The sequence below is a fragment of the Schistocerca piceifrons genome, chromosome 5, assembly GCF_021461385.2.
Source record: "Schistocerca piceifrons isolate TAMUIC-IGC-003096 chromosome 5, iqSchPice1.1, whole genome shotgun sequence".
Taxonomy (NCBI): domain Eukaryota; kingdom Metazoa; phylum Arthropoda; class Insecta; order Orthoptera; family Acrididae; genus Schistocerca; species Schistocerca piceifrons.
This window is the reverse complement of record NC_060142.1, coordinates 246,028,720-246,100,808: the sequence shown is the minus strand read 5'-3', so window position 1 is coordinate 246,100,808 and position 72,089 is coordinate 246,028,720.

The window sequence follows — 72,089 nt, the reverse complement described above, 5'->3', positions numbered from 1 at the left end:
CTGTTCCTTCGGACATGCTTGTATGAAGGGATGACGACAGCGGAAATTCGTAGCGGACCGGGACCAACCCAGATTTCCGCTTCACGGTAGCGGATGCCTTAATCGTTTTAGCTATCCGTGGTCGACTCATGGTCAGACCCAGACGTTCATTGTCATCATGCTCTTATACAGCTGATGGCTGTCCATATTCGCAACTGTGAATGCATTTCATGTATTAGAGAAATACTGTCCTCAGCTTCAAGTTACATTTCCGATAGCAAACATTAGTTAAACATTGACAATTGATGCCCTTTGAGTCAGTGATTAAGAAATCTTAATTTTAGTCTACTGTATAACGTTTATAGTTTTTGTGAGGCTTTGTATGTGAAAACGGCGTTTTCTTTCACACGTTGTAGTAAACACTTAGAAAGACGAAGTTTCATCGACGCAGGTGCAACGAAAAGCATTTAAGGATTTCCGGCGCAGCCAGTCGTAAACGACACCTGAACAGCAATCTCGTCGTGTATGCATAATGTGGGAAGCCGGAGCCACCACCTGTAATCAGTTAAGAAATACACCGACACAAAAAAAGGAAAACAGTGTCAAGTGGACAATTGTCGCGCACTTTTTCCCACTGTAATGGTGCGTGTCGGGATCTTTCTCTCAGTGAGATGTTGAATATTTATGGCGCGTCGCCAGGGGGTGTTGAGCCGAGTCCTTTATGGCGGCCGTGAGTTATTACCCGTGCCGCTGCCCCTCGTTTTGTTCGTGAGCGCGTTTACATTGCAGCGATCGCCTTTATCGCTCTTAGCTTACAGCACGAGCAAGAAGGCGGTGCGCGGTGTGTGCAGGGCGCCGACACGGGAACGCATTTACATGCTGCGCACTTGCCGTTAACGATTCGGGCCTGGGGTAATACAAACATCATTACGTGGGAAATGAGGAGGGCCCGAGGCGTTGTTAAATGGCGTATACGTTGTTCTCAGAAGACAACCAGTTCACTGTGGAGACCCACACTGCGCTTTGCGGACGTTGCTACCGATAAGGGTTCAAAACGGTTCAATTGGCTCTGAGCACTATGGGAGTTAACATCTTAGGTCGTCAGTCCCCTAGAACTTAAAACTACTTAAACCTAACTAACCTAAGGACATCACACACATCCATGCCCGAGGCAGGATTCGAACCTGCGACCGTTGCAGTCCCGTGGTTCCGGACTGCAGCGCCGAGAACCGCACGGCCACCACGGCCAGCACCGATAAGGGGACCACGCCTAGACCTCATCACCGATATCCTACAAAATTTACGCTATATGCAGGAGTTGGCTAGAAATGAAACTGTCAGAAGTGGGAGCTCCAGATGACCAAGCGCCCACAAAAAAATGGCAGTTTTGTGGCGGGTCGGGCGAGGCATTAGCTCTTTACGTTAGCGTAGCTTCTAGTCAGCGGCTGGGATAACAGAAAAATTGCAGGACGGGAATCCGAGAGTCGTAAGGTCGAGTCTCTATTTCGAGTCTTTTTTTCGTTTCTTATAACCTCTAGAGACATAAAACCAAACTTTTAAAGAAAGAATTGGAAAACGGGTGATATTTCACTTTATAGCATCACTAAAAGCCATTAATTTGTAAAAGAAATTCATCTTTCCATACAGGACCTACAGGTTACGTATCACACATGATACAGCAGGTCTCTATCAAAGGAAAAATAACTATAGTCCATGTATCAAATATGTTAAATCAGGTCCCTAGGAAGTAAAAATAGTCAAATGTTTCCAGTGCTTATTTATTGCTGTTTATTGGGAATTTTAAGGGATTTTGGGTTAGGAAACATCAATTAACCGAAGTCGAAGCTTGTATATAGTATTTATTTATCCTTTCAAGGCTTTTTATGTAACTCAGAAGTACAGCGTATAAAAATGTCAAAGATACAATCATTTCAGGAACTAAATTTCGCAAAGTAGTGTTCATTACATATTCTTATATAATAATATACGTGATTACGTGTATATGAAACTGAAATTAGGATTTTTGCTTCCAAACTCTAGGCTGTTACTGTGTGGAAAGTTTTGAAACATTCCTTTTTGAAGTGAAACACAGGAAAATATCACAAGTCTGGCGTATTACGAACTTACGACTGTAGCAGCCTTGCATTCTATATCCAGATCTACATTTTTGTCTCCCAGCGTAAATATCTAGCATATGTAATGCATTCCTAGCTATTTTATATGCTGGTGGAATGGCTTGTATTGATTTACGCTTATTTGGTTCTTATCTTTCCCTTTCGTCCGAAATATTTAGGTCGATGGGCTCCAGCAGCATCTCCAGAATATCTGAATACGTGAAACTGAAGAACCACGTACACTTACGATGTTAACACTGTTAAATTCTTAAATATTCGATCTGCAGTCTACGATACTTCATTTTCTCATTTACAGCAAATATCTTTCTTTCACTTGTGCCTGTATCCCGCGGTTTCGCAGGGTCGGCGTGGTTATGATCGGATTTGGCAAGGTTAATGTTAAGGGGCGGCTAGATGCCTTTCCTGTCCCCACCCCGCACCCCCTGGGACGGAATTAGTGCACCCAATCTCTCTGCATCTAATGTAATCCACGGAAAAGTGTGACGGTGTTTAGATGTCTGCGAGTCATGTAACGGAGGCGAGACGTGGGGACCAGCCCGATAATGGGCTAATGGGATGTGGAAAACCGCCAAAAAACCACATCCAGGCTGGCTGGCACACCAGCCCTCGTCGTTTATCCACCGGGCGGTTTCGATCCGGGGCCGGCGCGCCTATCCGAGTCCAGGAAGCAGTGCATTAGCGCTCTCGACTAACCTGGAAGGTCCTACAGCAAATGAGATATACGAGACAATAGACATTCACAGATATGTAAAAATTGCAAATACTATGATTTTCTAAAGTGCTCCACATTCTTGTGACGGCGAGAAACTTGAAAAAATGACGAGCGTGAAGCGCAGACTGTATAGCACGTGAAACATACGGCTGCCACCTCAAAACATTATTTCTGATTATGAGAAGAAATATCGTCCGACTGCATCATATTTGATACATGGGGACGCTTGAGGATATATCATACAAATCAAAATAATGCTCAATATATTGTATTTATTAATGTTTTCATAAAAAGACGAAGGAAAATTGTGGACTGAGAATTCAAAGTACTGCACATAAGTGCGCGGCAAATACTAGGAATGTCGTCATTTGTTCATCAAAATCTAGAAAGGTTACAAAATTTTTTTTCAAGTGCAATGAAGCCATACATGCATAAGAAGGAATTTGTTCTGCTTATTGACGTACAGGAAGAAGAAAGAAGTCTGCAGTTATACTGCGAGGTTTTTCGAGACGAAGGAATTCCATCGTGAAGTATACAAGTGATTCTACCCAAACGCAATCCGCTAGTGAAACCCTGTGATGCCTGTTTTTATCGTCAGGCGGGGAAATTGATGAAAAGAGTTCACGCTGCTTTTATTTATCTCAAAGAGAAAGAAAAGTAAATCACATCCCCAGAAGATTTCGTCGAAGAACAGTCCATTGTACACCATGTTTTCCTCCCAATATTTGGCGAGATAAGGTATTACTCATGGATTGCCTCTAGACAGCTTTGTAATATAATTGCGTAGGCTTCCGCGGCCAGAGTCAGTCGACATAAAAGTTTTCTGGGTTTGGTACCGTGTCATAATGTAAAAACTACTGCTGCTATAGAAAAGCCAATGTTTCGGCCACGATTGCAGACCCAGAAGAAGGCCTCTGGAATCGTGGCCGAAACGTTGGTTTTTGTGTAGCAGCAGTAGTTTTTACATTATGACGCGGTACCAAACCCATAAAACTTTTATGTCGAGCTGTGTAATAGTTTAATATATTTTCTTATTCTTGCCGTAAACGATAGAAAGTACTTTATGTGTTTTGCAGTCTAAAAAATATCGCTCCATAAAATCAGAGTTTCCTCAAACGTGAAAAACTGTTCCAAGGTATAACACGGTCACATAGTCACATAGTCGATTCACATTTAAAAGGGTTGTAATCGAGAAAATCTTGTCAGTACTGTATCTAATAGTCTACGTACTACATTATTACTGTACGAAACACCTATAACAACCAGTAAGTAAAATCAGATTACCAAAAATCATTTCAAGTTAAAATATATTGAAATTGATGTTACTGGCAAATAACACAAATTTCCAATTTTAAGACAAAGCAAAGTTGTTAAGACATTAAAGAAACTCAGTTCATCTGCAAATATCACGTGTTCCATGGTGGAAGTCCGTCTGTTTCAAGGTACAAGATAATGCTCGTCTGAGAAGTATGGCTTAACTGTGCACACATAGTTTATCTAATTTTTAAAGTTTACAGAATTTTATTCGTTGTAAAACTCTGTAACTGACGTATTAACAATATCTTCCAAACAGCTTTAATATTTTATTCAAAGCTGAGACACACAGTACGCAAAACTTCATGTTATTAACAAACGCTGAACAATACTCAACCTCTTCTCCCACAATAAAGACAGTAGAAAATGCCCGGAACTGCTTATGGCCGTCTTTAGCGAGCATTTCTTCATGTGATTCTAAATTCGGTCATCAAATTAGAACACCGAACAGGAAACTTGGTAAGTTCATAGTTTTACTGTCCTCCAGATGCTACACTCCCCCTTTTCTTGCGTCGTCAGTCCTCTGACTGGTTTAACGCGGCCGGCCACGAATTACTGTCCTGTTCTAGCCTTTATTACCATCTAAGTTATACCCTTATGTATTAACAGGTGTCCTATCATACTGTCCCTTCTTCTTGTCAGTGTTTTCCAAATATTTCTTTCCTCATCTGTTCTGCGGAGAACCTCCTCATTCCTTATGTTACCAGTCCACCTAATTTTCAACGTTATTCTGCACAACCACATTTCAGATGTTTCAGTTCTCTTCTGTTCCGGTTTCCCCACTGTCCACGTCTCAGTACCATATAATGCTGCGCTTGAAACGTATATTCTCAAACATTTGTTACTCAAATTGAGACCTATGTTTGATACTTGTAGTGTTTTCTTGACCAGGAATGCCCTTTTTTCCAGTGCTTGCCTTCATATGTCCTCCTTGCTCCGTCCGTCCCAGGAAGCAGAATTCCTTAACGTCAGCTTCCTGATGTTAAGTTTCTCGCTGTTCTCATTTCTGCTATTTCTCGTTATTTTCATCTTTCTTCGATAGGATAGCAGTGTCATCAGCGAATCTTATTATCCATTGACTTTTGAGCCGACTCTTGAACCCTTCTTTTATTTCCGTCATTGCTACTTTGATGTATAGAGTGTCTTACACACTTTTTAATACGGGCACTTCGTTCTTGGTCTTGCAGTCTTATTGATCCCTCTTGGTCCCTGCACAAGGTAACAATTGTTGAACTATACGAGAAAAGAACGTAAACTAGTTACAGACTACGGCGTGCAGACACTTTATTTAATATGTAAATGTCACTACAGATATTCGGATTTAGCTTATGACATGTTCGATATGCCTTCCATCTTTGGCTACGATGTGGCGTAGACAAGTAGCGAAATTCTACATGACCCGCTGAAGTGTCGGAACATCGATTCTGTCGATGGCCTCCTGAACGGATGTTTTCAGCTCAGAAATGTTTTTGGGATTATTGCTGTACACCTTGTCTTTAATACACCCAACAAAACGGAGTCGTATGTGTTTAGATCTAGACAATATGGCGGCCAACCGACGACCATGCCATTGGCCTCTGGGTACACCAGACCAATGTGCGATGCCCAAAGGGCTCCTCCAGGACATCACTCTCCTGCTTCTATCGGCTCGAGCTCCGTTTGCATGTACCACATCTTGTCTCTGTCTCTGAATAATGGGCACGAAATCATCTCCTAAATCCTTCACGTACCTTTCGGTAGTCACTGTGGCATCAAGGAATATCGCACCCATTTTTCCGTGACTGGGCATTCCAAACCACACAGTCACCCACTGAGGATGAAGAGACTTCTCGATCGCGAAATGCGGATTCTCAGTCCCTCAAAAGCGCCAATTTTTCTTACTGACGAACTCATCCAAATGAGCATAGACTTCGTCGCTAAAGCAAACCATGCATGCGCATACTATTTCCCATCATGCCTCGTGGCCAACCGTGTAGTTTGAACGTTCTAACGCAAACTGTTCAGAAGTTATGACGATTTTATTTCATATACTTCAATAATTACACTACTGGCCATTAAAATTACCACACCAAGAAGAAATGCAGATATTAACGGGTATTCATTGGACAAATATATTATACTAGAACTGACATGTGATCACATTTCACGCAATTTGGGTGCATGGATCCTGAGAAATCATGATGCTGTAAACAGAACCTGGATTCATCCGGAAAAATGACGTTTTGCCATTCTTGCACCCAGGTTCATCGTTTAGTACACCATCGCAGGCGCTCCTGTCTGTGATGCAGCGTCAAGGGTAACCGCAGCCATGGTCTCCGAGCTGGTAGTCCATGCTGCTGCAAACGTCGTCGAACTGTTTGTGCAGATAGTTGTTGTCTTGCAAACGTCCCCATCTGTTGCCTCAGGTATCGAGACGTGGCTGCACGATCCATTACAGCCATGCGGATAAGATGCCTGTCATCTTGACTGCTAGAGATACGAGGCCGTTGGGATCCAGCACGGCGTTCCGTATTACTCTCCTGAACCTACGTATTCCATATTCTGCTAACAGTCATTGGATCTCGACCAACGGGAGCAGCAGTGTCGCGATACGATAAACCGCAATCGCGATAGGCTACAATCCAACCTTTATCAAAGTCGGAAACGCGATGGTACGCATTTCTCCTCCTTACACGAGACATCACAACAACGTTTCACCAGGCAACGCCGGTCAACTGCTGTTTGTGTATGAGAAATCGGTTGGAAACTTTCCTCATGTCAGCACGTTGTAGGTGTCGCCACAGGGCCAATCTTGTGTGAATGCTCTGAAAAGCTAATCATTTGCACATCACAGCAACTTCTTCCTGAAGGTTAAATTTCGTGTCTGTAGCACGTCATCTTCGTGGTGTAGCAATTTTAATGGATAGTAGTGTATCAACCTGTATATTCTGTACATTACCCATATTTTATTTAGTTTACCCCCCTAATTTCCTCACAATTGCTAACAGCTTGCATCATTTTACACTGCAGAACGCTTTTTTCTTGTCGACATATCCTATGAACGTGTTTTGATTTTTCTCCATTCTAGCTTTCATTATCATCCGTAACGTCAGAACTGCCTCTCTGTTGCCCTTACCTTTCCTAAAGCCAGACTGCTCGTCAAATAACGCAGCCCTTCCCCTACACAGTAGTTGACTGTCTCGCAACAACTGCGTCATCATACGAAAGTTATTTAATTGATCAAACTGCATATTTTCTCCACTAGACAACTAATTACGCTCGACGTGTCCGAAGTCTTTGACTCTAGTGGATCAACCAACGGATATAATACTGGACGGCCGATGTTAGAATTGATTATGTTTGACATGCAGGTGTTCTCTAGCTACGATTTGTCAGTGGTAATAGACAAAGAAGCAGACGACGCTGGCTGACACCTGAGATATCTTCAGTTTCAATAATTGTTTGTAGAGTAATTTGTTACGTTTGCAGCGTACAACACAGGGGGCGTTGGAAGGTGTAATTGTAATTTCATCGCGTGTTTACAGCGAGAGGGAAAAATCCACCTCGGCTTAAGGTGTACTGTTACGCCTAGGGCGGGCGAGCGCCCGGGAAACCCGACACCCAGCGGCCTGCTGTGGTCCACAGCTGGCCTTTTGAAGTGGCCGCCGGCTCACGCGCCCTTCTCTTCTTCCGTTTCCTCAACACTGTGCCACGCCCCGTACTTTTTCTCTACGAGGTACCAGAGGCGCGATACGTACATGCGTGCTTCAGGCATAATTCCTTTATCGAAGCGCTCTGGCGAAGCGCGACACCTCATCACTGCCATTTGCAGCAATGATTCTGCCGAACTTTTCGCTGGACAATGGATTTGAGACAAAATTCGAAAGGGTACTGCGGATATCAGGCACATCACTTCAGTGCAGAGTTGGAGTCAATGAAAGGCTAATACACTCCTGGAAATTGAAATAAGAACACCGTGAATTCATTGTCCCAGGAAGGGGAAACTTTATTGACACATTCCTGGGGTCAGATACATCACATGATCACACTGACAGAACCACAGGCACATAGACACAGGCAACAGAGCATGCACAATGTCGGCACTAGTACAGTGTATATCCACCTTTCGCAGCAATGCAGGCTGCTATTCTCCCATGGAGACGATCGTAGAGATGCTGGATGTAGTCCTGTGGAACGGCTTGCCATGCCATTTCCACCTGGCGCTTCAGTTGGACCAGCGTTCGTGCTGGACGTGCAGACCGCGTGAGACGACGCTTCATCCAGTCCCAAACATGCTCAATGGGGGACAGATCCGGAGATCTTGCTGGCCAGGGTAGTTGACTTACACCTTCTAGAGCACGTTGGGTGGCACGGGATACATGCGGACGTGCATTGTCCTGTTGGAACAGCAAGTTCCCTTGCCGGTCTAGGAATGGTAGAACGATGGGTTCGATGACGGTTTGGATGTACCGTGCACTATTCAGTGTCCCCTCGACGATCACCAGTGGTGTACGGCCAGTGTAGGAGATCGCTCCCCACACCATGATGCCGGGTGTTGGCCCTGTGTGCCTCGGTCGTATGCAGTCCTGATTGTGGCGCTCACCTGCACGGCGCCAAACACGCATACGACCATCATTGGCACCAAGGCAGTAGCGACTCTCATCGCTGAAGACGACACGTCTCCATTCGTCCCTCCATTCACGCCTGTCGCGACACCACTGGAGGCGGGCTGCACGATGTTGGGGCGTGAGCGGAAGACGGCCTAACGGTGTGCGGGACCGTAGCCCAGCTTCATGGAGACGGTTGCGAATGGTCCTCGCCGATACCCCAGGAGCAACAGTGTCCCTAATTTGCTGGGAAGTGGCGGTGCGGTCCCCTACGGCACTGCGTAGGATCCTACGGTCTTGGCGTGCATCCGTGCGTCGCTGCGGTCCGGTCCCAGGTCGACGGGCACGTGCACCTTCCGCCGACCACTGGCGATAACATCGATGTACTGTGGAGACCTCACGCCCCACGTGTTGAGCAATTCGGCGGTACGTCCACCCGGCCTCCCGCATGCCCACTATACGCCCTCGCTCAAAGTCCGTCAACTGCACATACGGTTCACGTCCACGCTGTCGCGGCATGCTACCAGTGTTAAAGACTGCGATGGAGCTCCGTATGCCACGGCAAACTGGCTGACACTGACGGCGGCGGTGCACAAATGCTGCGCAGCTAGCGCCATTCGACGGCCAACACCTCGGTTCCTGGTGTGTCCGCTGTGCCGTGCGTGTGATCATTGCTTGTACAGCCCTCTCGCAGTGTCCGGAGCAAGTATGGTGGGTCTGACACACCGGTGTCAATGTGTTCTTTTTTCCATTTCCAGGAGTGTACATATAACATCGGGTGGCTCCTGTGCACATCGCTGAATAGGAGGGGCAGCGGTGAAGTAGTTTCCCATGGAGTTGTGGTCTGTGTAGACGCGAATTGTGACAGTGGCAAACTGTAGCCGAAATGGTTCTGGCATGGGTGGTCAGAGGGCTATGCGACGGAAGAGTAATAACCGCCTTTCGGCTGTACCCGAGAGGCAGTCTTCTCAGGCTGATGGGACATCGGAGGACTGCCGATAATGTTTTGAATCGGCAGGCACCAGGTCGAGAAAGAAATGTAAGAATGCGTGAGAACTTGGAACGAGTGCATCAGACAGTCGCACACTTTCAGCACGCGGACTTGCACAAACATTTCAAATGTTGCGATGTGATTGGGCTACTTCTTATGGCCGGCCGCTGTGGCCGAGCGGTTCTAGACGCTTCAGTCCGGAACCGCGCTGCTGCTACGGTCGCAGGTTCGAATCCTGCCTCGGGCATGGATGTGTGTGCCGTTCTTAGGTTAGTTAGGTTTAAGTAGTTCTAAGTCTAGGGGACTGACGGTCTCAGATGTTAAGTCCCATGGTTCTTAGAGCCACTTGAACCTGCTTCCTAGATGATTAGAAATTATATCCGAATAAACTGCAGGTGGTTCAGAAGTTGAGAGTCATTGATAGACAAAACAGAGTCGACACATACACTGGCATTCATGGAATGATTAACCGAGAATCACTACTGTTTCTTTAAGAACTCTTTCATGAGTAGATACGTCAATAACGTTTAGTATTGGTCTCAGGAAAGCTCACGACGATTGCATGAAAAGCTCCAGGAGAGATCATTAGTTGTAGTATGATGTGCAGTTGACATGTGCGAGGTGCAATTTTTATTTTTCTTTCGACGTCGCACACGCAACAACTTCCTCATTACGGAACTACAGGTAAGACTGCTGCTGAACCACGTTCAGTTTCAGCTGGGTGATGCAACGGTTCAGACAGCACGCTAAAGTGCGGCTATACTCCGACAAATATAGCCGTCTAATGTCGCGGTTTGCTGATGTGATGTGGCCACCCCGTTCCCCAGATTTAACATCTCCGGATTGTTTCCTCTGAGTTAATAGGAAGGAAAATGTCGTTTTCAATCGTTTTCAGACGTTTGACGACCCTAAGATTGCCATTCACCGTGAAAAAATAAGTGCCATAACGCAGGATATACATATTAAGCCGGGCTATGTAAATCTTCCCGTGGCGCTTTCAGCGGTACAATCTAGTAAACGAACAAATTTTGGAGGAATTTATTCTCATGTTCAGAGAAAAACAGAACACCTTGCGTCGCTAGGCAATGAAAACCTCGTAACTCAAATTGGTCAAATTTTACAGGAGATACAAAAATCTAATTGTAGAAATCACATGGGGACCTGATTAGTCAAATGTAGTGGTTTCTGCTACACAATATGGATCCGGTCATTGGTACATAAGACTTTATTATGCACTTCAAATTGTCTGCCGGTTTTTGGAGTTATGAGGTTTCCACAGTTATTTTTTTGGTAGTGATGGAGATACGAGGCATGTAATGAGTGCACGGTTAAGAATTGAAATGAATCAATGTTTAATTTGTTTTAAAAAATACTTACTTAAACTTTGCATTATTAGTGTATTATGAAACATCTGTAAGGATACATTATTACGGATATAAGCCGGCCGTGGTGGCCGAGCGGTTCTAGGCGCTACAGTCTGAAGCCGCGCGACCGCTACGGCCGCAGGTTCGAATCCTACCTCGGGCATGGATGTGTTTGATGTCCTTCGGTTAGTTAGGTTTAATTAAGTCCCATAGTGTTCAGAGCCATTTGAACCATTTTTGAACAGATATAAAGTGAAATGAATCATTTCACATTGATCAAAATATTGGAATCTGGATGTTAATAGATTACAGTGTTTAAAAAACATAGAAACAATGTTGTTAGCTTTAATTAGACTTTTATTCGTGTAAACATTTGTGCAGTTTATTTACATTTATTATTGTTACTATTACTGCTTCTATCACAGTCATAGGCGGCTGTAAACAAGTTTATTTTCGGCTGCATTTTTTTAGGCACGGACATGTTCTCTCATTACAAATGTGAGGCAATGTGTCATAAAATGAATGCACATCCTTAGGAAGGACCAGCTTTAGTTGTTGCTAATGCGTAAACTTTTCTGCACTGATCTTTAGTGGTGAACTGTGGAGAGGGGGCACTGTAAATGAGCTGGGTATGTTTGACATCCTTCTTGGAAGTGGTTCCCATATATCGCTGAATTTCAATTTATATTCCATTTTTCCGGAGGGATCATACTTGAGACACCAGATATCAGTCACTTTTGGATCCCCAATTTTGGATCCTGGCCGAATAGACGAATACAACGAGAGTTTATCATAGGACGTGTGGTCCAAATAATTGACAACATAAAGTCTAGGACTTTGTGTTGCGGTAGCACAAACTTCTACATAGTCAGCAGGAGTATAAATGTGTGTGTTTCTTAACTTCCTTTGTATGGTTGAGTGCATAGAATCACACTCCATTTGGGTGTGACCTTTCCCCAGAAATTTTTGCACTATTGTAATGCCTTTCTGATTGGCGAGATGAGCCAGTGCATTACACATGACTGAGTTTAGATTCTGGTACGTGCATCCGTCGCTGTAGAAAATAGCTTCTGAATCATTTTCGACGTACGTTTCTATAAAATGCACGAGTATACTGGCAAATTCCGAAGCTGTTAGCCCACCTTCACTCTCGTGCCAAAGGTAACAATAACCATCGTTACTTTTTAAATCATAGATGGTAAAGTTGTGGAACTTCAGTTTGCTTTTATAGTACAGTGCAGATGCTTTTAGTCTGGAAGAAAGCAGAAGTGCTTGAAGGTCCATTGTAAACACTCTAGCTGGTCCTAATTTATCACTATTTTTCGCTTCCCTTGCCTCAGTTTTTCAGGCCATATGCAAAGAGTATTCATTGTCTAAGAGATTGCCTGTCTCGTGAGAACAACAAAGATCTTCTTTTAACTGGAACATAGTAGACACGACTTGTAACAAATATTTTTCTTCCACCCCAAGATATATAATGCCAGAAATGGTTAAATATTAGCTGTCTCTGCTCTTCTGCAATATCCTTGCAATTCCTGTTCCGACTTAAGGAAGAATGTTTACAAATATATCGTGGTTTCATTTGCTCATTGTTGGTCTCTTTTTTCCAAACTCATCTTTTTGCATTCCTAAATAATCCTGTCCCCTCACACGTTTTCTTTCTACAAACTTTGAAGTGATTGATTGCTTTTCTCTTACGGCGCTGCTTAGTACTTTTTACTCCCACTTCAACTTCGTCATCGTCGTCTTCTGTGCTGTTGTTACTGCTATGGTCGTTTTTGTTTTCATCTGGATCATACACATCACTACTGCCGCCGGAGATATCATCCTCGCTACTGTGTTGGAAAAGACTTTCAAACTCAGGAGTGGAATTCGCCTCTGTATTGCCTTCTTTTTCCGCATTATCTGTAGCGTCAACAATAATGTCATCAATAATATTTAAATAATTTAATCATCTCAACTTTCAAACAAGGATCTTACTTGAAGTTACAACAATATGAACTACGGTTTACCTTCATTTTGTAGGTCTACTCTTTCTTTTGGTGCAGGACAAGGAGGAACTTGACTAGAATCTTGTTACGGTGATTTTACACGATATGATCTGTTGTCGGCTTGTTTCACAAGGTGAAGAGTGCATTTTCTCTTTTTACCCATAGCTGAAAACAAAGTGGTTACTGTAGAATGTATAGGATTCTGTTAAGTTCTAAAATTAGAACCTCATATGTACTGAGTGCTGTCTGCTTTACGCGCGATGAAAAACTCCTAAGTCAACATTGTATTTAACGAGGTCATTATTAATTCTGTAATTAAAATACAATACATAAATACCTAGAAATACTAACAAGTACCTGTAGCAATAAAGCAGTGTTGGATCTGTCAGTCAAGAAGGTTACTATCACATCAAAAAAAAGTTTTAATCTCGGAGCATGTGTTCGCCCTGCACACTAACAATCGCGATTACCGGAGATGCGAGGTTTACAGCACAAACTACACGTCGCTGGAGATGTGAGTTTTTCATTATTGCCGCTAGATGGCGACACCATTCAAATAGAAGAAGAAGGGTTTCAACAGGCTATGTGGCATAATTGTCTACATTTGATAATAGAGTTACGTGGATTTCTTTGTCAGATGGAGTTACGGGGTCTTCATTGCCTAGTGACGCTTGATCGACTAAAGATAGGACGTTCATACTAACAGGTTCAAAATGTCACATGTTGTCTAGTACGCAGAGGGTCCGTCGTGGGCCCTGATAACTTGTTCCATGCGTGATCGCATCGACGCGTTTAAGGCAAGAGTGGTGTTCTGTGGTATCGCCATCCATGTCGCATTCAGCTGGTTCCAAAGTTCATCTGTGGTATTTGCATTAAGTACAGCGCTGCACCCTTCGTTTCAGCATACTGCACACATTGGCGACGTGTCTGGTACTCAGGAGGGCCAGGGCAAAAGTCTGACATCCTGTGACACCAAAAAGGCACATGTTTGTGCAGCAACATGTGTTCGTGCGTATTGTCTTGCTGAAAAATGGCGTCTGACATCCTGTGACACCAAAAAGGCACATGTTTGTGCAGCAACATGTGTTCGTGCGTATTGTCTTGCTGAAAAATGGCGTCTGGGGTGTTGTGCAGAAAGGGTATAGCTACGGGTTGCAGGACGTCATTCGCGTAGGTCACAGTGCCCTGGACACGCACCAGCTGTGATTTGTGGCTCTACGTAATAGCACGCCACATCATAAAGCGTTGAGTTGGCGCTGTATGTCTTATGCGAATGCACTCATTGTGATGCCGCTCCCCCTGTCTGCGGCGATCCAAACTGCGGCCATCATTTTCAAATAAGCAGACCTGGATTCGTCCAAAAACATTATCTGATGCATTTCCTGTTCCAAGTGACGTTGTTCCCTACATCATTGGGTCTAGCACGTTTTTGCACATTCGTAAAAAATAGGCGAAGAAGTGGACGACGCGCACATAACTAATGCAGTAATAAACGGCGATGGACTGTCAACCCTGGTCGCGGACGATGTGTAACGATATTCCAATGTTGCGCCAGAGCCGTGGGGAACGCAGATCTGTCCCACAGTGCCTATCGGATTAGGTGTCGACCTTCTCGAGGGTGGTGTGGGTGGTGCGACCTGACCCATCTCGTCGTGTTCTGCATACGCCTGCGAAACATTCTGCATGCCTGCTCATGCCACACTGATTTATTACCTTCGGTTTATAGCGACAACGAGACCCTCAGATATATTTTACCAGTAGGTGGTGTTGTGGTGCGATATCGATGTTGACCTTGAACCCACGGGCCGAGGTGGTTCAAAAGCCAATCATTTCAGCAGAATGTACTAATGTACATGTTCTGTGAATATGAACGTCGTATCTCTAGTCATTCAAGGTGTTCTGCTTTTTTCTGAACATGAGTGTAATATCTAGGCAACGGCTCAGAATGCCCAAAAAAGTGTGTCTCTATTCCGACAAACATTTATAATATTTTTATTATCGTTTGAGGTTACCTGAGAGATACTGAGAACTTCGGTCGAGTGAGACTGAGAGATAATTACGTTTAATGTTTTGAGTCATGTTGTCAATTATGGTCAGGTGGCCCATGAGATATGGCCATTCGTCGTGAAACGCGCAGAGTTTCTCGTTCGAAGAAAGAGTGAAAGGGAAGGAAGGTTAGGGTTTACCGTACCACGGAGACAATTTGGTTAAAGATGGAACTGAGTCTGGAAATGATCAAAGAAGGAAACGGGTTACCTCGTGTTCAAAGGCCTACTCGGCAATGGCTATAAATTAGGAAAATCACGGTAAGTTAAATCAGGATGGATGGGCACTGACTTGAAGTCAGCTCCTTCTGAATCTGAGAGTCCAAAACTGCTGATGATCTACTTGTAGTTTCAGCAAATAACCGTGCCCAGCTAGAAGAAAGAGCCAATGGAACACTTAGGACAATAACCCAATGGTGCACAGATAATAAATTAAAGATAGCAGGAAACAAAACAACTTATACATTGCTAAAGGGTATCCTGAGCAGGAACCCAATAGTCAAAATCGGGGACACAAACATAAAAAGACTAGCAGTCACACGCTATCTAGGAGTATACATTGATGAACGATTGAACTTTCACGAACACATGCGAATATGCACAAACAAAGCAGAAAAGATACTACACAAACTGGCTAGGCTAAATTCGGAACAATTCAGACTACCCCTGTCAGTGACACGAACATACCATTGCGCTCTCTTCGAGTCAGTACTATGCTTTGCTGCCAGTACATGGGCCCACAGGTTAAATCTCTCAACCAACAGAACCATTGTACGTCGAGGCCAAAGAAGTGTTCTACTTCGACTAACAGGGGCATTCAACACAACATCAAATGACGCACTATGTGTCGTCATGGGAATTTTCCCCATAGATATCACCATCAGGTACCGCGCAGCAATGTACTGGCTTAGGATGGGGAGAATAGACCAGGTTCGGCAGATCACTGGTGTACCGATTGAGACAACACGCCAACTCAGAGCATGGCGAGTGGATACCTGGCAGAGCGAGTGGGCCAACAGCGATAAGGGCCGCCGTGTATACAACTTCTTCCCTGACATCCGGGAAAGACCAAAACTAAAATATATTGATCCCAGCCGCGGTATGGTACATTTCATCACAGGACATGGCCCTTATCCCACGCACCTGTACCGCGTGAGTCTGCAGCAGACTAATAGATGCACATGCGGGGAAGAAGGTTCCCCTGAACATACTGTCTTCTTCTGCGGACAACGCACGAACATAAGACACACAGTACACATAAATCGCCTGAACACACAGAACGAACTACATGCCATAATACGTGACCCGAAAAGGTAGACTGAACTCAACAAACTAACGGACGAAATCTCGAAGATCCAACAAATAGAATACTTGCGCAACAGACCCTACCGAAGGCAAGTCGGTCCAAACAGACGTCACGATGCCCAGGGGGACACAGACATGATTAGCACCACGAGTGATGAAGAAGAAACAGATACAGACCAGGGCACCAACACAGATATTGAAGCATCCAGCACGGATGATCCATAGTGTCAACCAAGTCCTCTTCAAAGAACAGTCTGGAACAACCGGCAAGAGGTGCACAAGTCACACACAATCCTATAAACAGATTTCACCTTATATGTAAATAGTTAACAGAACCTCCATGTCTAATAAGAGCTTAAAGCTAGGTACCTCTTCAAGGGACCTACGCCTTCCGTTAAGAGGCAGCGCACAGTCTGTATGGAAGGATCTTAATTGTGGTCCCTCTCTTTTGAGCCCAACCCGACGGATACCTATGGTAGATCGGGGAAAACCACCGCTCAGGCTGTGTTGCTGGCGGGGCCGGAAGGTGCTAACTGCCACACCACGTATCATTGTAAGTCTCATTGGCTCAGTGTGAACTGTTTGTACAACCAACCTACACAGCCTATACCTCAACCTTCACTATACTAAGAACTTCTCATCTAAAGCTTAAAGTAGGGCACCTCTTCAAGGGACCTACGCCCCCCTGGTAAGAGGCGGCGCACGTCCTGGATGGAAGGATCTTAATTGTGGTTCCTCTCCTTTGAGCCCAACGGATACCTATGGTAGATCGGGGAAAACCACCGTTCAGGTCGTGTTGTCGGCGGAGCAGGGAGGTGCTTGCGCCTGATGTACTCTACTAGGAGCCTTGTAGGCTCAACACAAACCGTTAGCGTCATTACCTTATTACTTTTACCACGAGTACCCTTTCATTAGCAACTTTGAGCCAAGCACAAAATCAGTTCCCTCTCTATTGTACATCGTAAATAGTTTAGCAGGCTGGACATGAAGGTCTTAGTCTTAGTTTCTAGCTTTAACGTACCCTAATCTCTTCTAGTTAAGGTAGTTTTTAGGATGGTAGATGTTAAAGGCATGGTGAGCAACGGCCAGCGTCTTGAGGGTCATTCCAAGACCCGGGCCGCCGCCCACAACCAGGTGACAGGCAATATTATACCTATAACTTCACTATTCAGTTCTCTTCCTTCCTTCTTTCTAAATATTTAATTTCGTTTTGTTTATTAATATCTTACTTGATTTTGTATTAGTTATAAGTTTTTCTAATGCTGCACAAAAATAAAGATATCAAATGGATCCAAACAGAAAAAAAGTCCAAAACTGTGCCTTCTCGCTCGATCTTCCTAGGGTTACACACAGTTTAAATCAGCATTGGGATCGTCAAGTATATATAACTAAAAGTATATATTTTGTGTCTAGCATTTGACGATGCCACTATGGCTCCAGTACATTAGGACATGGTTTTATAAAACAGTTCAGATGGTTCAAATTTCTCTGAGTACTATGGGACTTAACATGTAAGGTCACTGTTCGCGACCATGTGGCAGATGTAAATGTAGTTTGTTTTCCACATACATCAACATCCATTTCATTCAGAAAACGTTCCCATCTTTGTTGATTTATCTTCCTCGAATCTCTTTTGACCATTGTTGTGTATTGCTTATACTCGATGTAACTGAATTCATGTATAGGTCTAGGTCTACAGGGTGAAAAGTATTTAAACCGACAAATTTTGAGAGGTTGTAGGGGACATCAAAACAAATATTTTTCCCTAGTGTCATTTTTTCCTATGAGGAGTATTTAAACCGGTAGAGGAAGATTTCTCTGGCGGCAAATTAATTAAACCAACAATCACTTTTCCTTTTTTTATGACCAAGAGGCAACACATTGACACAACCCAATTTCAATTACAGTAGATTTACAAAAATGCCTCCATTGACAAGTAAACAAAGGTTACACTCTCGGACCATGTTCTGTCTGACACGGGAAAAACCTCAGGAGTATCCTGAATTGTTCCTGCTGCAGCTGCTATCCGGGCAACCAGATGCTCTTCTGATGCAACAGGAGTCGCGTAAACAAGGTTGCGCATCTCTCCCCACACAAAAAGTCCAGAGGGGACATATCTGGGGATCGAGCAGGCCACGGTACAGGACCACCTCTGCCAATCCACGTTTCTGGGAACCGTCTGTCCAGGAAACGACGCACACGACGACTGAAATGTGCCGGCGCCCCGTCATGTTGGAACCACATGCGTTGTCTTGTAGGGAGCAGGACGTCTTCCAGCAATTCTGGTAATGCTCTGGCGAGAAAATCGTAATAGTGCCTGCCATTTAATGGCCTAGGTAGCATCAGATACGGCCCAATTAAACAGTCCCCAACAACACCGACCCACACATTAACGAAGAACCGCACTTGATGAGCGCTAGTAACTGTGGCATGTGAGTTATCCTCACTCTAAACATGCGAATTGTGCATGTTGAAGACTCCATCACGCCCGAACGTTGCTTCATCGGTAAACAACACAGAGGATGGAAATATAGGATGCATTTCACACTGTTCCAGGTACCACTGCGCTCTGGGTGGATAATCAACTGGTTTCAGGTTGTGAACACGCTGTAAGTGAAATGGACGTAACAGCTGCTGCAGAAGGACTGTTCTTACATTCGTCTGATTAGTCCCCGTGTTACGTGCAACTGCACGAGTGCTGATTGAAGGATCCCGCTCCACATGCTGCAAGACAGCTTCCTCAAATTCTAGCGTTCTTACCGTGCGACGGCGTCCCTGTCCAGGTAATCTGCTAAATGACCCGTTCTCACGCAGACGTTGGTGCACAGTAGCAAAGATCGTATGATGCGGGATACGACGATTAGGATATTGTTGTTGATAAACCCGCTGTGCAGCTCGTCCGTTGTGGTGCGCTACGTAGTACGCACCAACCATATCGGTGTACTCACTACATGTGTATCGCTCCATTAGTAAACAGACGCAATGCACTACTACACTGGTGGACAGTAGTTGCCTATAACTGAAGAGCGTAATACGCCCTCTAATAACTGAAGATCGTAATACTGCCTCCACCGGTTTAAATAATCCTCGTAGGAAAAAATGACAGTAAGAAAAAATATTTGTTTTGATGTTCCCTACAACTTCCCAGAGTTTGTCGGTTTAAATACTTTTCACCCTGTATCTGTGGAAAGGGAAAAGTGACGCAGTTGCCGTACAGCGCTATGCGTCGCCTCACCGGTAGGCACCGACGGCCGCTGCGAAGCGAACGCACGCCGGCCATCCGAGGGACCGGCCGCCGGCCTTAGCCGCTGCGGATAATGCCGTAATTTCACGCCGATTCGCCGCCTTGGGCAGGAACGGCGGCTGCGTCGCGTCGCGTCCCATCCACGCAGCCGCGCGTGCGGCCGGGCACAGGTAAGAGAGCCGGCCGGGGAGAGGGGGGGAAGGGTGTAGCGGAGAGGGTTGTGGAGGGGGAGCAATTAAACTAATCAGCGAATAAAAATTCCGCGCCGCCGCTCCGGGCCGGCTCCCCGTGACGCAACGGCTCGGCTCCGGCCACTCGTTAGGCGTTATGAATAACATTAATAGCAGCAGTTCGGCGGCGAAGCGATTAATTAGTCTCCCGCCACCAACTGCTGGCGTTCGACTTCGATTTCCAGCCGTACAGACCGACACCCACTATCGCGATACATAATCGATCCACTTGTTACGAAACTCGAACTTGACAGACTATGCGCACAGCGCAGTTGCCGACTGACAGCGCTGAGGATGCCGACTGCGAAAAGGGCGTGGCATGTCACATTAAGTGTGAAAGAAAGTATCGACAATTGCGAAGGGCAATTAGTAACACAATTGGTATATTCGACAATGTTGATGCCCAGGACCACAGTCCTGCGCTGACGGAAATTGCTACACGATGAACACCTTGACCGAACACCACAACCCCAATATTTCCGTACCTGTGAAAGGGTGCTGCATCAGCACCTTGTCGTGTATATTTCTCAGGAATACACTACTGGCCATTAAAATTGCTACACCAAGAAGAAATGCAGATAATAAACGGGTATTCATTGGACAAACATATTGTACTAGAACTGACAAGTGATTACATTTTCACGCAATTTGGGTGCATAGATCTTGAGAAATCAGTACCGAGAACAACCACCTCTGGCCGTAATAACGGCCTTGATACGCCTGGGCATTGAGTCAAACAGAGCTTGGATGGCGTGTACAGGTATAGCTGCCCATGCAACTTCAACACGATACCACGGATACCAGGGCAGCAGTCGAACATTTTCTGTATCCAGAAAGGCCCGTACAGGACCTGCAACATGCGGTCGTGCATTATCCTGCTGAAATGTAGGGTTTCGCTGGGATCGAATTAAGGGTAGAGCCACGGGTCGTAACACATCTGATATGTAAAGTCCACTGTTCAAACTGCCGTCAATGCGAACAAGAGGTGACCGAGACGTGTAACCAACGGCACCCCATACTATCACGCCGGGTGATACGCCAGTCATGACGTTTTGTCATTCGTGCACCCAGGTTCGTCGTTGAGTACACCATCGCAGGCGCTCCTGTCTGTGATGCAGCGTCAAGGGTAACCGCAGCCATGGTCTCCAATCTGATAGTCCATGCTGCTGCAAAGGTCGTCGAACTGTTCGTGCAGATGGTTGTTGTCTTGCAAACAACCCCATCTGTTGACTCAGGGATCGAGACGTGGCTGCACGATCCGTTACAGCCATGCGGATAAGATGTCATTGGATCTCGACCAACGCGAGCAGCAATGTTGCGATAAGATAAACCGCAATCGTGATAAGCTACAATCCGACCTTTATCAAAGTCGGAAACGTGTTGGTACGCATTTCTCCTGCTTACACGAGGCATCACAATAACGTTTCACCAGGCAACACTGGTCAACTGCTGTTTGTGTAAGAGAAATCTGTTGGAAACTTTCCTCATGTCAGCACGTTGTAGGTGTCGCCACTGGTGCCAACCTTGTGTGAATGATCTAAAAAGTTAAACATTTGCATATCACAACATCTTCTTCCTGTCGGTTAAATTTCGCGTCTGTAGCACGTCATCTTCGTGGTGTAGCAATTTTAATGGCCAGTAGTTAATCCATCAAGTTAATCTTCTACTGTTTAAAAAAAAAAGGTTCAAAATGGCTCTGAGCACTATGGGACTCAACTGCTGTGGTCATCAGTCCCCTAGAACTTAGAACTACTTAAACCTAACTAACCTAAGGACAGCACACACATCCATGCCCGAGGCAGGATTCGAACCTGCGACCGCAGCAGTCACGCGGTTCCGGACTGCGCGCCTAGAACCGCGAGACCACCGCGGCCGGCTACTGTTTTCTTAGGATAAAATGAGAACTGGGTGAAAGATTGCCTAGGGAACCATTGTAGTTTAATTTCATTTCACTGTATTTCACATTACATCAGTTTACCATATTTTGCTTCAAGAATAAGCTTTGTAATGTGTGACGAATAACAGGGTATTTGTCTGTAACTAGAGAATCATGGCAGACTTACTTCTTCTTTGTAGACGTTCTGTAACTTTCAGTTGAATCTTATTTTTCACACCACGCTTGTGACCTGAGTTGGTCGTAGGCAACTCGTTTTAAAAGCTACTGTCTGTGATCATTTTTTTCTATTTGAATGCGTGGTGTCTGTTCTTACGAAAAAACAGGCGCCACGCAAATCCGGCAGTGTGAAACATTTTATGTAAATGGAAGAGGGATCACTGCTATCAGCTACTGTGGAGCATTGGGCATAATCATAGACGATGGACGAAAACTTGTACCGAACCAGGATTGACGGCCGGGTGGCCGAGCGGTTCTAGGCGCTACAGTCTGGAACCGCGTGACCGCTACGGTTGCAGGTTCGAATCCTGCCTCGGGCAGGGATGTGTGTGATGTCCTTAGGTTAGTTAGCTTTAAGTAGTTCTAAGTTCTAGGGGACTCATGTCCTCAGAAGTTAAGTCCCGTAGTGCTCAGATCTATTTGAATCATTTGAACCAGGATTCGAACCCGGGATCTCCTGCTTGCTAGGTAGGTGCGGTAACCGATGCGCCATCCGGGTCATAGCGTTATCGCAACTGTACGGATTATCACGGTACGCATCACGGCCGAACCCCACCCACACCGAGCGCCACACACCCGCAGTCCGTGTCCATTATATCCCTGTTCGCTACTTACAAATTCCCACGAGAGGTCGAACGTATTTGTGATTGGCCTATTTAGAGCACATGTAGGAAGCTGTGGAAAGTTCCACTGAGTTTTCTATTCAAATTTTGTTCCATACGGTTCGGTGGGATGGCACATGGTTTTTTAGTTTTTCTTGGTTTCCTGGCACCCACTGGTATGCAGCTGCCGGAGCGTTCTTGATACTGGCCAAATAGCACCCCCCACTCAGTATAAAGACGCACCGGTCAACGGACTGAGGCAGCTTTCTAAAAGCTTTGAAGAACAAAAGAGATGCTGTGACCATGACGTTAGTAAGACATCGTTTGCTGAGCTCTCTACGTTGAACGTGGACAGGGTCAGTTCAGTTACTTCATAATTTGATGTAAGTGTTTATTGTGTCACGTTAATTCAAATACCAAGAGTATTAATATTCCTTCGTCACACATGTAGAGTAATATCTTTTTACAATCTGCTGCCTTTCCGTTCACAAGGCATAACTGTGTTCCCATAGATTAAATTATCATTCTAATTGCCGGTCAGATTTTTTGAAGCTGAGCAATCTTAATACCGGGGTGACGTCTAAATTTGCGATATTCATGAATTTTCTCTGTTTTCGGTGGAATCACTTTGAGGTGTCGGGTATGTCATAATGCCCCCTGCCGCAATTTTCTACCCCTCATGTGCAAGCCACCGTTTTCCCACTTCTGCTGCAAGATAGCTCGGAATGACACTGTTTGCCTGAACAGAAAATTTTGATTCAATATACCCCTGCCCTGTAGTTGAAGTCGTTACTTCCAAATTCCGTTTCCGTTTTTAATAAAATTTAATGGGCAATATTCATTAAGGAACACAACATTCCATGGCAGTGACAAACATTTTAGACAAGAAGGAGATACCTTAAATTCAGACCTAAAGTAAAAACCTGTACTACGCTTAATTAAAATTTCCCTATTATACAAACATTTTTCAGTATGTTGTGTACATAAAAAACCATTCCCTTAGATGGAGAATGGTTGCTTCATTATGGCTACTGGAAGCGTCTAACGTTACGAGAGACTTTCGAATGAAAATAAAAAAGAAAACAGAGCATGCCCTCAAGACATCCATATGCACCTTGTTATTATCACTGGCATGAGTGCCAAAGGAGCACTATCATAGCACAGAGCTTAGATAATTGTTTTCAGTTCAATGACTGCAGAACGAGGGGGACTCAAAGAAAAATGTGTAGCAAGAAGAATAGGTATGGATCCTTTCAGAAGGACTGCACCGTGAGAAGATCATAGGGTTTCCAGAATGAGCGGAGTGTGCACTGATATGAAACTTCCTGGCAGATTAAAACTGTGTGTCGGACCGAGACTCGAACTCGAGGCCTTTGCCTTTCGCGGGCAAGTGCTCTATCACATATCAGCGCACACTCCGCTGCAGAGTGAAATCCCATTCTGGAAACATCCCACAAGCTGTGGCTAAGCCATGTCTCCGCAATATCCTTTCTTCCAGGAGTGCTAGTTCTGCCAGGTTCGCAGAAGAGCTTCTGTGAAGTTTGGAAAGTAGGAGACGAGGTACTGGCAGAATTGAAGCTGTGAGGACGGGTCGTGAGTCGTGCTTGGGTTGCTCAGATGGTAGAGCTCTTGCCCGTGAAAGGCAAAGGTCCCGAGTTCGAGTCACGGTCCGGCACACGGTTTTAATCTGCCATGAAGTTTCAGATAATAGGGTTGTTGGACTGGCTCTGATGAGCAAGCGGATGACACACCGGGTAGAAGTAGTTATTGAAACTTTGATTTAGATCTCGAGATGCCATCTGTCGTTTATCATTGACACTAAAGTACAGACAATAAAAACTTTCATGCTGTAGAGCCAAAGATAACTGGGTTACTGAATGGCATTCTGTAGTCACTGATGAGTCTTCCTTCTGTATATTATAGCCAGATCGACGCCAGCGTATACGTAGACGATATGGTTAACGGTCACAGGAAGCTGCAATTCTCGACACCATACTTCCCCAACACATAAATTCATCTTGTGTTATTTGATATGACAAGAGGACTGATTCGGTAATATTGGAAGTGTGAATACTGACATGTGGCCACAGGCTTCAAACGGCTGTCATGCCCTTCATGAGCAAGATCCGAAATGGCAAAATCAAATAGGGTAACTGCTGTTTACGCCCTTTAAGAAATATACAAATCCTTAACTGGCCCCTCCGGTCCCCTCCATGATGGACCCCAAACTTTCGAGCAGTTCTCAAGAATGTGTCACACAAACGTTCTGTACATCGTCTCCTTTATAGATGCGCCACATTTTCCCAGATCCCTTCCAGTGAACCGTAGACACCTATTCGCATTATCTACAATTTGTCTCTTAGGCTGGTTCCATTTTCTTTATTTCGCAGCTTACGCCTAGATAATTAATCAACGTGACTGACTCAAGCAGCTCATCATTGCAGGAATGTTTCTCGATCCACACCATTAACTTTGAATCATCCACGTTTAAACAAGCTGCCCTTCAAGGAACCAATTAGATATTCCAACAGCCGTTCTTTTTATAAATTATATTAAGTACGCGACCAGTGTCGATTAAACGTTGGCGTCTTTTCCAGGCCCCTATGCAAAATAGTGGTATCCAATCCGCGGTGTATTAGGATAGTTACCACGTATATTCACTGTCTCTTGGATTTTCATTTACACGCTGTATGCACTCCAGCCATCTAACACCATTTGAACATTTACGTGGCGTCAGTTGGATTGCAACAAACAACCGACACGCTGACTTTTATCTTACACAACTAGATAGCAAGAGTGAAGAAAATATTTTAGAGATGAGAAATGCAAGATCTAGATTAGGCTTTATACATGACTATAATTTCATTTTATCTTCATATTAATCGACGACCAGAAGGCGACACCTTCTAACATCCTTGTCCACACTCGTTCATAATTCTTTATTTTGTGTTAAGAGGCGATCAAAAAGTTTCACTTTGAGGCCGTTGCTGCAGCGTATGTACGACGCAGTGCGACTTCGGCGGGCATCCAGTGTGTTTCCCTAAGGTCGTGCAAAAATGTAACAGGATAGGGAGAATGCTCCACTGAACAACTTGACATAGGGAAACCAGGGTCGGAGAATCCAGCTTCAGGAGATATGGAAGTAAACTTGTCTACCACTTTGTCTAGCATTGTGTTTTCCAGCTTATTTACAACTGAAATGCCTACAAGTTTACAAGTACTGTATTGTTTATTTACATGTACTTCTCTATTTCCTGCAAGGAGACAAGAGGTCTAATTACCAGGAAGTCATGATGCAGTTTTTGTTTACATTACTTGTCCATAAGGTGGCTCTGTTGTATCGTATTTACATTGTCCCATGACAGAACGTGCTATGAATCAACGACAGACCTATTCATTATTTAGTGCTATTCAGAGATGTACAGTACAATACGATTGAGCAGTACCAGTATGGTATTTCCTGGTCTCTGGATTTGAAGGGGAGGTCCAATTCCATGACATGCGAGACCACCGTGCTTATTTCCCATGGGAATATCTGAAGTCACTTGTGTATGAGACTCTATGGGATACGGAGATGGAATTAGTTGCCAGAATTGTAGTTACCTCTGATGTGATTCGAAACACACCACAGATGTACAGGGTCAGTCAATAAATATTGCCACCAAGAATAGCTCCGAAAGTATGGTAGGAGTTGAAAAGTTTGTGGGACAAGAGTTACATGGGACAACGGGGCCATAATATGACGTTGATTTTTTGATGCTAGGTGGGGTCTGTAACCTTGGCTCGGTGCACCAGATCCTTTACAAAACGCCGCAGGAAGAAGTATAGTGGTGTGAAGTCAGGGGATTGGCAGCCATTGGATTGAACCATCTCGTTCAATTCACCTATCGGAAACTTTTAGTCTGGAAAGTGACGGATGGCGTGATGTCCCATCCTGCTGGAAAATGACATCAGGTTGCAGGTGTTCCAATTGTGGCACAGTAAACCCTTGTAACATGTCCAGAAAAATAACGAACGTGGACGGGAGACTCGATGTAAAGGAAGGGATAAATGATGCAGTTGTGCATCAATTCCCGTCAAACATTGACCTAGCGATGGTCTCTTTCCATTTTAAGTATAACATGCAGATGCTGTGAACCCTATACACGAACGTTATGACGATTAGCTACATGAAACTTTGACTGAATGGAAAAACAAATCTTTTCCCAAAAGTCATTGTCTGCGTAACATATCTTCTGCAAACTGTTCTCGCTAAGGTTTGCCCGTAGGCCATAAGGCCTGAAGCAGGTGCACCTTGTAGGGATATAAGCCTAAGCTCTTATACAAAACATTCTGGACTACTGATCGCCTCATTTCTAACTCTCTGGCACCCGTATGCATCGATTTTGTCTGATTGTTTGCAAACGCCTGCCGTGCCTTGTCCACGTTGGCGTCTGAAACACAATGGTACCCCGCCACTTTTTATGGAGAACACTACCTTTTCCATAAATGACGTGTGCCGAATCGGGACAGTAGTTGTTTTCCACACCGTGTTCAAGAATTTTGTTGCAATTGGATATCAGACGTCGTCTGTATGAAACAGATCACACATTGAGATTTATCCAGGATGCCCACATTTTACTAAGTTTTCAAGCGCAATATTGCGTCACCTGGAAGGTTAAAAAAAACTATGAGTTATCTTATTACATGTTGAACGTCACATGTTAATATCTAGTAAAGATTTAAAATTATTATAGTCTTAAATTGTAAACATAGTTTTAAACATCCTGTATTGCGCTGTTTAGTTCTTTTATTTCCAGCTTTTTCATAACTGTTATACATTTTTATACAATTTCCTGTTATTTTTCTATTTCTGTTGCGAAGGGAATGAACGCTACTCTATTCGATACAAGCCGACTGAGTCGGTCTGCGAACTCTTCTTTGGCGGCCTGTATCGAAGTCAACGTTCGCAAGGAACTGACCCTACTGGATCTCGCAGAAGGTCAGCAACTAAAACTCGAATTAACGCAAATTCGAAAGTTCGCTCCCTTCAATTAAGCTATCAGCGCTTCTGATAATTGTGAGAGCACTTGACTAGAGCGGCTTGCTCTGGTCGTAAAGATAGCTGCTTCTCGTTTCAATGTAGCTGGGGAGGCGGGGGTTTTCAGGCCAGAGCTGATTTGCAACGCGAGAAAGCAGCGGGACAGATCTCGGCTGCGGATATTCTTTCACAGACTAGTGATCCTCTTTGAGACTATCGGCGTTAGTGCGAACATAACATTTTTGCAAGGGAAATGGCTTTCAGACGGTACCTACTTATCTTTATCACAAAGGAACTCTTTATAACTCTTTCCACTACCAAAGTAATACTCGAATCTTCAAGCTAGAGACCATGTGACACACGGGTTTATTTCACACAGACTGTTCTACGACAAACAAAACTAATGATCTAAACTTCTCCCCACATTAGTAAGCTTTTCACATCTACGTATGCCCCTCCTGTCTCCTGGTGTTATCTAATGATTTTCAAGTATGTAGTCTTTTGTAGTAAAAGATTAGACCGTCTTCCTCCAGATAGTCTGGCTATATGCACCACCTATTCCATTTCAGTTTTATTACCTGTGGTTTGAAATCAGCTCCAGTTTTTTTTGTTCATTTTTTTGTGTGTCTTCTCGTTATTTCAGATATGTTTCTTCCCTTTGCCCATTCCATTTGGACGATGTTAGGGTCAAGCTTCTCTGTCTCACAGGCTTTGGCCGGCACTGCCAGCGCACACTGTTGCAGTATTTTCGTTAGAAGTACGCTAGTAATTTACTTTTGAATGCTCCATTCGAATGCCTAAATAAATTCCAAGAATTATTTCTCAGTTTATATTTTTAGTGTTTTATGACTGAACAATGCAGTCACCAACGTGTTCGATAAGACCAAAGTTAAAAGCCTCCAAAAATTAAACCCAGCTTCGAATTGGATTTCACTTTGCCGGAGAATGTGTAGCAAGAGCACTGACTGAGAATGCCAACGTTCTGAGTTCCATTTTTCGGTCCGGTTCACAGCTGTAATATGCCAGCGGCGCATTTAGCCTTTAAGAAAGTAATATTCATTCCAGAAACAATCCAAAGGCTGTGACGAAACGATTTCTCCGAGATATCATTGTGTTTGCATTACGGTAATGTTCAAGTCCTGGTCGGATGTGATGTTTAAATCTGCCAGTAACTTTAATTAAAATATTATTGTTGTCGATTTCTCCTGTATGGGCTCCACATCATCAATAAATTTAAGGAATGTCCCCAACAGACTGTTAGTTTAAAGGAGTACTTTGTTAAAAATTACTAATTTAAAGCGTATGCTTGTTCTCATGTGCACAATGGATGCAAGCACGTATATCTGATTTATGCCATATAATTACAAGGATAATGTGTCAACATCCACTGAAAATGAATACACACTAGAAACCAGGCAGTAGCATTAAATAAAGTACTCGTTTAATCTAACTGCCGGGTGTAACCGATGGTCGTTCTTTATTATTAATTATTTTGCATTATATGACTCCTCTAAAAGGAGTGTGCTACCTGAAGTTATTCCGTCCTCTTCAGTACAGCATGAATGATTTTTAGGAGAAGGTTATTTATGGTTAGTAGACAGAATAAATTGGTATAACGTAGACATATTTTTAAAGCGATGTTGTGAGTAAATTTTGTCACTTTAGTGGAATACTGATGAATTGTGTTCATGCAGGACCAGTAGCTGTTGATGTTAGATCTTTCCTCTTGATTTAATAAAGAATAATGACTGGGAAGGGGGGGGGGGGAAGCATGATGTGGAGAAAATGAAGGAAGTTTTTACATCAATGCGCACTAAAAAAAGTGATAATTACCATACTACCAGCCGATTCTGGAAAATGATTTAGTGAAAATGCGTCAACGACGTAAACATATTTAAAAAAACTGATTACGAGTATTTGTTGCATCGTGGAAAAGAATACTTCGAATTATGACTACAATGTTGAATCAAAGATTATTTACAGAAACATTAGTCGGAACGAATACGTACCTAAGACGGGCATCATACAAAACATCTGTACAGTTATGATGTATACAGCGACACGTACAGAAGTCTAAGCTAGAACCACAAAATATGCGTTAGATGTATAGCTTAAGTGGCGATGGCAATACACAGTTGTGAATACGTGTATCTGTCAGGAGTAAACTAAAACGGTTGTTGTAAGAACAACTTCAATTATTTATCACAAAAACCAATGGGATATCGTAAAAAAGGTCTCTATAATTGTGGTGGGTACTTCCATACTTACTGTGAACTAATGTTTCATGAAGGAACCGAAGCTAGTAAAGTAAAATATACTGCAGCACACGGTTATGAGTATACGGATGCATCAACGAAGCGGTTATTGCAAGAAGAATTTCAACTCTTTATCTGAAAGGGAACGGTTAAACTGTTGTAAAAGTGGCTTTACAGCTGCTACGTGGACAACGACACACGTACGAAAAGGAAAAAAAACCTCAAAGGAAATTGACAACAAACAGGAGCAAGAGTGTTTGGTTTAGCAAATTCAGCAAAGATTAAAATATAATTTCTCCTGAAACCAACGAACATATGATAACTAATAGCCCCGTAAAAAAATGGGATTCCGAAACGCATACCATGAAATGGGCCACAGTAGATACAATTACGTTTAATGTTGCAAACCACTCTGGTCCCATAACTACTAAAATTGAATACACAGACGGTCCCGTCGTTGAGGCTGGGCGAGCATGCCGTGTGTTTATAAGAAGACGTAGTGAATTACGAACAATATGGGATACTCTTCTTGCCAGTAACCCTGAAATGAAGAAATAGTTTAATCCTAAATTTAAGGACAGTATGACTCTCGGAATTGTTTTTACCGCATGTTAAACACTTTGTCAGGATTTCACAAACAGCCTTTCGTGAGTGTGTGTGTGTGTGTGTGTGTGTGTGTGTGTGTGTTATGGGTGCTCAACGACGAGGTTATCAGCGCCCATACGAAAGTAATGGAAACGGATGTAGCTGAAACGGAAATAAAAGTGAGAATAAAGATAAAAAGCAATCTGAGATAAAATCGCACTCACTCTCACCCATGATCACCTGCATAGTCACACTAGCTCATATCATGGAAGACAGCGTTAAAATTGTTCAAATTTCTAAATCTGTTCAGTAAATCTAAGAAAGGTTAGTGCAAAACTGAAATAGACTCACAGGAATATGTGGCTGGCTGATCACTCACAAAAAACACGGATGAGCCAGGAAAAGCGGTAGCACATTAAAAATGAAGCCCTAAAAATTTAGTGAACTAGTGGGAAAATTCACAGAACCTTAATAGGCGTACCAAATTCGTTTTATTGTCAATTAAAATAGAGGGCAAATCTGTTGGGCTGCCGTCTTTTGCTCTGAAAATAAAACAGAGTCTAGTACAATCTGGCGCACTGTTATCTGTACACACTGGTGGGTCGCCTCACATTAGCAAGAAGCTATGCGTCAGGGGTGTGTGGCCTATGCGAAATCGAGTGAGGAGGACCTCATGCAACGCCTGCCTCATCCCGGCTGTGGGACTGGAATGTGGTAAGCCACGGCCGCGTTGTGGACATTACTAAACGTAGCTTGTTGTCTGTCACTTCCACCGACTTTTGATTCTGTAACCCCAACAGGGAGGGGATTGCATGTACGGCGTTGGTACATTCATGTATCTGAGGATCACGACATGTCTCCTGGGCTGCTACATCCGCCCTTTCGTTCCCCTTAATATCCAGATATCCTGGCACCCAGCAAAAGACAACTTCTTACCCACCGTTTGTAGGCGAAGGAAAGCGTCCTGGATCCTCGAGACTATTTTATATGCTGGGTACATGCGTTTTAGAGATTGAAGGGTACTCAGGGAGTCTGAATAGACGAAGAACTTAGATTTCGCAATGCATATCATCTGCGACATCGCCCGCGTCGAAGACAGTAGAGTCTTCATGTAGTTGGACCTCGAGCACAAGATCTGGGAAAACAACAGAGCAACGACGAAGTCCCCTACTGAATGTTGGGCTCCATAAGGTTCCCTTTTTGTGCATCGACCGTGGAATATAAAATTATAAAGAATGTAGCGACCAGGTGCTGAAACAAAATAAATAAATTATGTTTTCGCGACTGATTGCTACATTCTTTATAATTTTAAACGGTCCCCCTTGTAAGACCCATCCATAAATACAGCTACAGGGTTGTGGTGCTAAGTTAGAACGTCAAAAAGTAGTGTATTAAAACATAGGCAGGAGTGCAGCTTCCTATAGCGCACTGAAACTGATATTAACTTAGGCCTCTGCAGTGGCAGGGTAGCACGCGGCTAGAGTCCTTGATTTGGGGTTGTACTTTTCCAGATCAAATGGCTGTAGCACAGCCTTCATTCTGATCCAAAACGGCCTTGTTCCTTGTAGACAACTGGAGAAAATAAGTCTGAAAGATGGACGAGTAACTGTACGATATGCAGGTGAATTTGGAGCAGTGAGAAACTTAAATGCCTTACGCACCGTGACGAGTTGACGCCGGCTGGTGAGTGGCGGTTTCCAGCCTCAGCACTGGATGGCTAATCCCGTAAACAATTGTTCAAAAATGGTTCAAATGGCTCTGAGCACTATGGGACTTAACATCTATGGTCATCAGTCCCCTAGAACTTAGAACTACTTAAACCTAACTAACCTAAGGACATCGCGCACACCCATGCCCGAGGTAGGATTCGAACCTGCGACCGTAGGTAAACACTTGTGCCCAGCATAATACCCTCATCACCGATAGCGTCAATGGTCTTCAGATAAGAAGGCCACGCCGATCCATACGCTTTCCACCTATAGTCTAGCCGCGATCGCACAAAAATGTTACGGAACTGGAGCAGACGCTCCCTGTTTGCTCCCCACGACCTGTGGCTAAGACACAATAAGATGTTCAGTGCCTTCTAGTTCCTCGCTATCCGGTCCCTCAAGCATGATGTCCAAGATAATTTGAAGTCAAAAATGAGGCCCAGGAAACTCAACGAATTTTTAAAATGTTTGATGGTGTCCCTCACATGCAAGTCGAGTAAATTAAAAATACGACGAGGACGATTAAAATGAACACTCATACTTATCAGCTGACTACTGGAAACCTATCTCTGCAGCCTACTCCTCTAAGATTTATTTGTGCAGTATTCCCAGCATATCCCATTGTGCTGATCATTAGTTTACAAGCTAGTTTACGAGTGATTCTGTCAGACGGTATATTCTTGGACAGATGGTTGTTATGAACTGTGTAGGAGGCAGAATCAACGTGAAGCCGCTGGATAAAAATAAGCCAGTCGATTTGCATCCACAGTGCCGATTAGTTGAAAGGCCTAATATGCCAGAATGAGATTTTCACTCTGCAGCGGAGTGTGCGCTGATATGAAACTTCCTGGCAGATTAAAACTGTGTGCCCGACCGAGACTCGGTCGGGCACACAGTTTAAATCTGCCAGGAAGTTTCAGTCCTAATATGGTTTTTGCTTCCATCCTTATTACTTTTGTACCATTAACTCTTTTGATTAATTTCCCATGTTAGTTCTCGCATTTGCACACATTATTTAACTGCTACCGCGACTCTCTTTTGGTTAGCACTGACTTCTTGTTGGCAGCCTTTTATGTGATGGAAAACGTACTTATCACAACAGTAATTACACCCTACTGACGTTATTACAAGAAGATACTATATCAAATTTAACTATTATTATTGGGTTGATCTTGTACTATCATGGCAAACATGAGTACTTCTCATGATTTTATTTTTCTTATCACACTCTGTCTTGCTTGTTGTTAATATCTCTATTTCCGTAGAAAGTCATATCTTCTTGGTAGCTGCTTCTTGTACATGGAAGCGCTAAAACTCTTACACGCCGTTTCTGAAAGTTTTCCGTCATGTATGTCCCGTTCAATAATACCCATCACTTGGTTTTCAAGAAAGGAAGTCTGTTTCTGCTGTTTTGTCGAAAACCTACATTTTGCGACCGTCGCTGTCTGCAAAATATAAGCTGATTGTAGCAAAGAAGAAAAAAGCACTCAGCCACTGTTAATAGTACTATCTATCTACACAGATAGCGCCGTTATCCGTCGTTTTGAAAACGTGTTCTTCAATAGGTGGAATGTCAGTTCTGCCTACTCCATGCGGTTGTATGATCTCTCCAAAATTCTGAAATAGACGAACCTTATTTGTTCTATTACTCTTTGCAGAGACGTATTTAGAACTCTTCTTAATACTGCGGTATGCTTTCTCTCCTGAAAAGATTTGTGCATCCCAGGTTCCAACGTTATACCCTTGTGCGAAGGCCGAGTCAACGTTCTCTCATAAGTACGAGGTTGGTAACGAATGCAAATGCTGTGTAGCTTACAATAATGTTCCCTTTCATTCGATTCATTATACTGTTACACAGCCGCCCTTTTAATATACCATAAATAAATACACAATTCTACCTAGCTGTAATATTCTCATTCATTGTCACGCCAATGATCTTGAAAAGAGATGTGATGTTCGAAACATACATAATGGAGCAATATAAACAATAATACTATCGAAGTAGATTATTTACTTGGTTGGCATGATTCTTTCTTGAAACCTATTCTGATTCGGTTTTTCCAGCCCATTGTTTTTAGTTGGTCTCGAGATCTCAGCCACGAATTTAATTTTTAGGGTTGTGCTTAGCAGTGTTGCTTTTATTAACAGCAATGTATAGCAGCCAGTTTCCATTCTTTTTAATTTTTCATACAGCTTCCTCTTGTAGTTTTTAGCTTTCGTGAGGCAAAATAAATATTACTTAGCATTTATATATTTATTATTATTATTATTATTATTAACGTTATTATTACGTGAAACTCATTTCCTATGCCAAATGACTCTGTAACAAATCGTGGTTTGAAGGCACTTTCGCTTTCAGTTAAGGAAGGCAAATGAAATCAATAAAATAGTATCAACTGAGTTTTAGTACCATTACACCAAACAGCGGAAAGACAAGTGCTCGGCAACTATCTCTCAGGCAATAATTTTTCTTATTCCGAATAAATAATCTTGAAAGGATAAAGTTCACTCGCTACTAACTAAATATTCACTCTGCATGACACGGAACACTAACTACAAGCGACAAAAGACCAAACAAGACGACCTGTGTGAAGTCATACTGATAAGTTTCTCTGCTAAACAGCGTAAGTAATTCTCTAGATGTGCGAAACTGTAAAAGACACTCACTGCATAGATGTGGTAATGATAGTCGGCTAGAAAGCTGCGTTGATTTAGTGCTGTTGCTTTTTCACATTTGCACAACAACAAAGGAGGGGACATGTGTTCACAGCGATCCAAAATAATGATTGGCAGTGTCGTCGATAAACGTTACCGAAGGCTTCAGCAATGTTCTGGGAAGGGCAAAACAAATTTTGCGCCCATCAGCATTACAGAATAGCCTGTGAGAGAGTGGAAATTCCATGCCAGATTGGTGTTCTGTGTATTCAATCAGCTGGGCAGAGTTCCAAGAGCCACTGATGAATGGCGCCGGATCCTGGGTGTACTTACGTGTTCCCTCCTGGCATTACGTTCCAAGAAGCTTACATATATTCCAAGCTAAGAGGAAAAGTCAGTTGCCTGCCCACCGGGAAGGATGTCTACGCAAGGAAGTTTCTGCTTAAACTACTATGAAATGCAGTTATTTGCGCACAACGACTTTATCATGAACATTATACAATGTTCCTATTTTTCCTCGAAGTTCCCTTGTAAACAGTTTTACGGCCTTCAATGTCAGCGTGATATAGTCTTTTTCGGATAGTAATAAACTATGTAAACGTAGAGTACCTTTTGGTAATTTATCTAGGTTTTAATATCCTGCATGACTTAATACTTCTACCTATTGCGCATTACAGGACGTTTTAAAATGTCAGAGTTATAAAAGAGAGATATGCTGAAGGTTAACTAACTAAAAATAATTGCTGACATAAAACTACATTTTTAATATAACACTTTTTTATATTCAACTAAAAAGTATAAAATAATTTCTCCTAGCCCACACAAGATTCCTAGCCATATACAGATAATTCTGAAAATTTGTAATTGTAAATTTTTACCAGTATGTAAATACTTGTAGGATTTATAACGAAAAGCGTAAGGTCATGCAGTAGGTAATAATTAGGAGGCGAAGTGTTCAGAACTGTCTGTAAGGGATTAGCAATCTATAGGGGGCTAGGAGGAATTGTGTTACACGTTTTAGTGTAATATAAAAATGGATTATATTAAAAAGCTACCTTTATTTAAATAATTTCGTATCTTGTGTATTTTAGTCATATGAGCGTGAAACTTTTAATTCCATTTCAACTGTTTTGAAGAGATTACAACAAAGACAAGTGGTAAATCAGGTTTATTTCAATTCATCCTCATCTTTGTCAATGAATATGTTGCTTCCTCCCATGTATATCTTATGAAAAGACTTTGAGGCTAAAAATTAGAGTGATTAGAGCTCACACAGAGGATTATCAGCCAATTGCATCTGGGACATGAAAATGGGGAATGCCAGTGGTACACAAAGTACTATTCGCCACACAGCAGACGCGAAAGCGAGTTAATATTACACTCTGTTCCTGTTCTGATTTATGTTGAAAGTTTCAAGTCTCTAGGTCAACATGAAGTTAGATTAAAATCAATTGAAAAATTTGTATTCAACAGCCAAACAGTGAGACAAGGGAGCGAGTTAATAACAATGTAGTAATTATATATATAGATTTGGTAGAAATTACTTCAGGTGTTCCTGATTTATCCGTTTTCACTTCCACTTTCACCGGTTGGGGTGCGAGAGGATCTTATTTTAACAGTATTTTTTTTCGAGTTGCAAGTGATACATGTACCCAGTTTGATAGAAACTGCTTCAGGTACTAAAGAGGCACACATACAAATGCAATGAGTTGCCGCAGACTCTTTCCGCAGCGGTGATTTATGTATGCAGGGGCTGTGATGCAATTTTCTAGGCACGGTCATCGTGTGAAACTGCAACTGGGCAGGCGGTGTTACCTGTGTTATGCTTCTTTGCGACACTGTTTTTGTCCCCCACCACCCAGTATTGTAGTAGGTTGTTCTTACCCTAACACTACTGCACCTTCATCCTGTTCTGAGCTATGCTTGATATGTCAGGTCCCTAGCTCATCGCGAAATTAGTTTAAAATCAATTGCAAAATTTGTGCCGAACAGACAGACAAGAAAGCGACCTTACACAGATGTGTTAAAAAAGAAAAGTCATTATTTGATGAGAGGAAGAAGATTTTTCGCTTGCACAAGCTATATTCACCCAAGTGGACGAACAGTCCAGAATTAAAACTCTATAACATCGAAATAATCGTAATATTCGTTTGATGCTGTTAGAAGGCAATTATTCGACGTTATAGAAAGAGGAATAAGTACACACTTGTCTACATTACCCAGGCGCTTCTGCATATTGTGCGGTGATTATTTCTTGTTTGGTCATAATGTATTTATTTTTGCTTGTACCAAATCTGCCCATCTTACTATTCTGTATTTAAAAATTATTTTTTAAAACAAACTTTTAATACGTCATGTTAGTACGAATGTATGAGGTCTCTTACGAATATAAACTGGTTTGCTCGTGAAGAGAACCATTTTAATGGGAAAAATGCAGACTTTCATACATTTACCTACTGAAGAATCCTCATCATTCAAGACTGTAGGGCAGCAAAGACACCCAATAGCAAACATGGCGACTTCAGCGTCTGGAAAGAATTTTACTGCGTATGGAATCCGGCGCTGACAAAAGTGATTTAACTCTCATAGACAACGGTACTATTCCCCTGGCGGCCAGAATTTGTGACATGACGCTAGAGAGCGCGTCAAGGATTGCTTATTCACTAACACTACGATCTTCCCTGTACAGAGTGCCACTGGCTCGTCCTACTGGTATACAAGGTGGAGCCCGAACGACAGTGGTGTCAACTGTGAAAACAAAGGTCAGGAACGTCCTGCTCAAGCGAAATACTGTCGGAACTAAGGGAAGACAAGTAATAAAAGAAGAAAGTTGTGGGTAATAAACTGTAGCCAAACTTTGTCTTCTGCTAATATTTCGGCTATAAGCCGTTCATCCATCTTCGGAGCGAGCCCCAAGGATTTTGTCGAAACGTTCCAGAAGGTATGGATTCACTGAAAATTCAACAGGTCTCTCCAGCAATAAAAGTCTTATTACGGGAGTATTCTGAGAGCTAGCTTTCTGAACCAAAATAACAACGCAGTCTCTACATATCATCGCACTTTAACAGTACGCACTTGTTACCCTTGTACATCCCTTTTCCCAATATGATCGTCCTCATTTCCTAGCTTTCTAAGCCGATGTAGTATCCTTAAATTTCATTTTCTCAGGACTCGCTATGTAAGAGAATACGTATTTTGTAGGCCTGCGAATTCTTCTTATATCTGCCACTATCATTCTTGTTATCAATGTCACTATTATTATTGTTACTACTTCAGGTGCAGCAATACAAATAGTGCCTAATGGAAGTATTAACTTTTTTTAGTTTAAAGTCAGTATAATTTACCTGCACTGCCTCTTCAGACACTCAAATCATTTTATGGCTAGCTGTCACCCTAAATTTTTATTTCCGTAGGTAACTATGAAGTGATGGATACTGTCTATGTGAACCCTGGCGTGGTGTAAGGATCAGCAAACATCATGAAAATATTTTGATACGAATTTCACTAACTTCGATACACGATTCACGGAGTCTAACTCACTCATCATCACGGAATTTGGTAGCTGATTGGAATAGGAGTAACAAAAGACAAACGGTAAAGTAGTAGCTCTAGCAACCGTTGTAGACTTTGTTCCATGTAACGAAAAAATCAATAAATCAAGGTGTCGTCACAACAGAAATTAGGAACACTACCTGGTCAAAAGTAATCGAACACCGATCACTGGACACTCTCCGCCTTTATAACGGCTTCAACTATGGTGTGGACAACGAGGCGTCTGAAAGCCTGTGCAGGAAAGGCAGCCCATTCTTCCTCAAGAATCAAAACTGGAGGTGGTGTTGCTTGACACTCGGATCTGCGGCCATGTCTACGTTATAACTCTTGTAAAAGGTTTTCTGTTAGGCTCAGGTCAGAACTCTGCAAAGGCCAGTCCATTTCAGGAATGTCATTGTTCACAGATGCTAGTAGTGTGCAACGTCATAATGGTACAAAGAATCTCCACCTTAGATCTGTTCCTGTACTGTTACAGTGTACAATGCTGTAGAATTTGTTCATATCATTCCTCATTTAGTGTTTTCTTAAGCGAAGTTAGGGGACCCCACTCTAACCACGAAACGCACCACCTTTCAAATCAGTTCCTTTATAGTTCACTGTCGTCACTACATATGATGGAGGATGATGTTCTCCATGTCTTTTCCAAACCTAACCATTCCTTCGGATTGCCACAGGGTATAGCGTGCAGGTGTTGACAGATGTGAAAATTACCCAACTATCAGCTTAATAAGTCACTGCTGCAAAATACTAACGCGAATTCTTTACAGACGAATGGAAAAACTGGTAGAAGCCGACCTCGGGGAAGATCAGTTTGGATTCAGTAGAAATGTTGGAACACGTGAGACAATACTGACCTTACGACTTTTCTTAGAAGAAACATTAAGGAAAGGCAAACCTACGTTTCTAGCATTTGTAGACTTAGAGAATGCTTTTGACAGTGTTGACTGGAATACTCTCTTTCAAATTCTAGCGGTGGCAGGGGTAAAATACAGGGAACGAAAAGCTATTTACAATTTGTACAGAACCCAGATCGAAGTTATAAGAGTCGAGGGGCATGAAAGGGAAGCAGTGGTTGGGAAGGGAATGAGACAGGGTTGTAGCCTCTCCCCGATGTTATTCAATCTGTATATTGAGCAAGCAGTAAAGGAAACAAAAGAAAAATTCGGTGTAGGTATTAAAATCCATGGAGAAGAAATAAAAACTTTGAGGTTCGCCGATGACATTGTAATTCTGTCAGAGACAGCAAAGGACTTGGAAGAGCAGTTGAACGGAATGGACAGTGCCTTGAAAGGAGGATATAAGATGAACATCAACAAAAGCAAAACGAGGATAATGGAAAGTAGTCGAATTAAGTCGGGTGATGCTGAGGGAAATAGATTACGAAATGAGACGCTTAAAGTAGCAAAATAACTGATGATGGTCGAAGTAGAGAGGATATAAAATGTAGACTGGCAATGGCAAGGAAAGCGTTTCTGAAGAAGAGAAATTTGTTAACATGTAGTATAGATTTTAAGTGTCAGGAAGTCATTTCTGAAAGTATTTGTATGGAGTGTAGCCATGTATGTAAGTGAAACATGGACGATAAATAGTTTGAACAAGAAGAGAGTAGAAGCTTTCGAAATGTGGTGCTACAGAAGAATGCTGAAGATTAGATGGGTAGATCACATAACTAATGAGGAGGTATTGATTAGAGTTGGGGAGAAGAGGAGTTTGTGGCACTACTTGAGAAGTAGAAGGGACCAGTTGGCAGGACATGTTCTGAGGCACCAGGGGATCACAAATTTAGCATTGGAGGGCAGCGTGGAGGGTAAAAATCGTAGAGGGAGATCAAGAGATGAATACACTAAGCAGATTCAGAAGGATGTAGGTTGCAGTAACTACTGGGAGATGAAGAAGCTTGCACAGGATAGAGTAGCATGGAGAGCTGCATCAAACCAGTCTCAGGACTGAAGACCACCACACACACACACACACACACACACACACACACACACACATAGCGTGATTCAACATTCGTCTCCAGTCATCCACCGTACTGTGCTGTCGCTCTTCACACCAGCTGAAGATTTGCTTGGCACTGACTAGAGAAATGTGTAGCTTCAGACAAGCTGCTCTACTACTGTATGCCATGCCTTTTAACTTCCTATGCACAGTCATTGTGCGGTATCTACGGCGTCTTCGTCGACAGCTGCCGGGACTCTTGCTCCACTGACAGCTACGTGGGAGACGGCAAATTTAAATCTCCCCAACAACGTGACGCCGGCGAGGTCGCTCTTCCATCGCTCACTGTCTCCGATGGGTGGCGCCATGCATACACGCCTCCAGACACCGCTGAGTTCATGTGACCTCACTACCCGTGACTCTGACTGGCCGCCGCGTCTTTTAAACAGTCGCACTCGGAACTTCGCCCCAGATTCAATGTGCCTTCAGACTTGTAACAATTTTAGTACGGAAGACTACTGTGAGAAAATATGTCAACGCTACTAAGGATTACTACTTGCTAGTGATTTGTATCAGCGTTAAAGTCTATTTCTTTCTATCAAGAACGTTACTCTCCTTGTATATAACTCGACACCACAGAATAACTCTCAGCCACTCAGGTCATAAATATCTCAGTTATTAGATGCACATAATGAGAATAATGTTATTAATGTGTTCCATTTTTGGAGATATCTGTCTTGTTGGGCCACCTCAATTACTGACACATCGCATTGTGTTAGCTGGGCTGCTGGTAACATTTTGGAACTAATGAGTGACTCCTTCCGCTGATTTCAAACGATCTTTTATAACCGGCTTCCACAATGCTCGATGATCCATGTCAGTCATTACATGAGGTCTGCCTGCTCTTAGTTTAGCTCTGGTTGGTTCTTAGCTTTTCCATGTAACAGTCACATCACAAACAGTTAACTTGGGCAACTTTAGATGGGACGCAATGTCCCTGACCGATTTGTTACGTGTAGAGGCGTAAAACGTACCGTTGGCTGCCGTGGACTATCATAACTAATCACAGACTACAGTAGTTCTCCTAGTAGCCTCGGCCAGTTAAGATAGTGTCCGCCCTACCTGTGCTTTAGGTGTATTGCATACCTATAGACCGATACTTCATTTCGATCTTTCTGTTTGCGAATGCGATCAGCGTCTTACTAATTTCCCCTAGAAACCAGCAGCGGAGAAGCATCTGGAAACTGAGTCAGGATATGTAAATGATCACATAACCTACGGAACATTTTTGTTCTAAGTAGTTGTCTTCCTGCCAGTTACTTACAAATAAGTAGTTGTGATTTGTTGCTGTGGGATTCAGTCTAAAGAATGGTAGATGCAGCTCTCCATGCTACTCTATCCTGTGCTAGCCTCTTCATCTCCGAGTGACTACTGCAACCTATATCCTTCTCAATCTGCTTACTGAGTCCACTTCTTGGTCTCCCTCTACGATTTTCACTCCTCTCGCTTCCCTCCAGTACTAAATTGGTGACCTCTTGATGTCTCAGGATGTGTCCTACCGACCGATCCCTTCTTCTAGTCAGGTTGTGCCACTGATCTTCTTCTCTCCTATTCTATTCAGTACCTCCTCATTACCTACGTCATCTACCCCCCTAATCTTCAGCATTATCTTGTGGCACCACATTTCAAAAGCTTCTATTCTAGTTTGTCTATACTGATAATCGTCCATGTTTCACTTCCATACATGGCTACACTCCATACAAATACAGTACTTTCAGAAAAGACTTCCTGACAAATCTATATTCCATGTTAAGAAATTTATCTTCTTCAGAAGCGCTTTTCTTGCTTTTCCAATCTACATTGGGATGGGCTACAACCCTGTTTTACTCCCTTCTCAATCACTGCTTCCCTTTGATGCCCCTCGACTTTTGCAACTGCCATCCGGTTTCTGTACAGATTGTAAAGAAGCCTTTCACTCCCTGCATTATATCTCTGGCACCTTTAGGCTTTGAAAGTGGGAAATCCAGTCAACATTGTCAAAAACTTTCTCTAAGTCTACAATTGCTATAAACGTCGGTTTGCGTTTCCTTAACCTATCTTCTATGAGAAGTCGAAGGGACAGTATTGCCTCGCGACTTTATACATTTCTCTGGAACAAAACTGATTTTCCCCGAGGTCGGCTTCTACCAGTTTTTCCATTCTTCTGCAAAGAATTCGTTTCAGTATTTTACAACCGTGAATTATTAACCCAATAGTTCGCTAATTTTCACATCTGTCTGCATCTGCTTTCTTTGGAATTGGAATTATTGAATTCTTCTTGAAGTCTGAGGTTATTCCGCCTGTCTAATACATCTTACTCACCAGATGGAAGACTTTTGGTGTAGCTTACTCTCACACAGCTATTAGTAGTTCTAAAGGAATGTTGTCTACTCCTGGGGCCTTGTTTCGACATGGGTCTTTCAGTGCTCTGTCAAATTCTTCACGCAGTATATCTCCCATCTCTTGTTCATCGCCGGCCGGAGTGGCCGTGCGGTTTTAGGCGCTACAGTCTGGAACTGAGCGACCGTTACGGTCGCAGGTTCGAATCCTGCCTCGAGCATGGATGTGTGTGATGTCCTTAGATTAGTTAGGTCTAATTAGTTCTAAGTTCTAGGTGACAGATGACCTCAGAAGTTAAGTCGCATAGTGCTCAGAGCCATTTGAACCATATTCATCTACGTCCTCTTCCATTTCTGTAATATCGCCCTCAGGTGCATCTCCCTTGGGAAGGCCCTCTATATACACCTTCCACCTTTGAGCTTTCCCTTCTTTGCTGAGGACTGGTTTTCCATCTGAGCTCCTAATATTCATGCAGGTGGTTTTCTTTCCTCCAAAAGTCTTAATTATCCTGTAGTGCGAACATATCTTTCCCGTAATGATATATGCTTCTAAATCGTTACATAAATAGTATTTATTTACATAAAATTTATAGCAAAATTGAAATTGTCAATATTTAACTCAAGATTTTCTGGAAAATTGTCGATTTGTTATGTGAAACAGAGAGATGTTGTAGTAAAAACAGAAAAAAAACACAGCTGTATCATAGCGCTAGAGAACGAAATTTCCTCAAAAAAGATGGAATTATAAAATCACTGCAGAACAAAAGTATACCAAACATTGCTTTAATCTTTCGACGAGCTTCTATAAAATATGTTTCTGTTTTTCATAAACAGTTTTCGAATTTGTCAATAATAACAGGAAACTTTTGTCTTTGATCATGGTGAAGAACCAACAATAATTATACGGTTTTTTATGTTTGTTCATGTAAATTGAACTTGCATCAAAAGCAACTGTTTTGGTTATAAAATTGCAGAAGTTAAGCGATAAACTAATTTTTAATACCTAAAAAATGCAATTTACATTTGGTAAGGATATAGAATACGTCGGACCCGCGTGTCGCCACTATCAGTGATTGCAGACCGAGCGCTGCCACACGGCAGGTCTAGTCTAGAGACTCCCTAGCACTCGCCCCAGTTGTACAGTCGTCTTTGCTAGCAGAGACGACAGTTTAGCATAGCCTTCAGCTACGCCATTTGCCACGACCTAGCAAGGCGCCATATTCAGTTACTATGTCTTCTGAACAGATAATATTGTGAATCATGTACCGTCAAGAGCGACGTTCATCATTAATGGATTAAAGTTAAGTATCAAACTAATTACGTCCGCTTTCTGAATTCTAATTCCTTGTCATGTTCCAGACCTCACGTCAGTATAGTTCTTCCCTCCTCACGCCAGCCTGCGTGAGCTAAAACGCGTGCATTTCGGCCTCCACTCGTAACACGGTGTTTGCTCTTCTGCCAACGCAACAGAATACACAGTCGACTAACAGTGAAGGATACGAGATTCTGATTACGTGGCTGTGGCCGAGCGATTCTAGGCGCTTCAGTCTGGAACCACGCTGCTGCTACGGCCGCAGGTTCGAATCCTGCCTCGGGCATTAAGTTAGTTAGGTTTAAGTAGTTCTGAGTCTAGGGGACCGATGACCTCAGATGTTAAGTCCCATAGTACTTAGACCCATTTTCTAATTACGTGCGAAACAAAGAAACAAACAGAAAACTAAGAGAAGAAATGGTCGGCTCCCAGTTTCCATCACATATTCATTTGTGTTTGTTTCCCAACCAATGCTGGCAAGACTACCTGTAATCCTTGCATTTACTACATCATTTATGTGGTGTACAAAAACTGCTGGAGCCATAGTTTAGGTAGAGCGCTACTCTGTTCAATAAATGTCCAGTGACTAGTCAGTGAGCTCCACTGACCTACCCTTCCGGCTGTAACTGCTCCTCTACTGACAGTGCAACATACCCCGCTTCCATTACTCTCTCGGGTCCACTTCTCGTGACATCAGTGGTGAATTTTGCATTACACACTGGTATCCGGCTAAATTTGATCATATAACGTGTGATGTGTTTCTTCGACAAGTGAAGTGTGCTTTCAGAATGAGATTTTCACTCTGCACCGGAGTGCGCTGATATGAAACTTCATAGCAGATTAAAACTGTGTGTCGGACCGAGACTCAAACTCGGGACCTTTGCCTTTCGCGGGCAAGTGCTCTGCCAACCGAGCTACCCAAGTACGACTCACGCCCCGTCCTCACAGCTTTACTTCTGCCACACAGTTTTAATCTGCCAGGAAGTTTCGAAGTCTGCTTTATTTTGTTCTAAATTTACGTTCTGCGACACTGACAGTATTCTCTCGGGCTCGCAGAACGGTTTTCTGCTAATCTATTTTTCGTGTTAAACGTTTCCGTGATAAACATTTTTCACTGTTTTAAAGATGACAGCACATTAAGAGGAGACTAGAGTTTCCAGGTGAGCTGTTTCGAGAATCGCTACTACAGAAGGTGAATTTTTCATGCTGCCCTCGGACGCCGCAGTAGAGACGGCGCTATGGGTGTGACTACGTAAAGAAGTTGGGAGGTCCTCTGTGTGCAGACAGGCGCGAGGAATGGGCCGGCAGAGCGGGCCACGTCACGCCACGGCCAGTGAAACCCGAGCATTCAAGTACACGGCTACATGGCTGCCAGTCAAACACTGCGCAGTACGCTGCGAGGCGCCGGTCCGGACCGGACCTCAAACACGGCTCTCTTCGCAGTCACCAGCGTTCAGCGCGGAGCCAGCCGGCCCTCTCATTTTTCTCACCGTTTTTCTCCTCCAAAACAAGAACGTGGCGGCGCATTGCTTGATGCTTCATAGCTCCTGAGACAGGGATGTTTGCTTACAAAATTGAAACAGCTGCAGCATTTTTTTTCCTTATACTTACACGCAAGGATGCTAAATGAGATGATAGTAAAATACGTACTTTTTTGTAATGATTTGAGAACTGAAAGTTAGCAGAGGGAGGGGGAGAAGGAGAGAGAGAGAGAGAGAGAGAGAGAGAGAGAGAGAGAGAGAGAGAGAGACAGATGCGGGAAAGCAGAAAGACGCGTTACATTACACAACTTTGCGCCACGTCCGATAGTATAAATTCCTGGCATTTTAATTTTGTATTCGTTTATTTGATTTGAGTTTATGGTTACTATATCACCAACAACTTGATACAATTAAAAATGCACAGGGTTGAACAGGCATAAGTGCAGATGTTTCTGTTGGTGACTGAGGATAGTCTACTGAACAACGTTTCACCGGAATTTACCTCAGTTTCAAACTAATAATTGTAGCAATTACAGTGTACTTCCAACTACATGCGGCGAGAGCAAGCCATTAAAGCCTGCCTGGCTAGCCGCGCGGTGTAACGCGCTGCTTCCCGAGCGGGAAGGCGTGCCGGTCCCTGGCACGAATCCGCCCGGCGGATTATTGTCGAGGTCCGGTGTGCCGGCCAGCCTCTGGAATATACCTCGGCGAATGCGGTCTGGTTCCCCATTTTTCCGCCTCAGTTACACTATGTCGGCGATTGCTACACAGACAGTGTCTCCATGTATGCGTACACCATCATTAATACGCCACGCCAACATTTGGAGTGGGCTGGTTGAAATGGCTCTGAGCACTATGGGACTTATCATCTGAAGTTATCAGTCCCCTAGAACTTAGAACTACTTAAACCGAACTAACCTAAGGACATCACATACATCCATGCCCGAGGCAGGATTCGAACTTGCGACCGTAGCAGTCGCGCGGTTCCAGACTGTAGCGCCTAGAACCGCTCGGCTGCCCCGGCCGGCTACAATTTGTATAGAAACCAGATGGCACATCGCACAATAACCCTGGGTTCGGTGAGGGACGGCGGTGGGGTGTGTAGACTGCTGTGGCCTGTTGTGGGATTGCCAAACACTGAGGGGCAGCGGCGGGACGAAGCCTCTCCGTCGTTTGCAGGTCCCTGGTCGAAATACACAATACTGTAAATAAAATACAATGTCGTGTGACTAGGGTCTCCCTTCGTGTAGATCATTTGTCTGGTGCAAGTCTTTCGATTTGACGCCACTTCGGTGACTTGCGCGTCGATGGGGATGAAATGGCGATGATTAAGGCAACACAACACCCAGTCCCTGAGCGGAGAAACAGTCCGACCAAGCCGGGAATCGAACCCGGGCTGCCGCGCTGACCGACTACTTAGGTACCGAGGGCAGATGGTTAGTCTATACTGACAAGAGTAGCCTATTTAGTGATGCAGTACGACAGTGCAGAAAACATCAGATCACAAAACTTGTGACGTGTTTGTGGGAAGATTGTCTAATGCAGAGAAAAAACAACAAACACATTCTTATGTGTACATATTTAGGTACCACATACAAAAATATCTACTCTTATACCCATTACACCCTGCATATACAGGGTGGTTTTGCTAAATGGCGGCAAACAGCAGGAAATGATCCCTGAGTGGATGCGGTGTGAAGAAGGTCATATTGACATACGGCTCATATTGACATACGGCCAGAAATGCTTTACGAGGCAGGTACAGCCACATGCAGATGAAGATAAAACATCTTTGACAATACAGGTTTCAGTGATTCAAAGAATGCATGAGGACCCACCAAGTAAAAATAGTTGTCTCTGCCATTGTTTTAGCTCCACACTCAAATAAACCTTACATGATGTGTCCATGCTACAGAGTTGCTGAGAAGGAAAGTCCATAGGTATTAAGTCCAGTGATACAGATAGTAACAGTTGTAGAAAACATTACTGCCCGGTGGAGTGTGGAGGTAAGACACTAGTACAGACAAAACATTCACCCTTGCCTATTGTGTTCTCATATATGTTGTCAATCACTGAAATCTACGCTGTGAAAGACTTTTTATCTCCACCTTCAAGAGGGTTTAGCTCCCTTGGAACGCCTTTCCGGCCATACGTCCACATGATCTTTTTTGCTCCTTTCTTCTCAGAGATCAGTTCCCGTAGTTTGTCCACGTCTAACGAAATAGCCCTCCACAAAGAGAAATGACAACATGGACTCAGCATCATTTTACAATATACACATAGGCACATTACTTTTAACTAGTACTCTTGACATGATACCAAATACAGGCAAAACAGTATAGCAAGAATAACTTAGAAGAGATTGAGGAGCGTATGCCTGAAGATTAGCATTTTCACACAACCACACATAGTACATAATATGTCATTGTATCACTGTCTCGTATAAAATCAACAGTAACTGTGTGTCCTCATGACATAAAGAACAAGTGAACCTGTAGGTAGACTGTCCAACGACAGTCGCAGAAATGGTTGTCACTGATGTGGGAGGATAGTGAACCATGGTGGCTAGATATGTCACCTGGATAGTTATCAAATGGTCAAATGGCTCTGAGCACTACGGGGCTTAACATCTGAGGTCATCAGTCCCCTAGACTTAGAACTACTTAAACCTAACTAACCTAAGGACATCACACACATCCATGCCCGAGGCAGGATTCGAACCTGCGACAGTAGCAGCAGCGCGGTTCCAGACTAAAGCGCCTAGAACCGATCGGCCACAACGACGTGCTCGAACAGTTCCTTAACAGTCGCAACAACAAATTCTTCAACCAGTTAATCTTCTGTCGATTGACAAGCTCTTCCTCACTCAGCTAATATAGCACATAATACAAACCCGTTTTCAAAAAAATGAGCAATTCACTAAAGCCATTAAGGGAAACATTAAACTAGAACAATTATAGACAAGCTAGGGAACTCAAATGGCTCCCAGCTACTTTTCTTTTCTATAGCCAAGCCCTCCCACAACCGCTACTTATCCATATGTCAATTCGCCAATACACTCAAACAGGACGCCAGGGTGAACCGAGCATTATTGGAGGGCAGCTGTCGTTACACCTGCCGTGTATTCGGATGTGGCAAGTACGTTGACCCAGATTACAGGCACCTAAACAAGGTATAAAGAGACAATGCATAAGGCGCAATGCATACAAGAGCGGATCACCGGCTCCACGCAGCTGAGGCAACTGCATCAGCGAAGCAGGGTCGGCTGAATGTCCGAATAGATATAAAAAATCTTAAGAATGAGGAAAGAATGGGAAAATTACATACATTGTGTAAAAAAGCAAAACAGCTGGTTGTAAGTGGCACGAATGCATGAAAGTGGTTTCTGACACGAGGATACAACATGAATTAAAACAAGTAAAGAACGTTCTCTCTTTATGAATTCGGCAGCAGCAAAGTGTTTACTTCCGAAAGACTGATCTGCGATATTGTTCATTACATAAGAAACAACACTTGAAAATAAGGTGAAAGGCAAAGGGTAACTTGCAACTAAGACCATAGTGTAAGAACGAAGATAAATTTGACCTGAAGTACAAAATCACGGTAGTTAGCTGTTTTGCATTAGAACAACATTTCAAAGCAGTAGGTTGAAGCAACCGATGCACTTGAACAAGGTTATGTGGCTGAAGGTTAAAAGACGAGACTTCAAGACCGCTACGGTCGCAGGTTCGAATCCTGCCTCGGGCATGGATGTTTGTGATGTCCTTAGGTTAGTTAGCTTTAACTAGTTTTAAGTTCTAGGGGACTAATGACCTCAGCAGTTGAGTCCCATAGTGCTCAGAGCCATTTGAACCATTCAAAAATGGTTCAAATGGCTCTGAGCACTATGGGAGTTAACATCTTAGGTCATCAGTCCCCTAGAACTTAGAACTACTTAAACCTAACTAACCTAAGGACATCACACACATCCATGCCCGAAGCAGGATTCGAACCTGCGACCGTAGTAGTCCCGCGGTTCCGGACTGAAGCGCCTAGAACCGCACGGCCTCCACGGCCGGCAGACGAGACATCAGAATTGTACATCACTCGAAATATTTTGTTAAAGTTTATTGAACAAATTTTAGCCTTCGCCGTACAACTTCAGTCCTGAAAAAAAAGCAACAGACTACCCTCATGAAGCGACTCCGTTCCAATCTACAGCTTATCACCCAGTCTGCACGGTGTGGGGCAATGTTCACAGGTATAAACTTTTGGTCTACATGTTTTCTCAACATGTTCTTCGTTTCATACGATCATAGGTGTTCCAGAACTGTGCCTATTATGCTGCTGAACCACTGCATTGATTCATGGATTATGCAGTCACCTTCCTCTTCCCAAACCGTACGCTATTATTTTCCTAATTATTGTATTACGTGCTACTTACATACGCCATTTTACAACACCCTCCTCAGACTTTCGATGTAGAATTGCACAGGACATGTTGGTTAACAATGATATAACATATTCTACCTAAATTTAGATATATACTCTGCAAACCACCGTGAAGTGTACTGCAAAGGGCGCGCACAATTGTACCAGTTATTAGGGTTTCTTCACATTCCATTCACGTATGAAGCGCAGGAAGAAAGATTGTTTGAATTCCTCTGTGCTGGTAGTAACTAGTGCAATCTTATCCTCACGATTCCTATGTGAGCGATACTTGGGGGTTGTAATACATTAGAGTCACCATTTAAAGGCGTTTCTTAGACTTTCTCGGGATAGTTTACGTCGATCTTCAAGAGCCTTCCAGTCCAGTTCTTTCAGTGTCTCTGTGACACTCTGCTATGGACAAACAAACCTGTGACCATTCGTGCTGCCCTTCTCTGTATACGGTCAATATCCCTCCCCCCTTAGTCCTGTTTCGTACAGATCCCACACACTTTGGTGATATTCTGGCACCCGTCGCACGACCGATTTGTAAGCGATCTGATTTGAAAACCGATTGCACTTCTCCAGTACCCTACCAATAAGCCAAATTTTACCACCTGCTTTATCCACAACTGAGCCTATGTCATCATTCCACTTCATATCCCTACAGGTGTTGAACCCAGGCTTTTGAGTGAGCTAGGTGATTCCAACAGTAGCTCTCTGGCGTTATAGTTAGAGGTTACTACGATTTTTTGTTTTGTGAAGTGCACATTTTGGAACATTTAGAGCAAGTTGTCAATCTCTGCACCACGTTGAAATCTTATCAAGTTCTGACTGAATATTTATGCACCTTCTGTCAGATAGCACTTAATTATAGATAACTGCATCATCTGCAAAAATCCTGATTTTACAATTAATATTGTCGGCAAGGTCATTAATATACTAGGTCTACAACTTTGCTTCCCCCGTTTTTTCTCGAAATTCGGGGCTTTATTGTGAAAAACTTACAAAAAAATTATGATTCATAGTATTTTCCATCGCTGGCCACTACATTCTCCCATTTTCCGGATAGAATACGAATCCCATGGCGGAAGAACAGGGCCTCTTTTGTGGGGATCCATGAATCGATTCAATTTTACACTTGTTCATATGATCGGAAGTGCTGGTCAGCCAGACTGTATGCCACTGATCGAAAAAGGTGGTAATCAGAGAGAGCAACGTATGGAGAATACGGCGGGAGGGATATATTTTGACGTGTTTTGCGACAAGGGGTCGAGCACTGACCTACTGCAAAATTCCCTTTACGTGTCTATCGGTGTATTGTTGCTGTTTGTGTTTCAATGCTGTGATCGAACTCATCAATTGCTTTCGATAATGATGTCCTGTGACTGTCTTTGTTTCAGTAGCTACGAAAACCTTCTGTCTTCCACCGCCATGCCGGTCTTCTACATCAAAATCACCGTCCTTAAGGCATCGAAAGCATTCTCTGTACGTGCTTCCACTAATAGTTCCCCCACCATCGGTCTTATCCAGCATTTTAAGAGGCACAGCCACAGATTTATTCATGTTAAAACAGAAAATTAAAACTTCCCGCAAATGGCGAGAAATGAGTACGTAAGTTGACGTACTTAATCGAGAATAATCTTATGATGCAATCACAAATCGACTAATATTTTTATGGCATTATGTTTACAGATGCCTAAGCTTGTTGTATTACACCTATGACCAACCACCCGAACCCCACTTGGCCGGCCAGAGTGGCCGAGCGGTTCTAGGCGCTACAGTTTGGCACCGCGTGACCGCTATGGTCGCAGGTTCGAATCCTGCCTCGGGCATGGATGTATGTGATGTCCTTAGGTTAGTTAGGTTTAAATAGTTCTAAGTTCTAGGGGACTGATGACCTCAGAAGTTAAGTCCCATAGTGCTCAGAGCCATTTGAACCATTTTCGAACCCCACTTGCCGCTACTGCCGTCTATTGCAAAACGGCGGAAGCAAAGTTGTAGACCTAATACAATATAAACAGCAAGGGTCCCAACACACTTTCCTGGGGCACACCTGATCTTACTTCTACATCTGAAGATGACTTTCCATCCATGATAACGTGATGCGCCCTCCCGACCAAGCAGTCCTCAACCCACTCACAAATTTCACTTGATACCCGTTGTGATCGTACTTTTGACAATAACCGTAGGTGTGGTACTGAGTTAAATGTTTTTTGGAAATCAAGAAATACTGCATCTACGTGACTGCCTTGATCCAAAGCTTTCAGTCTCTCTTGTGAGAAAAGTGCGAGTTGGGGTTCACATGATCGATCTTTTCGTAATCCAAGCTGGTTGCATTAAGGAGGTCATTCTGTTCAAGATACCTCATTATGTCTGCGCTCAGGAAATGTTCTAGGATTCTACAACAAATCGATGTCAAAGATACCAGGCGGTAGTTTTGGGGATCACTTCTACTAGCCTTTTGTAGACCGGTGTAACCTGTGCTATTTCCAAGAACTGTCAGAGAGACCAACGATAGATTGTAGTCAGAAGAGTTGCTAAGTCAGCCCCAAATTCGGTATAGAATCTGACAGAGATCCCATTAGGCCCTGGAACTTTCTTCAGTTTTAACGATTTTAGATGTTTCTCAACACCACTGACACCTTTTACCTCATTCATCTGTTCAGTGGTACGAGGATTAAATTGGGGCACCTGGTAGAGAGCACAGGTACTCAGTCCTAAGCCGACCGCTGTGGCCGAGCGGTTCTAGGTGCTTCAGTCCGGAACCGTGCTGATGCTACGGTAGCAGGTTTGAATCCTACCTCAGGCATGGAGATGTGTGATGTCCTTAGGTTTAAGTAGTTCTAAGTCTAGGGGACTGATGACCTCAGATGTTAAGTCCCATAGTGCTTAGAGCCATTTGAACTATTTTTTGAACTCAGTCCTAATCGAGGGTATTTGCAAGGGAATTTTCAGTTCAGGTGAACAACCTAAGAACGAAAGGAAGCATCCCGCAGATATTGATCAAAACAAGGGGGTAACAACTATTTATAATTTAATTCTCAGAAACAAACAAAAGCGCAGCGAATGTGAACGGGACTTCAATGCTTTTTATTACAATTATAAACGTTTCACAGAGCGTCTGTAGTCTCTCCACTATCTTTGGCATTTATACTATCGAATCAACGGAACAAATTTATCTGCGCACTTATTTTCCACAGAGTAAAAAATTCTTGAAGACGTCATGCTGAATAGTTTTTTCTCCATACCTTTCTGAATCTAGTCCGTTCGCAATATTTCATCTATATTTCTTCACATAATTTATGATTTTCCTATAGCCGGCATCAGTTGTTCCACTTCAGACATAGCTCTCCTTAGAACCTTTGATGACAATGACTTCACTTCACTCTTCAAGAAACTGTTCCGAACTACCAGATGTATCAAAGCAGAAGCTTTCGAATGATCGCTGTTGTCCTCTACCGAGCTTCAATACCGTACCGGGAATACTGTTGATGCCAACGACATTCTCCTCTTTATTTATGGCAGCAGTAATTTCGACACTCTAAGATGAATTGATTCGGGAATCAGACTAAAAATTATTGTGTTTATTTTCTGCATTAAAAAGACTGAAAATCTGTAAGAATTGTTACCCCGTTCTGTTAAGCATTTCAGCGTACAGTGTGACGAATAGCCCGTTTTTTGTTCCTGTTCAGTGACCTGGAGTTGACTGGCACTCATTACTACTCCTGATTAATCGGTTAACTGGCTTACGTTATTAACGTCTTTCGTGTCGAAAATCGCAAATTTATTGATGTGGCTGAGCTGTTGCCGTAAGCCGGCCAGTGTGGCCGAGCGGTTCTAGGCGCTACAGTCTGGAACCACGCGACCGCTACGGTCGCAGGTTCGAATCCTGCCTCGGGCATGGATGTATGTGATGTCCTTAGGTTAGTTAGGTTTAAGTAGTTCTAAGTTCTAGGGGACTGATGACCTCAGACGTTAAGTCCCATAGTGCTCAGAGCCATTTGAACCATTTTTTTGTTGCCGTAAGAAGTACTGTGTACACAGAATACCGATAATAGGACTTTACAAGTGGACTCGTAATAACTGCAGAAACATTCAGTTAATATCCGAAGTTATCTGAAGTAACGGGTTTTCGAGAACACTTCATCCCATTTCGCTGAAGGCCGTGCCCACGATTGCTTTATTCTTGAGGCGCTATGCTTGGCGAAAGTTTGCGCCCGTTGCAGCAAAACGGTTACAACGCTGCCAGCTGATAAAACGGCCCTTAATAAATAACTGTAAATAATTACGCGGCTACGATAAGGCGCGTCGCCCTCTGCTTTCACGGCCCACTGACAACTTTATGGCCACAGTCGGCTGATAATTCTCAGCATAAATTAGCCACTCTGTCGCCGTTCTCGACCACAAAGTAAACATCTAGTGACCATATGGAGAGTGCGGACGCGATATTAGCATACAAGTTATGTACCCAGAATTTTCATAGAATTCTTACATATTCCAGATATGACGTAAATACTACTTTTGTGATGCATTTTCCTTTCCTAATGCAATGTTTGCTTATCTCCTTCTGAAGATGTTTCATTGCGGTCAACATTATTTTGAAGACACATCTCTGTCGTGATAACTTTATTGGAGGAATTTCAGTTCAGTGTTCTCTTTTAAATAGTTGGACTCCAAAAACGTATATTTCTTAAAGCAAAAACGGCAATTATGGACTTTTTTATTTGTCTGCAGGATACAAGTGTAACATGCTAAACAGATGAAACGAGAAACTTAAAATTCAGATTGTAGATATAATATCGAGAGATCACTGTACGAGAAACACATAATATTTCGAAACGGTGGCTAAGCATGATACCTCTTGATATCATAATGTCACTATTAGTAGACAGAACTAACGTTTCGGGATTAGCCGAGCGGTCTACGGCGCTGCAGTCATGGACTGTGTGGCTGGTCTTGGCGGAGGTTCGAGTCCTCCCTCGGGCATGAGTGTGTGTGTTTGTCCTTAGGATAATTTAGGTTAAGTAGTGTGTAAGCTTAGGGACCGATGACCTTAGCAGTTAAGTCCCATAAGATTTCACACACACTTTTTTGAGAACTAACGTTTTAGGTCGGTCTATAAGAAACGCGGAAAAGTAGGAAAAGTACACACAGAGACTGTCTATAGTGGTTTTTTTTTATCTTCCTATTGTCTCATTATCCTTTAATCTCTATGTAGCTACTACAACAGAGATTCCAGTTAATCCCAAGTTAACCTAAGACCACTCCTTAGGCTCCACTTTCATTCTACACTCACCTGGTTCTAGTTGATGTGGTAGATTATTAGTTTGTTTCTATGATTTAACAAAAATCTTATCTAGATTGCCAAAATTATATTCCATACTACATTTCGTAGGCTAAATGAAAGGAAGTGAAGAAGAGGCTGTCCGTCCCGACGACCATTTGGTCATTCGAAGCGTGAAGTTCGCTAGTACTTTTTCCTTTTTTGAAACCAAAGTTATCTTTCACCAGTAACTATACCATTTCTCTTTTTTCTTATTTTTGTCAATAGCGTTGCAGGGGAGACAATTTTTATATTTTTCCGCTCGTAATTTCTTTGGTACTTGATTATGATGTATTTATATACGCTTAGTCGTTTCAGAGACGCTTAGCCATTTCATAGGTTTCTGTCGCCAGCAGAAATGACATATTTCCTGTACATCTGACAGATTTCAAAATCTGCGAAAAATATATCGACTTGTGGTTTCTTGTTTCAGCACTAATCACAGAATGCCCTGTCTGACAGCGTTACAAGAGGACCTATTTCTTTCTTATAAATTTCCACCTGTCAACGTCAGACACAGTTCTCCTCATCGTACAAGACTTTTCTGGAATGACGTCTACGATCTCTTTTCTGTGCTATTAATAGAAGTTTCCAAAATTCTCGTTTCTGACTTCAGTGTACTATGATGTCCTGTTCTGCCTTAATTATTTCTTTCTGTGAAACATTCCACTCGCTTTTACTTAACTACTCTGTATAATTTCTATAAAGGCTTTGGCCACTGCCACATAGTTTCATTCTGTTCTTAATATTCAGTATTCCGATCCATCAAACTTTCTGCTTAGTTCATCACAATCGCTACTAGTTTATGACCTGAGTCTATGTTGGCCTATTTTATTTTATTTTTGTAAATATATTCTACAGCAGTTAAAAATATTAAAATTTTTACTTGCATTACTTCAAGATCTAATAAAATCGGTAACTTTGGAACAATGTATAACTGACCGTGTGGCTCGGTTCTTGATTTGGAAGGAGACCATAACACGCTACTCCCACTAGGACCAAGCCTAATAAATAAACGCTTAGTTGAAACGCGTCATCTGGCTGATGCCTGCCTTACTTTTACTTAAGTGAGGTACAACTGCTCCTGAGAATGATTTTCACTTAAAAAACGGCAACGATTTAAGAAAAGAATTATGGAGACTTTACTTCTAAAAGACATGGCGACTACAATGAAATACAACAAATGTCCGCGGAATGTAGGATATCTAAACGTCTCATACATTACCTGCAAACAATTACAGAGTGGCGCAGGATAAGTCACCCGACTGAATTTTGATCCAACAAGTATAATATACAGCTGTCAAATTGTTCGCTCAACTTCGTGCAGTTCACGTAAATTACGCCAAATGTCGCTGCGAGTTTGTTGTTTCCGTTGTGAGTCCACCATTTCAGTTTGCCGCGATGGCGGGCAAGGATGGTTGCCCATCGCACATAAGACGAAGATTGTGTTACATTGACACAGAGAAGGTTTCGTGCCCATTTCGGGACACGGTGTGCTTCCAGCCCACAGACAGTAAGCAGATTAAATAAAAAATTTGAAGGCAATGGATTCGTCGTGGAGGGTCAGCGGCCACATGCAGGTACCGTACGTTCGCCGCAAAACATTGAAGCACTTCGACTGGCTTTGACGCGTAGTACGACTAAATCAACAAGAAGAGCCAGTGCCGAGTTGGGAATTTCAGGCCGATCTTTACAAAGAGTTATTCAATCCGATCTTCGCTTGTATCCATACAAGATGACTGTGGCACATAAGCGTACTGCGAGAGATAAGGAGTGGAGACTGCAGTTTCCAAGGTGGACAATCGAGCAAAACAAAGAGGCAGTGCTATACAACACATGGTTTTTTGACGAAGCTTATTTTTCAGTGAACGGTGTTGTGAGAAAACAGAATGTTCGATTCTGGGCACGTGAACCTCTGCAAATACTCCACATGAAAGATACCTACGGGATGAAAGTGTGCTGGTGAGACGCGATTTCAAGCCATGAAATCATCGGTCCGTTCTCCTTCGATGCCACAGTAACCGGTTAACGCTATTTACGCGAAGCCAGTTCTTTCCTCAACTCATGGCCTAATGTCTTCCACTGCAGACACAAAGGTTCATGCAGGATGGAGCATGTCACCCCCCCCCCCTCCCCATACTACCATCGTTGTGCTTGATTTCCTATTTCCTACACCAAAGACTTGATCAAACAGAGTTTCAGTACGTTATGTGGCCGCCCCCAGCCCGGACATTAACTCATGTGACTTCTCCCATTGCGGGTTCCTTAAAGAGAAGGTGTACCACAGAAAACCCGAAAATGTAGTCAAACTTAGGCCCACAATTGTGGAGTTATGCTAGGCCATCCAAGAATATTTGTATCAGAGAGTCGTCACAGATGCACGTGTGCGACTTGAAGAAGTTGTAAACCAAAACGGCAGTCATATTGAACATGTGATTCATTAGGTTGTATTTCCCAGCTGTATTATTTACTTCTACACCAATAAATTACGAAGACTGTCAACAACAAATCTGTTATTCATGAAAAAAATCTGTGCGCCATCCCGCATTTCCGAAATTCTGACAGCAAAAGCCCGTTTGCTAGGTGCATACGATGTGCACAGTAGTAGGTCACAATAGGTTCGAAACTAAACTAACTAAACACTGAAAATGTCGTAATAAATGGGAAACCAAGGAACGTTTCTGGAGTATCTCACACGTCATATATCACGAAACTGGATATAAATCGTCGCAGTTTGAACTACTTAAGTTTCCTTGAGTAGGCGTTTTCCGCGGGATGTGTTGATACATAATTATAGTAGGACCCATTTATGAATAAGCACTGAAATGTGCGAATGAGTAGCTTTTCGAACGCATATTTCAGTGCGCTTTTAGTACAAAGCCAGCCGCTGTGACCGAGCGATTCCAGGCGCATCAGTATGGAACCGCGCGACAGCTACGGTCGCAGGCTCGAATCCTGCCTCGGGCATGAATGTGTGTGATGTCCTTAGGTTAGTTAGGTTTAAGTAGTTCTAAGTTCTATGGGACTGATGATGTCAGATGTTAAGTCCCCTAGTGCTCAAAGCCATTTGAACGATTTTAGTACAAATGTAAATGAAGTGTGCGCCGATACATGTAGCATGATAAACGAGCCATTACACACGCCTATCATGCAGGAATTGTTTGTCTCCATCGTATGAGCGATGCAGGAATACGATGAAGCTCTAACACACTCGCTTTAGTGAGCCATATGAAATGCTATCATTTTACAAACACTGATTCGTGTAATGAAAATGTCTCATATGTAAAATATTTCGAGCATTTGCAAGCTGCAGAGCACCAGATGTTCAGATGGTTCATCTATGTTCCACGTAGGTCAAAGAACCCGCTAAAAATAAAATCTGTTAATGAGTTCTGATTACGGATGCAGTATATCAAGAAAACTATGGTGATTGGCTTGTTTATGCGATCCAGCCTCACATTAATGAGTCAATTACGTAGTACTCAATTTCTTCGTCCAATCGATCTGCACGTTAGGGACGACAATTATAGTGTCCTGGTACTTGAGAATTAATTTATCTTGGATTAAACATTTAATTTGACGGAATCGCTGGGGACAGTAATTTCTGAAGGAGTTAATATCATTTTAGCAGAGATTGGGGAACCAAATCTCATTTGGAATGAAAAATTGCCAATTAATGAGATTCATATAGTCAAAAATAAGAATCAGACCACACAAATTTTGTATAACAGCCAAAGAAAATTGATGCAACATTTGTATTTACATACTGAAATTTATTATCAGTTTCTCAGCTTGGACAAGAAACGTGTCTTCAAGGATTCTTCTCAGGTATGAAGTGTGCAGCGTGCCATGTGAGAGGTCCCACGCGTTCTAATACAAAAGGCGTCAAACAGCCGAGGAAAGTGGGTAGTACTAAGCCGTGGTCTTCTAAAGCGATACGGCAACGAACAGACCGTTCGTGGTGACTGCAGGAGCTAATTCGACGATTTTCGTCATGTGAAGTCGAGTTGGTAGGAAGATGGCGCTAATCCAACGTCATCTATTTCCGTCTGTCGTCCGGTGCAAAAAATGGTTCCAATGGCTCTGAGCACTACGGGACTTAACAGCTATGGTCATCAGTCCCCTAGAACTTAGAACTACTTAAACCTAACTAACCTAAGGACATCACACAACACCCAGTCATCCCTGACCCCGCCGGGAATCGAACCCGGGAACCCGGGCGCGGGAAGCGAGAACGCTACCGCACGACCACGAGCTGCCGTCCGGTGCACCAGAGCTCTACCAGAAAAGAGAGAATAAATGTATTAACACTGAAAAACGCGCACAGGAGGTGCACGCTACTCCTAAGTGTCTCATGTGGTACCAGCGAAAAGATTGTAGTCGTATCCTGTTTTACAACTCATTCCTTCGGGATAACTTTACTCCTCTTCCAGACCTTTCCCGCCTGAAACATGACTTTCGGACGTTCAGTGCATAATATACCAGCTCGACCACCCACATTTTTTTTACATGTAACATTCAACACTGTACGTCACGACTGACGTCACTATCAGAAACACATCTGAAATGACATCTTCAACTTTTATAGTCCTGTCTTCCTCAGTTGCGTGTAATATTACGGTATATTAATAATTTTTACTTATGGACCGTCTGACAGCAACTGAATAAAACACAATTTTAGTGCCATACGCGTTTCGCCTTTATTTTCTGCAAGGCCACTGATGATGCCCTGCAGAAAATAAAGGCGAAACGCGTATGGCACTAAAATTGTGTTTTATTCAGTTGCTGTCAGACGGTCCATAAGTAAAAATTATACGAACATATGATGTGTGCGACTCCAGTCATGTAGGATTAGTACGGGATAACGAACGCACTCAAAGAAGGGCAGCACGAATAGTTACAGATTTATTTGTCCTATAGGAGAGTTCGTATCAGAAACACATTTGAAACGACTTAATATCCAGTATCCGTGTTTGAAAAATATGTGTGAACATGTGATGTGTGCGACCCCAGCCATGTAGGACTAGTACGGGATAATGAACGCACGCAAAGAAGGGCAGATTTATTAGTTCTGTACGACTGAGGTAGAAAATATAAGGACCGTGATGATGGGTGTTTGGTTGACTCGGGGGAGGGATTCAAACAGCGAGGTCATTGGTCTCAGCAGATTAGGGAGGGATGGGAAAGGAAGTCGGCCGTGCCCTTTCACAGGAACCATCCTGGAATTTACCTGGAGCGGTTTAGGGAAATCACGGGAAACCTAAATGAGGATGGCCGGACGCGGGTTTAAACTACCGTCCTCCTGAAAGCGGGTCCAGTGTGCTAATCACTGTGCCATCTCGCTCAGTGACTGTGATGAAAAGACTAGACTAATTACGTTACGCACAGAAGCAGTTAAGAAATCAAGCTTCCCGGGTTGCTTCCCGGGTTCCAGGAGGCATAACTAGGGTATGGCAGGCGGAACACGAACCCTGGACGACGTTCCGTAGAGACTCAGTTTTGGGGTGAACAGAACAGAACCAAGGGTAAAAGCAGAAGGAAGGAGGAACAGCAAGTAGTAGCATATTACATATTACAACAACAACAACTACTACTACTACTACTACTACTAGTAGTAGTAATAGTAGAAAAAGAAGTAGAAGTAGGAGACGGGAAGGGTTGCAGGACTGTGTTGAGCGGTGATTGCATATAATCTAACTTCCTTTCCCAAGTATTGAAATGCTTTGTTTTGTTTTTCGCTACTATATTCTCGTTATGCCAAGTGAGCCAACGCGACTAGTGCCCAAAGAGTATATCTGCGTTCACTTTAATTTTTTTTACAGGTTCGCACTCAGCAGTAAAAAATTGGAAAAGGATTCGCGATATTGTAGGAATCAGTAGGTTTTTGGACTGTATGCCGATCCATGCTTTGCACTGACTCACTAAACAAAGAATTATTGAAATGTGTGCTCATAAGGACCTAAATGAATAAATAAACAGGCTAAGGAGCGATTTGAATTAAACACAAAACGGCGGTGAAGGCGTCAGGAGGGAAAGGGGAAGCGAGGGGGTGGTTCGTAAAGTCGACATTGGAGCTGTGCGTTATCTTTCTTCTGTCAGTGCGCTTTTCATATGTGAATGGAAGGGGATGAAACCACAGAACTTGGTACTACAGGAAGTAGCCTGTGGAGTGCACATCACAGTGGATTTCAGGTTGTAGATATAGACACCAACAGATGCCATATTCCACGTACACAACGGCTTCAGACGTATTATTACTTTACAAATGTGTTAATGTGTTCAACACTTGACTTTCAACTTATAGGCTAGAATAGGTTTGGGCAACGTTTGAAATTATGTGCAAAGTTTTTTGGAAGTGGCTGTTCCTTCATTCTAGAATACTGGATGAACGTAGTCCATGTACTTGCGGGCCGTTTACTGCACTGCCAAAAGACAAACACAGTTTCCAAATGGTTTTTGGCAGAATTTAGGAGAAGTGCGGTTCGTACTTAGGGGTAGTGCAGACATGAGGCTTAATATTTTTATCACCACTTTATTTACCAAGCAAAGACAAACTTAACGAGATAGGAAACACTATTATAAAGCAAAGATTCACTGAAGGCCAAATAAACTTGCACAGGACTTGAAGAATCTAAAATATCTTCTTTGAAGAATAACCATCATTAATACAGAACAGTTCAATCTAGCCACCCACTGGAAACCCAGACTTTGCAATATGCTGCCTACTGCCTTCAACATTTATGGCAACAGTAATTTATTATACCAGAAACCATTCACTTATCTATAAAACAAAACTCAGTAAAATCGATACTTGCTACTTCTTGCCTGGCAACTACTAGCTGTGCGATATCACCAAGACACCAAGTACCAATATATTACTCAACTACCCACACTTACGTCTATGTGATCAGTACATATATAAAGAATCCATTATCTTAAGAATTAACTTAAGAATACGCAAAATTTTAAATGAACCTTAACTTTTGCAGAATCACGCACGCTGCGCGTACCGATATGAACTAGCTTGCTTTACGACACAGTATTCACTTAAGCACGCCCTGCATGGAACAGACAATGCTGACTTAGCACAATCCCAGATGTAATAAACACAACAAGCCGTACTCAACCCTTACAACTTCTGGACGAAGTTAGCTGCCAGTGACATCAGTTAACGCACCTATGCAGACAACACAGTGACTCCACTCGAGCACAACAGCACTGGGACTGCAACATTACCTCAAAACAACTCTGATAGTGCTCCTTGCAATTTGCTGAAGCAGTTGCTCGACCTCCTGGAACGCCGTGTGTGCGAGCGGAGAAAACAGCACCTGCTGAATTGGTGACAGCGCCTCCCGTGCTGACAGTGTCCGCCCAGTGTTAATGCACACGTCAACTTGGTGAGGGTCTTGGCTTGCCGCAGAACTGCTTTCCTCGGTCTCTCTCCAGCAACTCCTTGCACTGTTTGTCCATCTTTAAGCTTAGGTCGAGCCTTCAGCCTCGGCCACCGTCACTGCCCTCACCCCCTTGCCGACTGTCGATGGCTAGCCGCCGATCCCGATAACAGATTCGAGACTTGCTCCTGGGAGACGTGTCCGCTTCACCTGTCCAGCTGACTGACTACTCGACGGTCGTACGCATCGCTAGCAACAGTACCACTGAGACAAGAACTAGATCGTTTGCTCCAGGGAAAACAGCTGTGCAGTTCGAGACAGCACAGTGTAATACTTGGCTTATGGTGTTAATCTATTAATGTAAGACTGTATATCAAAGTGAGTAGACTATTACAGTATTTCAGATTTTTAATGTGGTCACCAACTACGCTACATAGTGAAAATCAACCTTTTTTTCCTCTGGAAACCGTTAGTTATGCAACACGATCTGGTACGTGCTCCGGGATAGCAATTTAGTAGTATAGATACGTGGCAGTACACAGAAAACTGACGGGATACTGTGCGTCGATGTTTTATTGAATGTGCATCTGAGTTTGGGTGGTCGAAGTGTGTGAAGTCGTACACACGAGCGGCGTTCATTAAGTAATCCGGCGACGGTTCGAGTCCTCCCTCGGGCATGGGTATGTGTGTTTGTCATTAGGATAATTTAGGTTAAGTACTGTGTAAGCTTAGGGACTGATGACCTTAGCAGTTAAGTCCCATAAGATTTTACACACATTTGAGCTGTCACTGAGTTTCTTTCGGCGGATAACCAGAGAATTGTAGATATTCATAGATGCTTGCAGAATGTCTACCAACACCAAAAGCACGGTGAATCGTTGGGCGAGGCGTCTGTTATCATCGCAACAAGGTCGCGTAAACCCGTCCGATCAGCCCTCATGCCGGCTGGCTGCAAACAGCTGTGACTGCTGCAGTGTTGGAACGTGCGGATACTCTCATTTGAGGTGATCGGCAGATCACAGTCAAACACCTCGCTGCACATCTGCACGTCTTTGTTGATATAGCTGACACACTCATCGACACTGATGCAGTACTCAAAGATGTGTTCAAACGGTTCAAATGGCTCTGAGAACTATGAGACTTAACATCTGAGGTCATCAGTCCCCTAGACATAGAACTACTTAAACCTAACTAACCTAAGGACACCACACACAGCCACGGCCGAGGCAGGATTCGAACCTGCGACCGTTGCAGCAGCGCGGTTCCAGACGGAAATGCCTAGAACCACTCGGCCACAGCGGCCGGCCCAAAGATGCGTGCCTGCTGGGTTTCTCATTGCCTAAAAGAAGAACATAAAGCCCAACGAAGGACAATCTGTGAGGAATTGCTTGCGCCTTACGACGGTGATTGCGACAATTTTTTGTTAAACATCGTCACACGCGATGAAACATGAATTCATCACTTCGAACCCGAAATAAAACGGCAATCCATGGAGTGGAGCCACACCATGCGTCCTCCGAACAAAAAGTTCAAAGCCGCACCTTCATCCGGCAAAGTCATGGCGACGGTCTTCTGGGACTCTGAAGAGGTTAATCTGTTCAATTTCGTCCCTCGTGGTGCAGCGACCAGCTCTGAAGCGTACTGTTCTACCGTTAGGAAATTGAACAAATGACTTCAGTATGTTCTTGGCTACAAAAATGCAAACGAAATCATTCTCCATGAGAATGCAAGGCCTCACAGAATCTACGCACCTTAGAGAAGCTCACAAAAATGCAGTGGATAGTTCTTCCTCATCCACCCTACAGCCTGGATCTCGTACCTTCCATCTGTTTGGCCCAATGAAGTATACAATTCGTGGGAGGCAGTACGCGGATCATGGGGAGGTAATTGATGTAGCAAGACGTTGGCTGCGACGTCGACCTGTAGAGTGGTACCACGTGGTTGGAGGCCTTCCCAGTAAGGTGACCTAGGGGCATGGCATTGAACGGAGATTAGGCTGACGAATAGTGGTGTATTGGAATCCTGAATAAAACCAACCTGCTTTGACAAAAAAAAGAGCTGTATTATACAGTCAGTACCTCTCGTATATGTAGATATAAAGCAGACAGGGTGGAGTATTGTATTACAGTACTGGCCATTGAAATTGCTACACCACGAAGATGACGTGCTAAAGACGCGAAATTTAACCGATAGGAAGAGATGCTGTCATATGCAAATGATTAGCTTTTCAGAGTCACCTGTTATTCGCACTGACGGTACTTTGAACAGTGGACGTTACACTTCAGATGTTTTACGACCCGTGGCTCTACCCTTCATTCGATCCCTGCGAAACCCTACATTTCTGCAGGATAGTGCACGACCGCATGTTGCAGGTCCTGTACGGGCCTTTCTGGATACAGAAAATGTTCGACTGTTGCCCTGGCCAGCACGTTCTACAGATCTCTCACCAACTGAAAACGTGTGGTCAATGGCGGCCGAGCAACTGGCTCGTCACAGTACGCCAGTCACTACTCCTGATGAACTGTGGTATCGTGTTGAAGTAGCATGGGCAGCTATAACTGTACACGACATCCAAGCTCTGTTTGACTCAATGCCCAGACGTATAAAGGCCGTTATTACGGCCAGAGGTGGTTGTTCTGGGTACTGGTTTCTCAGGATCTATGCACCCACACTGCGCGAAAATGTAATCACCTGTCAGCTCTAGTATAATTTATTTGTCCAATGAACACCCGTTTATCATCTGCATTTCTTCTTGGTGTAGCAGTTTTAATATCCAGTAGTGTAGTTAACCAAAACAGTTTTGTCCGTCTCAAATACAACATGTATTCAGTAATTCTAAAAGAGGCTGACAGAGGTGAATCTGTACCGATGATGATGTCATCTACGGCGACACGTTCCAAGCTACGTGGGAAGTCCCCGCTGGCTGTAATCAGTTTGCAAGTGCGGGCACATTTGTCTGCGTTTCGCATTCTCCGGGTTGCGCAGCGGCGGTCGGCCTGCCAAGGCTGTGCGCGGCGCCGCCCGGCGTGAGCTCGGGTGCCGACGACGCTGAATGAGCGGCTATTACCATCTCAAAGCGGCGGCGGCTCACCTAGCTGCCGCTAGCCGCGCCCGGCACTGTTCACGCAGCGCAGCGTCGCCAAAGGCCAAGGTGAGGCGCTGTCGCAGCCGCTGCCGGCGCGGCCCGTCAGCTCGCCGGACGAGCAGCCCCGTCTCTTCTGAAGCAAAGACCGCACGACAGCTACCCGTCTGGCTGATGGACCGTGCGGCCACGCGGGGTCACTGCTCCGCATATTCCACTCGTACCTCAACTCAGGGCACCGAAGAACACACTTCACGGTGTGAAACGTCCCCTTAGAAAAATTTATGAATGATTGTGCTGGTAAACCCCTTACGTTATATGATTTTCTAACAGCTCAGCAAAACTGAACGTACTCAGACATTTCTCTCTTTACTTATTCTGATCATCACTAAACTGACACACAATATTTTTAGTGCATCGCAATCTGATTTTTTTTTTTTTTAGTGTATTTGTTAGGTGAGCATTTCTTTTTTTTCATCAGTCTACTGACTGGTTTCATGCGGCCCGCCACGAATTCCTTTCCTGTGCTAACCTCTTCATCTCAGAGTAGCACTTGCAACCTACGTCCTCAATTATTTGGTTGACGTATTCCAATCTCTGTCTTCCTCTACAGTTTTTGCCCTCTACAACTCCATCTAGTACCATGGAAGTCATTCCCTCATGTCTTAGCAGATGTCCTATCATCCTGTCCCTTCTCCTTATCAGTGTTTTCCACATATTCCTTTCCTCTCCGATTCTGCGTACAACCTCCTCATTCCTTACCTTATCAGTCCACCTAATTTTCAACATTCGTCTATAGCACCACATCTCAAATGCTTCGATTCTCTTCTGTTCCGGTTTTCCCACAGTCCATGTTTCACTACCATACAATGCTGTACTCCAGACGTACATCCTCAGAAATTTCTTCCTCAAATTAAGGCCGGTATTTGATATAAGTAGACTTCTCTTGGCCAGAAATGCCTTTTTTGCCATAGCGAGTCTGCTTTTGATGTCCTCCTTGCTCCGTCCATCATCGGTTATTTTACTGCCTAGGTAGCAGAGTTCCTTAACTTCATTGACTTCGTGACCATCAATCCTGATGTTAAGTTTCTCGCTGTTCTCATTTCTACTACTTCTCATTACCTTCGTCTTTCTCCAATTTATTCTCAAACCATACTGTGTACTCATTAGACTGTTCATTCCGTTCAGCAGATCATTTAATTCTTCTTCACTTTCACTCAGGATAGCAATGTCATCAGCGAATCGTATCACTGATATCCTTTCACCTTGTACTTTAATTCCACTCCTGAACATTTCTTTTATTTCCATCATTGTTTCCTCGATGTTCAGATTGAAGAGTAGGGGCGAAAGGCTACAGCCTTTTCTTACACCCTTCTTAATACGAGCACTCCGTTCTTGATCGTCCACTATTATTATTCCCTCTCGGTTGTTGTACATAATGTATATGACCCGTCTCTCCCTACAGCTTACCCCTACTTTTTTCAGAATCTCGAACAGCTTGCACCATTTTATATTGTCGAACGCTTTTTCCAGGTCGACAAATGCTATGAAAGTGTGTTGATTTTTCTTTAGCCTTGCTTCCATTATTAGCCGTAACGTCAGAATTGCCTCTCTCGTTCCTTTACTTTTCCTAAAGCCAAACTGATCGTCACCTAGCGCATTCTCAATTTTCTTTTCCATTCTTCTGTATATTATTCTTGTAAGCAGCTTCGATGCATGAGCTGTTAAGCTGATTGTGCGATAATTCTCGCACTTGTCAGCTCTTGCCGTCTTCGGAATTGTGTGGATGATGCTATTCCGAAAGTCAGATGGTATATCGCCAGACTCATATATTCTACACGCCAACGTGAATAGTCGTTTTGTTGCCACTTCCCCCAATGATCTTAGAAATTCTGATGGAATATTATCTATCCCTTCTGCCTTTTTTGACCGTAAGTCCTCCAAAGCTCTTTTAAATTCCGATTCTAATACTGGATCCCCTATCTCTTCTAAATCGACTCCTGTTTCTTCTTCTATCACATCAGACAAATCTTCACCCTCATAGAGGCTTTCAATGTATTCTTTCCACCTATCTGCTCTCTCCTCTGCATTTAACAGTGGAATTCCCGTTCCACTCTTAATGTTACCACCGTTGCTTTTAATGTCACCAAAGGTTGTTTTGACTTTCCTGTATGCTGAGTCTGTCCTTCCGACAATCATATCTTTTTCGATGTCTTCACATTTTTCCTGCAGCCTTTTCGTCTTAGCTTCCCCGCACTTCCTATTTATTTCATTCCTCAGCGACTTGTATTTCTGTATTCCTGATTTTCCCGGAACATGTTTGTACTTCCTCCTTTCATCAATCAACTGAAGTATTTCTTCTGTTACCCATGGTTTTTTTCGCAGCTACCTTCTTTGTACCTATGTTTTCCTTCCCAACTTCTGTGATGGCCCTTTTTAGAGATGTCCATTCCTCTTCAACTGTACTGCCTACTGCGCTATTCCTTATTGCTGTACCTATAGCGTTAGAGAACTTCAAACGTATGTCGTCATTCCTTAATACTTCCGTATCCCACTTCTTTGCGTATTGATTCTTCCTGACTAATGTCTTGAACTTCAGCCTACTCTTCATCACTACTATATTGTGATCTGAGTCTATATCTGCTCCTGGGTACGCCTTACAATCCAGTAACTGATTTCGGAATCTCTGTCTGACCATGATGTAATCTAATTGAAATCTTCCCGTATCTCCCGACCTTTTCCAAGTATACCTCCTCCTCTTGTGATTGTTGAACAGGGTATTCGCTATTACTACCTGAAATTTGTTACAGAACTCAATTAGTCTTTCTCCTCTTTCATTCCTTGTCCCAAGCCCATATTCTCCAGTAACCTTTTCTTCTACTCCTTCCCCTACAACTGCATTCCAGTCGCCCATGACTATTTGATTTTCGTCCCCCTTTACATACTGAATTACCCTTTCAATATCCTCATATACTTTCTCTATCTGTTCATCTTCAGCTTGCGACGTCGCCATGTATACCTGAACTATCGTTGTCGGTGTTGGTTTGCTGTCGATTCTGATTAGAACATCCCGGTCACTGAACTGTTCACAGTAACACACCCTCTGCCCTACCTTCCTATTCATAACGAATCCTACACCTGTTATACCATTTTCTGCTGCTGTTGATATTATCCGATACTCATCTGACCAGAAATCCTTGTCTTCCTTCCACTTCACTTCACTGACCCCTACTGTATCTAGATTGAGCCTTTGCATTTCCCTTTTCAGATTTTCTAGTTTCCCTACCACGTTCAAGCTTCTGACATTCCACGCCCCGACTCGTAGAACGTTATCCTCTCGTTGATTATTCAATCTTTTTCTCATGGTAACGTCCCCCTTGGCAGTCCCCTCCCGGAGATCCGAATGGGGGACTATTCCGGAATCTTTTGCCAATGGAGAGATCATCATGACACTTCTTCAATTACAGGCCACATGTCCTGTAGATACAAGTTACGTGTGTTTAATGCAGTGGTTTCCATTGCCTTCTGCATCCTCATGTCGTTGATCATTGCTGATTCTTCCGCCTTTAGGGGCAATTTCCCACCCCTAGGACAAGAGAGTGCCCTGAACCTCTTATCCGCTCCTCCGCCCTCTTTGACAAGGCCGTTGGCAGAATGAGGCTGACTTCTTATGCCAGAAGTCTTTAAAAAATCCCTACAAAAGAATGGCCCCGACTAACAATAACCTATACCTTTCATGAATCACTTACCTCACAAAAATCTTCGTTACTCGAACTAATGCAATACAGCGAGCGGCAATACTTTCAGCTAAATAGAAGATTCTAATTACTGAAGGTACTAACTACTGATAGGCATACTTAGCAAATGAAAGATTTTGATAGAGAACAGACAATGTATTTACCTTAATAGTGTTCAAAAATCATTTTATATATATATATATATATATATATATATATATATATATATATCAGTTCATGACACCCAGTCTTACAAATTTACTGTCTCTGATGGACACACGTCCAGATCATCCGCTCTCAAAACTCCGCGATCTCACTCCCCACATCCACCACTGCTGGCGGCTCACCTGCAACTGCGCAACGCTACGCGCTGTTAACAGCCAACTGCCCAACACTAAAATAGCAAATTCCAACAATGCAAACCAGCCACAGATTGCACACAGCACAGTCAGTCATTTTCATATAGAGCGCTACATGGCGTTACCAACATGAAAACCTAAACAGCCTACTTACAGGTGTAAATATAAAACCAACTGGATTTTAAAATTTCACTCGTGGAGCGCTTTAATGCTGGCAAGGGGCACCACGTTCTTCTTCTTCCTTTGCATTTCAAGGTTAAGGCATCTGTGCCTCTCCCGCCTTCACTTTTCAGTGCCACCTTGTTCTGCATCTTCGTATGTCCCTTCTTCCTCTTGATTGGTAAAGCACAGCCTGACGTGAGATTCTCTCTACACTCTACTTAAGAGAGATTTTCCCGTTATATTTTATTTTCTTCAACTTTTTCATTAACATTATAAACATCAAGTTGATCACCAGTATCCTCATTTTTTTTTTTTACACTGTTCAAAAGACTTCGGGAAACAAGAGGTGTAAGTAGGCTGTTTAGGTTTTTATGTTGGTAACGCCACGTAGCGCTCTGTATGAAAATCACTGGCTGTGCTGTGTGCAGTCTGTGGCTGGTTTGCATTGTTGGAATATTCGCTATTGTAGTGTTGGGCAAATGTCAACAGCGCGTAGCGTTGTGCAGTTGGAGGTGAGCCGCCAGCAGTGGTGGATGTGGGGAGAGAGATGGCAGAATTTTGAGAGCGGACGATCTGGACGTTTGTCCATCAGAGAGAGTAAATTTGTAATACTGAATATCATGAAGTAATATATATATGATGACTTTTGAACATTATTAAGGTAAATATATTGTTTGTTCTCTATCAATATCTTTCATTTGCTAACTATGCCTATCAGTAGTTAGTGCCTTCAGTAGTTAGAATCATTTATTTAGCTGGCAGTATTGGCGCTCGCTGTATTGCAGTAGTTCGAGTAACGAAAATTTTTGTGAGGTAAGTGATTCATGAAAGCTATAGGTTATTGTTAGTCAGGGCCACTCTTTTGTAGGGATTATTGAAAGTGAGATTGCGTTGCGCTAAAAACATCGTGTGTCCGTTTAGTGTTGATCAGAATAAGTAAAGAGCGAAATGTCTGAGTACGTTCGGTTCTGCTCAGCTGATTGAAAATCAACTAACGTAAGAGGTTTATCAGCACAGTCATTCATAAATTTTTCTAAGGGGAGGTTTCAGAGTATCAACGTCCGGTATGTTAAATCTATCTTGATACAAGCGATGCCCGTCGTCTTGCTCCATGTCTTTTGCTTTCAATGCAGGCAACAATTAAAATCATTCGTCATCTACTGTCTGTGTTATGCATCACACAGAGTACTGTTATCCCACTGGTTTCAAGTGAGGCACAGAGAAAGCAGTTGTTATTTGTGGACGTTGTATTCAACCTAGCACATGCATTGCCACATCTTAATGCAGTGCAAGTTGCAAGGGCAGTCTGTTTGGTCCAAAAAGGATAGGTTTTCGGTCATGTTGCCTGCGTATGTGTCATCTGATTGGTGTGACGCGGCCCATCACGCCTATGTGAGACATGCTTGCTGAAGGTGTTCTTGCATTACAACCCCACGTAATGGAAATGAGCGTTTGGCGTCATTGCGCGGGAGGCCGCTTGCGGGGCAGCTCCGGCCGCCTTGGTGCAGGTCTTATTACATTCGACGCCACACTGAGCGACCTGCGCGCCGGATGGGGATGAAATGACCCAGCCGGGAATCGAACTCGGGCCCGTAGGACGGCAACCCGTCAGGCTGATCTCTCAGCTATCGGGCCGGACACAAACCCAGGTGAAGACCGATATCTGGCCATGTCTGCGTTGCGTATACCGCCAGAGCACTACAGAACGATCTGAGAAGGGCCACAGGAGCTGCTGTGGGCGATTTCATTGTAATGGAAAGTTTACGTGAAAGGACCTTACGGCCCAGGCGTCCTGTTCGGGTACCAAGCTTGACTCGACAATATTGTGCACCTCACCTTCCGTTGTGCCGTTCTCTGCCAAATGGCAACATCGTCACTGGGGAAACGTGTTATTCACAGAAATCCTCAGATTGGTGACACCCGTATTGGTCGTGTGCAGAGATCCACTGTGATGCGGTGGGGAGGTTTCAGTGTTGACAGCCATACGGATCTTGTCGTTGTCCATGGCCGTCTTACCGGGAGTCAATACATCGAGGATAACCTGTTCAACCACGTGGTTGCTGCTGCATACGGTGCTGGCCTGGAATTCCTTCTAATGCTAGGCCCCGTGTGGCGGGCATCAGCAG